This window comes from Centruroides vittatus, unplaced genomic scaffold (assembly GCF_030686945.1).
Source record: "Centruroides vittatus isolate TY-2023 unplaced genomic scaffold, ASM3068694v2 contig_644, whole genome shotgun sequence".
Classification (NCBI taxonomy): Eukaryota; Metazoa; Arthropoda; class Arachnida; order Scorpiones; family Buthidae; genus Centruroides; species Centruroides vittatus.
In genome coordinates this window covers 225,428-297,516 of record NW_027122398.1, presented here as the reverse complement: position 1 = coordinate 297,516, position 72,089 = coordinate 225,428, and the positions used below count along the sequence as shown (strand labels likewise).

Here is a 72,089-nt window from a genome sequence, read left to right as displayed (position 1 = left end):
TTCTTTGTTATATTTTTTGTTGGAAGCAATTTTCCATATAAGAAATTGCTAAAGTTTCCAAAGAAACAGGATTTTCTCTAAAGAAACACGATAATAAAAAACAGAAGCAACATCAGAAATTAATCTTTATATTATTGAAATGTGAACAGTTTTTGCAGATTTATAAACTATTCTACAAGAGAATAGTTTATAAATCTGTAAAAACTTCTATATTTAATTGTAATTAACCTCAAACACTTCACAGGATGAGGAACTGATCAATGGACATTAATATAATAAACTCCAATTAATCATTTTAATTAATTAGTTAAATAAATTACTCGAATTTCAGTAACTTATTATTAGGAAATTTGATTGGAAAATTAGTTAAAATTATTTTAATCAATTCTATTCAGTTTATAGTCGAAAATTAAAATGCAAAATATAGAATTCATATTTTTTTTGTTCTGTTATTTCGATGAGGACGTTGGATCAAGATTAATATCGTTGGATAGGATGAAAATCTGTTTTTATATATAACAGAATATCAACTTTTTAGATGTGTAATATGGACATCTGTGGTTACTGATCAGATACCTAAGCTTCGTATTACTCGAAGATTCAGTGTATATCTCATTAGAAGTAAGAGGTATTCTTCTGTTTCTCATGCTACATCTCTAAATTATGTTTATAAGTCATTTTTATAAAAAGCAATTATTTATTGTGAACTTTTCACGATGCCAGGCTCTTAATTTTAGTAGTGTCTTGTACATGAAACTTTTCCTGTTAACAATGGAGTCATGCTGATCATCTATGTAACTCCCTTCAGGGGAAAATTTGTATATTTACTTAACTTCCGGTCTATACCGGAATTGTTTCTTTTTGGCTGTTCCGGGTAGCGTAGTGCTTGCCCCTCCGGGTTGCTGTCATCTTCAGGCCCACTGTTTGTTAATGCATTGGGCCTAAGTGCAGGCTGTTCATGGGTCCTAGGTTGAGAAGAGCTCAACGACTTGTCTTTGTATCATTTCTTTTTGTTTTTATTATTTTCATGTAAATTTTGTTTTGGGTTTGTTTGTTACTTGGCAGCCCCTCTCTCACCACCAGGTGTTTAGCCATTCGCGTTGCTGCTATTTGTATATCGCCGCACCTGCCTCACCAGAGGCAGCCCCTTGGGCGTCCACGCCTTTCTGTAATTACCTCATATTCACTCTTTGCTTAAGGCCTATGCTCCATGTTTTGTACATTTGTTAATTTCAATTAATGGGATTGATTGGCGCTCCGAGGTCTCATGTTTCACACTTTCCTATTAGTCTTTTTTTTTTCTTCCTCCTTCTCATTTCCTCTAAAACTCTTCATCCTTCCTTTTCAAAGGCTATGCTGTAAGGTTGGGCCTTTTACTCCTTTCCAGTAAAGTAAAGGTCTATACCGGAAGTTACGTGAATCTACAAATTATGCAGTTTATTTACAATTTATATATGAATATATTGTTAATCGGAGCCACAGCTTTAAGCTCTATTTTAAACTAAATTTACATGACCCAGCTTCTGATTTTTACAGAACTGAACTTTAATTTTGCTCTCCTGTCAAATTACCGCTCCTAGCACTTGATCACCGTATAATGTAATATGCAATAGTACAATGTCTAACAATTTTATTATTTAGTTGCATCTTACTTCTCAAAAAATTGAAATATTGAGCTTGTAAAAATGACACCGAACAGCTAGATATAGCATAATATTGAGTAACAGCCTAATAAAAATAAAATTTACAATATTGCAAATGTAAAATACATCATAAAAATTGAGTTACAAGTTAAAAACAACAATAATAATCAATGTTTATATAGCATAACAATAATTTATAATTATGTATTTTAGTTATGGAAATATATAATTATAATTAATTCATTCTTGTGGCGTGTAGGGTGATTATAAAGTCTTTGTGCAAATTAAACTGTAATTAATTTGGAAGAACACATGATAAAAATACATTTTAAACACTATACAGATGCTTATTTTCTAAGGTTTCAATATATCAATGTTGATTTTTATCAATTGGGCTATTAATATTCAAAAATTGTATACGTATATATTTACACTGATATCTGTCTGCCTGTCCTTCCTTAATCTCAAGAATGGAGTTAGATAGATGAAAGTAAAGACCCTATATGGAAGCCCCATTTAACTATCTACAAACTTTCGGCTGGCAACGAAAGCACATGCTTTCAGTCCAAAAATTTTCCCCTAAACGGAGTTAGATGACTGGCATGGCTCTATTGTTAACAGGAAAAGCCTGATGACAGGGGTAAAACACTACTAAAATTGAGAGCGATTGTGTCGAAAAATTTCAGCTCCGCATTATGACAATGTCACAATAAATAATTGATCCTTAATTTTAATTGATTTTCAAATCATTTAACCCATTAAAAATGGCAACGATACAAAGAAACATTAACTGTACTTTTATGCTTCGCAGAATACAAGTCTATAATGACACATAATTTGAAGAATTAAGCTTTTTTATTCAGAATATTCAAAACTGTTAAAATTTAAAGTTGTGTAATCGTGTGTTTTATTGTGTTAAGTTATATTTTTTGATACTCCTAAAATGGACGAAATAATTTAATATTTTTAAATTGCTGATGGTTTCTCTTTTATGACTCTATTGTTGATTATTCAATGTGAGTAACAAATTTAACCATTGATTTACATTTACGACGTCGTTGAATGTCACGCAACGTCGATTTCTGTCTGTAACTCTTTATCACTAAGTCTGATAATCTTATATCAATGCTGATGAGCTTCTTGGTTTCTCAAGTGTCATTCCTAATTTTCTCCTCTTTTGGCAGGGAAAAACTAAGAAAAATATTGTATTAGGATAAGTATAAAACCGATTATTTTACTGTATTTTTTAAATTATTTTTCCTCTTCGATTTTGAATATTTTATTTCATTACTTAGAGACTGACTTTGAGCATCATTTTATATTTAGAAAAAATATATATATTTTTCTTTTTAAAATGTAAAGTATAAAAAAATAAATAAACGACCAATTATTTATTATGACATCGTCACAATGCTGGGCTGCAATTTTTAATCATATTTTTAATTTATTTAATTTAGAATATATGCTTTCCTCCTCAAATTAGTAGTTCCTAGCCCCTGTACATCATACTTGTACTGTTATCAGTACAGTCATGCCGGACATCTATCTAACTCCTTTCAGGGGAAAATTTCCTTCCAAATCACATACCTCCTGGTTCAGTCTGGAAATTCGTGTAGTTAGTCGGAGATTCCAGCCCTTATCTGGTTTCGTTTATTATTTATCTAACTCCGTTCCCGTAATTAACGAAAAACAAGCAGACAGCCAGATAGATGACAGTGGAAATGTATAGGAATGCAATTTGAAAATTTAATCTTAATTATTACTTTTGAATGCTCCAAATTTCTCATTATTTTTATTATAAATATTTCTTCAGAAAATAGTTCGGTGGTTTTCATTACTCTTTATATTGAGCTGTGATATTTGAAATTTCTTTGATTACATCTGTAAAGATGAGAATTAGAAATAGGAGAGAAGAAATCAGCTTGTTTCTTTTGAATAATTCACAAAGGAATGCAATCAATCAACACTTCTACTTCATTGTTTCGCTGCAACTGTAGACAATGTTGCCTAATGTTGTGCACTGATGATAAAATCGAAGCAAATCTCTTGGATTTCCAGTACTACTTCTTGAAAATTTTGCACTTCCATCTGCCATTTTTTAAATATTTTTATTAAAATATTAAAGATAAATTACCTACAAATCTTGAAATTTCACAAAAAGAGGTATTATGATTGATTTTTTATAAGCTTCTATATTTACCTATTTTTAATATGTGACACCAATATTCTGTTGATCTATAGAATATAGCATACGCATATTAATATGCTTCTACGTGAACTTCACTTTGTCATTGAGAGCATTGACAAGGTGAAATTTATTTAGAAACGTTAATATACTGAGATATTCACACAAAAGCTCTAACCTCTTGCTTTACAAACCACAGACTTGGCTTTTACAAGAGTTGTTGTACAGCTCTCTCGGTTTACAAAGAAAAGAACTGTGCAACATCTCGTACATTCTCACCTTTTTACAGCATCTCTACACATTATTACTATTTACCATATTCTAAGCTTATCACTGTTTCAAGCAAGAGATTCTAAGTTTATCACAAGCAATGATAGGCTTAGATTTTCTTGCTTCTATATGAACCTGTAAATTTCACGTAAAAATGAAATTTTAATAATAAATATTTGTAAATATAAATTAAATAACATCTTACTATGAAGAAATGAATGCATTCAACACAGAAGAATTACGAAAGAAACGTTCTTTAATCTCTCTTCACGTCTTTTTACGTGTTCGTGAACACGCAATGATAGATGCGAGAGATAAGGAGATAGGACATGTAATGTAGACAACAGCGAACTCAATTAAATATATAGAAAAATTTCTTAAATAAGTTTTATGAACAAAATATATTAGAAGTAGAGTAATTATACAGAGGAATCCAGCAAGACCTAACCCTTTTGCCTCTGTAAATGAATGAACTAAAAACAATCAAGTACACACGTATAATAACTAGGAGTTTGCTCTTCATAGAAAGCGCTTGTAGCTACAACCACACTTGTAAAGGGGTGAATGTCGTTTTGCCCGTTCTAATTCGGTTCCCTGTAATATTGTTCTAGTTACGCTGTAGTATAGTATGCACAAAGATTAGATCACATTTATGTTATTAGAATTTGCTGTACATTTTTATTTTTTGAACTACGACTTTGATTTTTAAAAAAATACACACGGTTATACACGGCGACACACACAGATCTAGTAAACCTCGATACCTCTCTAATTCTGAATAATAGCAACAATACTACTGTCTTGTATCTGAGGCATCTAAAAGGTAAATATACATACAAAAAAAAAATATATTTAACGTCGTTAACAATGACACTTTCTCACTACTACTGATAATAGAACATCTCAAATTATAATAAAAGTTTTAAATTGGAGAATTCACATATACTATACGCACATTTAACGCCCTATTTTACACATAGATGGCGCTGTTATACAGAAAACTAATTAATATTAGTGCTTTAGCTATATTTATCGAATAATTTTACAGAAAACATAGCTTCAATTTATAAAATTCGTTGTATCCTTATACCTTGTAATCTATTTTATATATAATCAAATGGTTTGTAACGAATTTCAAGGAATAAAAAGCATTTAATAATTACACACCAGTGAAAAGAACATCAGTTTGGCGAAGCATATAAATATACTTCGAAAAGATGTTTCTAGTGCCTAGATGATCCTCGGTGGTCCGGGGTGCGGACTTCAAATCCGCAGCTGATTGGCATCAGAGTGGTTCGATTCCACCTTCTGGGCGTCAACGTGGTTAAACATCGAAGTTTTTTGTGTGACGTTTTCTTCAACAAACATTCATCCAATAATTGCAAAAATCTTGAAGGATAAATGCATTGATGCATGCCTTCTGAAGTAAATCTGTAAGTACTGTACTGTACCTGAATGCTGGGATTTTTCGGTTGGCAGTGGCAACCTCCTCTTAAATTAAAGACAAGAAATGTCATAGACAATAGATAAGCTCATTGTTATAGTATTAACAGTGCGCTTATTCTTATTTTTGGGATGGTGTTATAATATTTAAAACGGTTTCTACGTTATTTCATGTTATAAATAGTCTCAATTAGTTTCGTTCCCTCTGTTTCAATGTCAAAAAATGAACTGTAGTTTCTGGAGTAACAAAGTAAATTGTAGGAGAAACTAAACACTAAGCTTGGATAACAAATAAATATCCAAAATTAAGCCTGGGTTTATTTCTGACGTCATTATTTTTTACTTAAGAGACATAGTTTTCATTGTTAAATCCAGAGTCTAATCTATAGAAAAGTTTAGTAGAAGAATTTTAAAATCAAGCATATACAACTACAATTCTTTAACGATTATAAGGTTATAAGTGAAATTTAATGCAATAAATTTTAACTATTTATTTTTATGTATTATATACATGATACAAGCTAAGTTTTTAAATTACATTTACATATATTTCCTTTCTGAAAATCCGAAAATTTGTATGTTAAATATGGAAATTACGTTATAAATGTAAGATTCTTGTTAATTAGGTTCTTAGTTTATAATAGAAACAAAACTTTAAAAATATTAATAAACAATATTTAAAATATAAATTCTATTTTTCAGCTGTTTTGTAAGTGGCTCATTGCCAAAACTTGTTGTAAGTTAACAAAAATATAAGAATTTGACTGTTTGCTTCTAAAAAATCAATACACTAATACTTGCAGATAAAGAATAATGTAACATATTAATATAAATATTTTAATAATTTTTTTTATCATGGTCGTTATATATAACAGAGAAAATATGGCAATTGTCAAATAATCACCCATCACAACATTTCTAGGACGTTCAAACGTCCAAAAATGCAAAAAGTAAGAGTGTTTTTTCTATATATGACTGTTTTTATATAACAGTACGATTTTGTGTACCCAATTTAAAGCTTAATAACTCCTGTTCCTTTTGTCGAAAATATCTTAAATTTTGCTGGAAGATTTGTTTATTAGGGACATTGACGCTGTTAAATTTTGGTGATTAAAGGTCGAGGGAGTGGGAAGATAATGAAAGTTGTGTGTATCTCCAGTAGGGTCAGACTTAATGACGATTTTACTCGTTATTGCCATTTACAATTTGATATCAAACCCATCCCTCCCTATAAAATTAAGCTTTTTGCCGTTTTCTAATAGATAAAAATATAAAAAGTGTTAATAATAAAATATGATAACAGATGGCGCCACCAAAATTTAACATGTTGCCTGGAAAGTTGAGCAACTCGTTGCTGGTTTATTTTATATTAATATTGAATGAGTAATGAGATTTCTGCGAATGATTTTTTTTATTTGTTACTGATGTGTCTTAATAAGTTTTTAACAAGCTATTATCAAAATAACAATGTAGGAAGTAGAAAAAGTTATGGATAGGTTGACTTCATGAGATAAATTATCATAAGTTTCATGACAGATTGATACCATCAACAATTTCACGCTGCAAGTACACATGACACATACATAATGATGGATTGTCCATGTATTAACCTGTCTATTTTATCTTAATAAATATGAATCCTTGAAAAACATTAATATTTTCAAAATAATTTTATTTCCTAAGATTTTTTTCTCTTATCTTTTAATTTGTGTCGTTATACAGTTAAACCTGTAAATAACGGCCACTGCAAAAACATCAAATTCGGCCATATTGGATGTTGGAGTTGTGTGGTGATGTTTATGTTCTAAAAAATATCCTGAAGTAATGGCCACTGATTAGAGGTGGCCGTTATTAAATGTTCTACTTCTAGAATAATCTCAAATGTAAAACCTGTGTAAACCAAACTCGCACGATACCGAACTTTTTCTGTTTTAGACACGTTTGACTGTTATGTATGAAATATTTTGTATGCCTGCCTTTGTGCTTTCCACTTGTTCCCCCTTTTCCCATTGTTTGTTTTTGACATTAAATTTGGTAAAATACAACAATGCAACACACAGGAGAGCTGCCAAGAAGAATGGTGCCTCTCATGAAAACATTCTATAAATACTAACATTTATTTAGCTGTTGCAAATAAAGAAAGCTCCGCATAACACGTGATCAGGCTGTTGGTGAGGAGCGAACCTCTGACCGAACTAGTGTTCAGGGAATTTTTTTTACTCAGTCACTAGTTAGCCCTATATACTAAAAGCTTTTTTTCTGTAGAAAATCGAATCCTTTAAGTGAGATTCTAAGGAATGCAATTCCTGAGCAAACAACAGGTACAGAGGGAACCCAATATATTTATGATGTATTGACGAGCATGAGGACCCCTCTTCTCTAATTAAACATATTGTGTTGTGTGTGAGTGTATTACTATTTAGACACAGTATAAACACCATATACATTAAACTAACACATTTAACAATACGTACCACGTGTTCTGAGTATTCTCCATTAAAACAGTTTTGATTAATACACAATAAAACCACATTAAAGTTCACCCTTACAATTAAGTTAAGTGAAATTATACATAATATACTAGAAAATTCTTAAATATATCTAGTAATTTCGTGTGAAAATTAAGAAACGTAATAGAGGGTAACGTGTGTCACTGCATTTTTCTCTCTACACTCAGGTGTCAAGTTGTCAAATTACTTTTCAGAGTAGGAAATGCGTTATCTGATTTAGTGTCAAGGATTTCTCGTAATGTAAAACAACATTCAATGTCCTTGTTACGCTTCGTTTCTCTCCATCTTCTTCCTTCAGTTTTGTTGCAGGTATTATTTTTAAAAGTATAAAACTTTCTTTTGGTCCTATTAGAAGGTAACTTAAATACGTTTATAAAATACTTCTAATTAAATTAAGTATATTTATTAAGTCTGATAAACTACAGTGAAATCTGTAATAACGGCAACCTGCCAAAATGACTATCTCTAAACAGCGAACATTCTTTCAGAAAAGATTTTACAAAATAATTTCCAAACAACGTCTATTTTTTCAGTGGCCGTTGTATACAGGTTGACTGTTAGCAGTTTATTCTTTATAATTCATTTTTATACAAATTGATATTTAACAATTCTTGGTTCTAATGTGACCAAAAGTTAGTTAACCGACATTTTTAGAACACTTTAAACCGGCTCTGGTCAGTTGCATTTATTGTTACGAATCTCGGTTAACATATTTCTGGTCCATCTTTTATAGGAAGAATATAAAGGCCCTTTTATTTTCAAAAATAGGTATAGGGAGGGGCCTTTTATCAAATTTATAGTGGGTCCGTTTAGGCCCACAATGGGAATCACATCGGCTGATTCCCACATTGAAAATTAAAGGTATTGCTCTCCGTATTCGAACCCGGATTCCTAAAAGTTGTATGTTGATGCTTTGTTTACTGTTGTTACCAAAATTTTAGAAGAAATTCGAAATATTTGATAGCAACTTCGTCCAAATTTTAGTACTTTAGAAGCTTGTGCGGTTAATTTATTCATCTTAGCACTGATTAAGACGAATATTCAATTTCAATGCGGCCAAACCTGTGTACAACAGCCCCTGACGGGAAATTAAAAGATGGCCGTTGTTCGGAGGTCGTTTCAATTGTTTATAAGATAATTTGTATGCATTTTTGTTCAGAATTTTCTGGAATAAAATGGCCACTATTTACAGGTGTGCGTTGTTGGAGGAAGACGTACCTAGAAAGAATCTTTTGTGGCATATCGGGGGGCCACAATAGATTCCATGATATGAAGGGTTAGCCTATCTCTTGAAAGGACTTTTTATGGAAGACTAGCACATGTTTATGTGTTAGAAACAGGGAAAAAACTCTGAAAACTCCACGCGGCCAGACTGTTTGCGAGGTGCGAACCCATGACAAACCACTACTAGAGTATAGTAGTATTATCTGCATGGTCACTGGTGGGCTATGATGTACTCGTCATAGCCCATCAGTGACCATGCAGATAATACTACTATATTTATTTTATAACAACTTTATTTCATTAATTACGTTCAGCTATAGTCAAACCTCGATATAGCGCCCTCATATATATAGCGTCACCCGCGTACAGTGCAAATAAAGCTCGTGAACAGACAGAAGCTTTCTTTGTTGTCTTTAAATTACCAAACGTAGTATTTTGTAGAGGATTATCATCAAATCGTGTAACTTTTTAAACTGAAATTTGTGTCTAGACCTCGATACTTTAAATTTTGATTGTATGAAATTCTTCATTTTAGCGCCACACTTATTTTAGTGCTATATTGTGGCGCTATATCGAGGTTATACTGCATTCTTAATTCATTCCCTTCAATTTCTATTAGGGATTTTTTTCTGGTGAGTGAATTAAAGATGTAATCCGTTCCACAAAACTTTTAATAAATTCTTTTATATACATTTTTGTTATCTTTAGTTAAAGAGAAATAAGTTACTTTCAGCGTAACGAAGTAAATAATTAATATTGATCGAACAACATCAATAGTTTGTGAGAAAGTCGCATCTTGGAAACAGGAGCAGCAGGATCAACATCACTTGGATTTCCATTTCCGGATAAGGAGAAATCGATCTAATGATTCTTCACGTGAATTAAATCACAATATACTGACGTTAATTATGATTAATTTTCTATAAATTCGTGTGAATTAGTTATTATAATTGATGCTTAAGCATAGTGCATTGTTACTATTCTTGATACGTAGAGATGCTTACTTATAAATGCTTCTTTATAAATTATAGTATAAAAATTTAACAATTTAGTAATTAGTTTATGTAAGTTTACATTTTATTGTTGATTTTATAAACTTTTATGCATTTTACAGTAAAAAAAAAAAAAACGTGAAAATAATACTTTCTCCTCCTCCACATCCTCCTGCTTCTCATTCGCTAATATTTACTTTTCTCTTTGTTTGAAGAAAATTTTCTTTTATGTACACAAAGTTATAAGTTGGAAATAGTTCATTATTATTGTAAATTATCTAAATATATTTTTCCTTATTGAATTAAAAAGTTTTATCTTAATTATTAAAAATTTACAGTAAATTCCTTTACATTTCCATGATAAATTTTAATTATAGCATTGAGATTAATGATGTAAATCGATTCATAACTTCAATTTTCATTGATTAATTATAGATAATATTTTAATTAAGTTTAGTTTCTTTATTCTTGATACTTTAACTCAATTCTAAGGCAATTCTTCTATAATTAGTAACAGGATTAAGTGATTGAGTGAAGTGAGATCGTAGGAAAAATCCAGGAGGATGGAGATAAAACAGGAGGTGAATACTGTGAAGAAAGAGTAGTTTATTCAGCATTATACAGCTGAGAAGGCAAATTGGGATGAAATTACTTATAAATATTATATAAAACATATGTCTGTTCTCTGTGCACGTTCAAACACCTTGACCATTCTGCACCAAATATTTTACAGTTACACTTTAAGATCCTGTATAAAATACAGGCTTTGTCTCTAGGTTTTCTGGAAAATATACCATAAAACTTGGAGAATAGCGAGAGAAACTTTAAAAATGATTAACAGTTTATTAATAAATAAATTAATTTTTAAAATATCTGTTTGAATATTGACAATTTTCCATGAAAGAATGCTAATTTACTCAAGTTACGATAAGAATATATAGATTAATGAAGATTATTCTTATTGTAGCTTGAATAAATTAGCATTCTTTCTTAGAAAAGTCTTATAAATATTTTTAGTCTTGTAAATTAATTAAATTTTAAACTTTTTAACAATTTCTTTTTCTACACAATGTTGACCTGGTTTCAACTATAATTTCCTCGGGATCTTAAGGAATAACTGTTAAAAATTTAGTGCAGATTAGTTAAAGGGTTTAAAAGTGTGTGGAGTACAGACAGACAAACAAACAGACAATTGTGTAATTTTGTTTAAAGATATTAATTTCTCAGCTAAATAATCTATAGTATATCAATATTCTCTATCTTTCCATATATGTATCTTCACAGTATTGACTTGTTTCATCTCCATCCTCCTGAATTTTTCCTATAAAATTTACAAATATTTTTTATTGATTTTTAGCATATAGAATTTGCTTAATTTTTTTCTAAATTATAATGACTTCTACGAGATATTGACTTAGAAAAGTGATGAATATAAAGCATCGACTCATTTCCTGAAGTAAAAGTAAGCTTGAAAATAGAAAATAACTGTTAAAATTCCTTTAGAAATTAAAGAAAATGCTGCTGGAGGAATCCATTGACATTGACTGATGTGTTACAATTTTTCTGCTCCATAATTAAATTGCTGCAAGCAAAAATTCTTAATTACAGTTCATTTTTCGCACTTGTAGCAATACAAAAATACAAAAATAAATTGAAAAATTTCTTTCACAATAAAATTAAATAAGCTTTCTTCCCATTTTTTTTCTCAGGGGAAAGTAATTTATAAGTGAGTCACATGGTTGAAGTACCACAGAACAAATGTAGAAGATATGGTAACTAATGAGGTTTTCTTGTAAATACTTCTTAAAATAAATACGTTATTTGTAATTTAAATGAAGTGCAACAGCTTTAATTTGAGTTTTTTTACTGTTTTTTTCCTATTCTAAAAGAAGAGAAAGTCTTGAAATTCTCATGTTTTTCCCTGAAGGTATTCTCAGTTTTTAAGTAATATCAATACTTACACAAACTTTCTCGCTTAGTGTGTAATTTATTTATAAAATTTAAACAAAATAATAAACTCGGTGCAAATTTTAAATATTTTTTTCCATAAATTTATCTCTAACCACAAAACAAGAATGAGTCAAACACCATAAGTCACACATCATATGCACTGCAATTCCATAAGGTCTTTGACTTAGAGAAATGTTTACGCAATATCGAGGTCGCCTAATAATTTGCCAGAGCAGTAGCTGGGAGGTGGAAGAGGAATTTAACTGAGAACGGCCGGAGCAAGTAGCAGTTTCGCTCATGGATACATCATGGATTCTTTCCATCTCCTACCCCTTACAATATTTGTTCTGCGACATCTTCGTACCCTATAGTGGGAATTATGGGATAACATAAAAATAGCCATTATAAGGAGGTGGCCGCTGTTTGCAGGTTATTTTATACGCATTTTAAGAAAGAAACGTTGCTGAGAAAATGATCTCTATTTAGGAGTGGTCGTTATTGCATATTAAACTGTACTTTAAATTCATAATTTAATGTATATAATAACTATTAATATATAAAGCTAAAATAAGCATCTGCACCGTTATTTTCTATATATAAATCTACTTTCTTCCAATATCTTGATTGTTTTGAATAAGATATATCATGTATTTCATGATATATAGAGCGTGACTAGTACATAGCTTTCAAATTAACCTATATAAAAAGATATCCTTTCCATGATATTATACAGAGCATACAGAAACTAACTGCAAGGAAGTGACTAACAAAATCGATATAATTTATTTTTGACTTAATTTATCGACTGGAAAGTAAAAACTTTCCATCCTAAACTTAATGAATCTTCAATATTTTACATTTTTCTGTTAATTTAAGTGATTTGTCACTATAAAAATCATGATAAACCGTTACTACACGTCTATTATAACTATTACATTGTCATAAGTTTTCTGTATTTTTATACAGAATTTACAAGAAAAATTATAATTATGTTTAAAAAACTTAGAATTAAAGATTATAAATATCGCATTTATCTCAAAAATTCATTAAAATTTTAAGTAGTACAGTAAAACCTGTTTAAAAAGAACATGTTCCTGGTTTTATCCATGTTCCGGATTATTCCATTTCCATGGACATGTTTCTGGCTTATTTGATTTCCAGAGAAGTTTTGGCTTATTTTAATTTTTGTGTAAGACAGGTATTTAGTTGGCTTATTCCATTCCGATGTTAGATAAGTTTTGGGCTTGCTTAGGCAGGTTTCTGGCTAATTTCATTGCCGTGTTAGACAGGTTTCTGGCTAGATAAAATTTATGACAAAAATTTAAATTCACTACATAACCGGTTGGTATAAGGGAAAGAGAATTTTACAGGGGCATGCTATTTTATTAATGATGCATTGTGCATCAATGATTTCTCTTATAATTTATAGACAAATATTGAATAATTATTACAAATTTAGTATTTTTAATATTTAATAGTTATTAATCATTAAATTTTAATGTATTTATAGTATATTCCCTGTAATATTAATGATCCTGTAACAGAATTAATTTCATTAGTCATAATTTCTTAAATAACCATTAATTTATTTAAAGGATAATTACATTTATTTATACTTTAAATTTTATTGTATATTTTATATAAAATATTGTAAATTATAATTTATTTTATAATAAAAACTATTAATGTAACAAATTACATCATTTACAAAAACTATGAGCTACATTTTATACATATCCTGTAATTTATCTTCATCATTAGGCTGCTATTTTCAAAAATTGTAGACCTATAAATTACCACAGTAGTCTGTCTCTTTGTCTATCTGTCTGGCTGCCTGTCTGTCTTTTTTTTAATATCGAGAATGGTGTTAGATAGATCAGTGATTCTTAACAGGGAGCCGCGGCCCTCCTGGGGGTCCATAAGAAGTTTGCCGTGGGGCTGCCAAATTATGCAAAATTTCCTTCAAAATATAATAAAAAGAAAATTGATGTATAATCGAATATCTTATTGAAAAATGAAATAAGAAAGATAACGTTTTCCTATTTAGTTTTTTTTATTTATTTTTTATTTCTTCCTACATACAACTTTGTTAGTACCGAAGAAATAAATGCAAATATGCTACTTACACCCCAGTATTTACTTCTTTTATTCCAAAGCAATTCTAAGAAACTATTAATGCTTGGAATTTTAAAAATAATTAGGAAAAATAGTAGGCTTAGTAGTAGGCTTTGAAAATTTAAATATTTTTGTTAAAGATATGCAAAAGCTTTACGACACGTTGTGGGTGTTTTAGTTTTAGCATCGACTTTGGATCGATTTGTCGACATGTTTCTTATTGTATTTTTTGTTAAAAATTAATGAGTTTTCATGTTTAATTGTAAAGTTTGAATGTTATTTAAATACATAATGAAATAATAAAATTATGGTTTATATTTATTATATAAAAATAAAGCAATAATAAAAAAATCAATTCATTATAGATAATTTAACAAATATAAATTATTATTAAGAAAATGGGAATCACAAAAAATTATGAAATATTTGGTGGCCCGCGAGTATAAGAAGGTTAAGAACCACCGAGCTAGATGACTGGCATGACATCGATGTTAACTGGAAAAGTATGATGTACAGGGGCAAGACAGTACTAAAATTAAGGGCATTGTGACATTTTTAAACGTCATTTCACTATTATTCTTTGCATTTTAATGATTTTTAAGTTTATTCTAATCAAATTCATGTGATTTAGTACATAATTTTTGTTTTTTCAGATTATCCTTCGGTAAATAAAGAATTCAGGATAGAGAAATTAATGAAAAATCTATAGAAAATGGGCAGGGATAATAAAGACTTCAAGATATTTATTTCTCTTATAATTATTACGGTATTTTGGCCTTATAAGCTCATTACAGACATCTTGAATAATCTCATAATCAGCATCTTTCTGTGCTGATAAGGTAAGAAAATTGATCAGTAGCGATCGATAAGTGCATCAGATAATATTATATAATATTTGATATCAATTTAACTACATTCTGCTCTTTTCTATATCAAAAAACCGATATGAGCTATCAAAACCGGAGGAGAATCATGCAGAAAATGTATTATTTATCTACAGGAAATCGAATCTGTATATGCTGAGATATGGAAAAAAATTGAATTTTTTGAAGTGTATTTTTTTTATTATTATTATAAAATGCGTTAAAATTGTTACCAGAAAAGTTGGATTTACTCTAATTTTCACTTACTTTAGGGTAATTTATTTTAAAGATAGGGAAAAGTTGAGAAGTCTTTCAATTTTCATCAATTGAAAGTAATTAAGAGTAGAGAAGTAATCATTAAACTCGATATTCCGATTAAGAATCGTTTATTGAAAGCAGAAAAAAAGGAAATTTAAACGAAAATAAACAAAAATACATCATCAGAATGTAATTTCGATTTTAATCCAATTAAACTGGTCATAAAAATTGCCAATTATAACTAAAAATAGCAATTTAATTGGGGATTTACTACAATTAATCTACGAATAAATTAGCCATAATATTTAATTTTTATAAATTCTAGGAATTAGTTACGTTGCAAGTTACAAGCGTAAACATCTTGTTTAACAAGAATTTAATAACTAAAACGTTTTGGATGCTTGAAGCGATGTTTCTCTCCTCTCAAACGTCGATCCTGTATCATCCAACATCGTCATGTTTGCATTTAATTAATAAAGTTTATGCTTCCTCTTTTCAAAAGATAAATAAGTAATTATTCTAATAAGTTTATTAGCTAATTAAATATGTTATATGTTAAAGTTTAATCGGTAGAAAGTAAGATTTATCAATTATTATTATCAACTTTCTTTTCATATGTGGATGTGAGCAATTGATAGAGGTTGAAGGATGGAAGAAGACGGAGAGGATTTAATCTAGAAAGATGCTGGAAGCTGAGAAAATGATGATGAGTTAAAAATATCTATTCATAATTAATGAATTAACACAAAATGCCTAGAAACGAGTGCCTTAAACAGCTTCCGAATCGTTTAATATTTCTCTGACCTAAAGGACTTTGTAGATAAATTGCATCTTTAAGTTTGTGTTGGAGTTTAACACTTCAATCTTCACAGTTGCAAGTATAAATCTTGCAACTGTGTAGTCTCAGTATTAAGTGATTTATTATTAATCACTTAATCACTAATCAGGAAATACCTTCCTGATACGAAATCTTTAACGTTAATTTTGTGAATAACTGCGAAAATTTACCTGTTAAGAAGTTTTAATGGTTAAAATTTCATAAATTTCAAAAAAATTCCATTGAGAAAACATAGTTTTGTGATGATTTTTATGGTGTGTCACTCATAAAGGCGATTATTTCTAGTGTTAAACTGAATTAATTGATTTAATTGTATCCTTTTATTTGTGCCTGTATGACAATTATATATTAATAATTATGAGGTGTAATGTCATAATATTCAATAATATATGATAATCAGTTAGCAATTGACAGTTCATGTTTGCAGAAATTATATTAGTTGATGTAGCAGAGACTTAATTATAAACAAGAGATAAAGATGAAAAAAAAATCATCTTAAGTCTTTACAAATGATGAATAAACGTATTTAAATATAATTTAGTTTGCTAATTTTCAATTTAAATTAATAAAATAGCTTAATTTTAAGAAAATTCGTGCTAATGTTCAGGCACTCCACAAAATATCCGAATTCTATGAGGAGGAACGATGATGAGGAAGAGAGTGTAAGAGACCGGCAAACACGAAAATTTATAAACAAATAACTTTTATAATCTCATTCGAACCTCGATATAGCATCTGAAACTGGCAATAAATGGAATTCTGCGCTAAATCGAAGAGTCTGAAACAGTATAATTTATTTAGTGATGAGATAGACACGTGAGTATGAGGTTTACGAGCTTAAACGAGTGAATCGCGCTAAATCTGCTTACACTACAATCGCCAAAACGAGTGACCTTAAGGCGATTGTAGTATAAGCATTCATTCATTCATTCATTCATGTTTATTGACTGTAAAATAATTTACAATTCCCTGTACCTGCCAGAGGCATCCCCAGGGAGAAAACGTACAATTGAAATAGTTTACAGTAAGTACTGTACATGGACGAGTACAGATGCAACAGAGTGGGAAATCACAGAAAAATGAAAGTACTGTACAGTATTCGCGCGTCAGCTTGATGCCCGGAGAGGACGTACACAAGAAAACAGGGGGACAGTGCTTATGCCCGAAGTGGGAGACTTACCCCAGCCTGAGAGGGAGAGGCCTAGGGTTAACCAAAACCCTTTCAGAGATATTGAAGGGAGGGGAAGGACAATTGGCCCGTACCCAAAAGCCCGTTAGGTAAGTCAATTAGCTTCTCCCAGGAAAAGTTTGCAGTTGGTCATTACAGTTTTCTTTGCTATGTTTTTAAAAATACGATAAATCCTGGTTCTTCCAAATATCGTGTAGGCCACATGGCCAAGTGATGTTTACCTCGCTCAAGAGAAGACAAAGTTCGTTTCCTTTCACTGCTGGTTATTGGACAATCGTAAAAATAGTGGCTTGCGTCATCCTTGACCATACAGATTGGGCAGTTCTCGTTGGTGCGGTCTGTGAATCGGGCAAGATAACTCGCGAACTTTCCATGGTTGCTCAAGAATTGCGATGTGAAGTGATTAGGGGTGTACCAGTCGATTTTTAGGAATTGATTGATGTCGGGTATAAACCGATAAGTGATATGATGATTATATTCATTCCAGCGTAATTGCCAATTGTTGATGGCCTCCTCCCAAAGGAGTCTTTTCAGGGTGCCCTTGCTGATCCTGTTATATCCAATAGTGATGGTGTTGTCTAAGGCAGCTTCTTTTGCAAGGGCATCTGCCCGCTCGTTTCCCCTCGTTCCCTGGTGAAAGCGCACCCAGCTGATCTGAATACGATTAGGGGAGGTGTCTATTTTGTTCCTTATGTTCACAGCAAGTAGATGTAGCTTGTCAGAATATATAAGATTGAGGGCCGAGAGTGAGTCTGTGAAGATACCGATTTCTAAGTTGTTATAGGTGTTATCTGCCCAGTACAGGGCCTTGCAGATTGCCAGGAGCTCGGCCTGGAAAACGTTGCAGTTATTGTGCAGCCTGTGTTTTTGATGGTGGATTTCTTGATTATCATCATATGCCACGAAGGCACAGCCTATTCCACCTTCGATGCCAGAGCCATCGGTATAAATTATAATTCTAGCCGTCCTCTGGTGGCCAGGGTTGCAAGAAGTGTTTGCATAGCTGTAGATGGTGTCACAGTAGGGGTGGTCTTTTTCCATGTAGTATAAGCATGTCAGATTTAGCGCGATTTATGATACAAAGAATGTTGCTATTTAATGGTTACCAAGAAAAACTGTTGGAGCTGTGCGCGAGTAGCGCTACATCGAGGTTCGTATACTTAAATAATACATTTTTTTATGATTCCCATTTTATTTATGAAATAAAACAAACTTTCTTTAAACTTTTGTAAATTCATCCTTTTGACGCGCATATTTATCTCTGAAATATCAGGAAATTTGGAAAAAAATTTCTGCATCATTTGTTTATTTATATGAGTTTTTCCACTGCATTTGTCCATAATAACGATTTGCCCGGTTTATATTTTTTGATATATTTGGCAATTTTATCAAATTATATTAGTTTTCCTCACTTAACTTAGTATTTATTTAACTTTTGAAAGCATCAATGGAAGATGATTAGGATGTATGATGCATTCTACTTATTTTCCATCATCCTTCTCGTCTTCATCTTTCCATTTTTGTTTTCTTTTTAAACTTTTTTACTCTTCTTATTCTTAACTTTCCATCTCACCTTTACCATCCTTCTCATCCTGATCTTTTCAACTACTTAACATCATCACCCTTTATGTCTTCATCTTTTATAACATTATAAAGAATTAAACGTGTTTCAATCTGTTTAAATACCATTTACACGTGAAGTTTCGATAAATATAATTAGATTTACTGCCTATTTTTTAACTTTATCTTTACCTTAAAATAGCTCATTTTACAAGAAAAAAGGAAGAGAAACATGTGGAGAAATTTTTAAAATGTGAATTATTAAGGACTTGAGTTGAATATATTTAAATTTCATAATAAACAATCGTATTATGTAGTGCATTTTAGCGAATTAAATATTGATTTGTCCCGCAAGTCAGGAAACGTAGAAGTTTTGTTGATTTTTTTAATTCATTTACAGTTCAAGCATAGAGATGAATAAGAAAGAAAGAATTCAAAATATTTTAATGATGGGAATGTGGAAACAGATTCTTAAAGTCTTTAGCATCTTCATACTGATCAGCAGTCAGTATGAAGATGCTGAAAAGTTTACAGCAAAAGAATCAGCAAAACTTATGTTTATTGACTTATGAAATAACTTGCCTAATAAGATAATGAAGATATCACAAAAATCCATAGAATGTGTACAATAAATCAAAATAATATACTGAATGTACTTGCCCCTGTACATCAGACTTCTCCTGATAGTAATCGATTAATGACAGTCATCTATCTAACTTTGCTTTCGAGATTAAGGAAGAACAGACACAGAGATGGACAATATTGGAAACGTATACGACTGCAATTTACAGCCTAATACTTTTTTATTCGTTTTAAATTCGAAATTTCTTTAAAAATTATAGGATATTTTCATTAAATTCTTAAAATCTTTTATCTTCTTCATATAACCAAATTATAATTAAATTAGCATATAAATGGTTCCTAAATGTCTAGAAAGTTGCTTAAATTGTTACTAAATTTAGTAATAATTCAATAAAATTAATTAAATAATATAATTTAATCGAATATAATTTGGCATCTTTTGCTTCTCTATTGGTGGATATTAAATTTTTGAAACTAAATAAAAGTTTAATTATTAATTATGTTAGTTGGTAATTGAATACATTACCTGGTTTTCATTATGTATTTTGCATAAAGTATTTATTTATAACAATTAATAAAAAGCATAACTTATCTAATTGTGAATACTAATACCTTCATCAATCAGTTAATGGAGATTCTATAAACTTCTAATTGATGGAATAAAAATATATAAAGTATAGAAATAGTAAATAAAACTTCTAAAAATAAAAAAAAAATTTAAAGAAAAAGATAAAGAGTATAAGAAATTCCCATTCTTTCTTCTTCATCAATTTAGAAGACACCTCATTATCTTTAGCATCTAATTCGAGAATCATTATCTTTAGGTGTGTTATTCAAGAATTATCATTATCTTAAGCACGTTATTCAAGAATCATTATCTTTAGGTGTTATACAAGAATCCTCATTATCTATGCACCTTATAAAAGAATCTTCATCATCTTGGGTATCTTATTTAAGAATTTTTAACATTCTAAGGATCTTATAGATGGTATCTCATCTCATCATCTTCAGCATCTCATAGAACTCATATCATATTAAGCATCTCGCAGAAGAAACCTCATCATTTTAACATCTTATAGAACAATTCTCTCTCACAAAATATAATTTTAATATCTTTAAAATAAGTAGAATATTTACTAAATGGGATAAAATTAAGCTGAAGATTAAGAGTCTATCGAAAAAGGACAAGGAAGGACATGCAAGGAAGCCTAAAACGCAGTTAATCTAAGTTAAGTGAGTTACACTAGACTTGAATTAAATACAATAAGAGACTGTTAACTGACTTCCTGCATGTATAAAAGCTATACTACAGACAGTGTACTGTCATGTATCATGTTTTATTCGATAAATAATTAAAAATAGCTAATGCAACTATTCACAGGTGCTTAAGATTTCATGGGGAAGATCAGCAACTGAATATTAATTTTATTATTTAGATGAATATATCAATTCTGCATCGCGTGACGGTGCGATTAAACTACTTTCGTCACGAATATTCTTTTAATTTCAGTATAAATTTTTGAATAACTTTTAAATAATTGACAAGCCTTTTTATCATTTAAGCTCATTATACACGTCACACTTGCCTTAAATTACCGTCAAGTTTAATTATTCTTAGATTCTCTCATGAATAATCACAGCTGCAAATTCGTCCTTGCAGCGTGTTAATGATGAAAATATTCAAATTAATTTATTAAAATATTTTTATTATTAATCAGGTTAATTAATTTATATAAAAATAATATAAAAATCGTGCTTTAAACGATCAAATTATTAGAGAAAAATGAGGCAAACTTAAATAAGGATTATGAAGAGTTTAATTACAATTAAAATTTAATTACGTCGTAATACTCTTAATTATCATTAGAAGACTTATTAATAATTAATTTATCGTCTTTATTACGCTATATTTTATTACCTTAATAATAACATAAGTTCAGGCTTCAATATTTTAACATCAACATCAATGAGAGTGGAGGAATAGAATAAGGCAATGCAATACATAGGAGTGCTCCAGGAATATTTTTATAGGAAACTGGGCACCCTTTTGGATTTAGGAACGTAAAGACTATAGGAAATACCCCTATTTAAGCACGTGAGAAAAATCCGGAAAACTCCACGTTATCAGCATTTTGATCAGGCGCGAACCCACGACTAATTACCAGTTCTAGTGGTTTTTATCCACTCAGATACTGTCAATAAATTATGTATCAGTAAGAATCTAGAAATTACTGCTTCTAAATTAGTATCATTATCAGTAAATTATGAATTAACACTTGGATATTAGGATAGATATAAGTGAATTATCCAGGTAAAATATATTTCTCAATGTACCTTATCTATTCAGCATCCTTCTCTCATCCTTCTTATCTTTTTTTTTCATTTTAGTATTGAAATTGCATTGATTTTCTTAAAATTATTTAATAAAATATTATATATATAAAGTAAATAAGTAATCATTTGTTAAATGTAAGAATTCTCTGTAAAATGAGCTTAATCTCAGATGTCAATAGTTAGACAGATAGGTGATAGTTTAGTTAAAAGGGACGATAATTTTTCTTCTTTATATATTATCACCTTTATGTATATTAACAAGCGTATACTTCTATATATATAGCTCTTGTCTATATGTACAGTACATATTTAGAAGAGATAATCTGCAAGAGGAGTTAGTCTTTTGCTAGTTATAATGATGATCTCAGCAATAATTCTTTACTTAAACCTAATTCCAATTCTCTTTTATACATAAATATACGCCCCAAACTTCTTTTGGTGCATGTGTATAAGTGTACAAGTATGTATATGCATTATAAAAGAGGCTAAAATGATATACTTCTAGCAATATCTGATTAGAGTTAGACTTGATACATCTTGCAGTGATCACGTTCTTCTTCCATTTAAAGTCAACTTTTCAAATTTCTAAATGACAGTATTATTTAATTTGAGAGATTTTCACTGAAATTTCATTTATCAACACTTATTTTACTTAAATTAGAAGGAAAAAATGAATATATTTACAAAGTTATTGATCATCCTTCTCCTGTTGGAGGAAAATGAAGAGAAATTGTTGTTTGATATGTAAAAAAATGACTGTCACTTATGTCAAACTATTAAAAAAAACTGCTCGTAATGTCAAAATTCTCTGCTGTTTCTGACGTACTTCAAGGAAAATTAATTACCTAAACACTTTCTAACAGAGTCTTCGTGGTGATGTTTTATTTCTTTTTTAAATCTTATGTAAGTGTAACAGAATGTAATATGTTACTCCAATATGTTTACAGTTGAAAATATTACAAGAATTTATCAATTTATCTGGATGAATTATATTTTGTAGCCCGTCTTTACACTGTGATAACCTTCGACCTCTCTGTATTTATCACGAAATGATTTACTGTTTGACACGTGTTGCAATTCTTTACGTCACGCGGAAAAATAATGAAAAATTTTCAACCATTTTTCTACTTCAGAGCTAATAAAATGCCTCACTTGCACTTGAAAGAATGCTAAAAATGATAAATTCGTGACTTTTGACACCGTTTTTTATCCATATATTACCCAATTACAGGGATAAAAAACGGTATAAGGCTGCTACAAAAGTTCGTTAACCCTTTGCGACTTTTTTGTAATGTAATTTATGCTTATTGTAAATGCATAGAGAGATCAATGGGATTAATCTCCATTAAATTCTATAGAGATCAATGGGGTGATTGCTGCATAATGGTGCCACAAAAACTGATCATGCAAGCTCTGCATGATATAGTACACCCATGCAGGGAAGAGAATACTCGATATGTCAGGAACCATAGGAGTGATGTTTATCATTGTTTATTCTGTTAAAGGCAAAGCATCGTACTGAGTAAAGAGAAACAAATTCGAGTTACTTTAATGGTGAGCATCTGCAGAATAAAGACGCTAAAGATTTTAATGAGCATCTTTCCAATAACATCTTTCTAATAACATAAACAGTCTGGATGTCACCTGCTGAAATATTTAACATGCATTCATTAAAGGTTGTCGATTATTACAATGTAAATTATATAAAAGACTGTAGTATTCTCAACAATTTTAACCTGTTTAATCGTACAATAGAGTACAAAATATTAAAAAATAAAGCACCAAATAATCGCTAGAAACACAAGATTTTATTTGCAGATAGACAGCATTGAGTTCTAGCATCGATTAAACACAGAAGTAATGTGTAAGCGCAGCTGTTTAATATATTATGAGTGTTACGACACATATTGTAACACGTACAACGATCCTATAAGATAACGCAGATGATTATTGTATATTATAATTATTTGATAATCAAGGGATATTACCATCCGTTGTATGTAAGTTTTCATCATTGCAAGACTGTAGCTTTACTGTTTTTTATATTATATTTGTTGAGAACTGTTAACTTAGTCGTTACATACAACCATAAATACAGCTGTACAGTCTTCGTTATATATGAAGATATTATTTGCACTCTCTATCCTGAGCTGTTACTCTTTACCCTCCACATCTTTACAGTAAAGCTGTTACGCTTTACTTCTTACGTCCTTAGAGTAAAGCTGTTACTTTGTGGAGTTACCTGTGATTCTTGTAAATACTATTTTGAATTGAAATAGCCTTTCACTAAACTGTCCCTCACTACATGTAAAGTAACAGATAAATTACAATTTCGTTTACTTTATAAAATTTATTAATTACTATTAAAAATGAATTTTCTTCAGTGTAACAATATCAATAAGTGCAATGCTCCACTCTTCGAGCTCGCAATCTACATGTTAAAAATTATGAACAAAAACTTATCACAAATTTTTAATTTTTTAATGTAAATTAATAAAATAAACAACATAATTTTAATTCGTGTTAAATTCTATAACATTTTTAAGCAATCTTTAAGATATCAAATTAATCTAGTTATAAAAACTTACGAATTTTAAAAAAATTTCAAGAAGGGAAATTCCCTCCTCTCTCAACCCAACTTTACCAATTTAAACTTGGAATTTATATTTTCCTGATTGAATAAATAAGATAATTATTTATAAGTTTAAATTTACATTAAATTCTACATTTTATTTCATTAATTAACTATAAATTAAAAAATGTACGTTCGTTTGTAGATACAATTTAATTTAAATTACCTGTCAAAGATGTGTTTATCTTATGCGCATTATACGTGGTATATCTTTTAATTGGCTGTCATTTCCTGAAAATATAATTACATAATCTCATCCAACGTGCTAGACTATTGTAATTATTACAGAATTGTCTAGAGAAATGGAAGATAACTTCGAATATATTTTATCTTTACCAACAAACATCGTATATAACGTTCCATTCACGCTACATCAATGCAGTTAAAATGCCACATAATATAGTTAACATAATTGAGTTAAATAATTAAAGCATTTAATTGTATTATAAGTTAAATTTATTAAAAAGTAATGTTTTATTTGTCAAAATTGGTTAAATTTGACATTAATTGTGTTATTAAGTTACATACTGTACTTAAGTTTATATGAATCGAACTTCGATGTAGTGTCACTGTTCTTTTGCTTTTTTAATTAGCACTAAATCGAGTATGGTGTTAAATCAAGGTATCTCGAATATTAATTGTAAAAAATTGTATTAACTTCTTTTATATAATAGTCAAACCTCTGTGTGACGGACACTGACGGAGACATAAAACTGGCTGTTGTTTACAGGTTGTTTTGTATTCACTTCAGAAAGAAACGTAGCTGAAGACATGGCCGCCTTTTATAGGTGGCCGTTATTGAAAGTTTAATATAATTTATTTAAAAGTATAAATTAAGTACAATTTTACGCTATTTCCCGGATTTTGATCGATGATCTCACTTGAAATTCATCATGATGTAAACTAATTGGATATCTAACGGAAGCAACAAGTTCTTTGTATTGTAGACACGAAAACGTTATCTCGTCATGAATTTCCTTCAGAATTTTAATGAGAAATTCTATAGACAATTTTCTATCGTCTATGGAATTCTAGACGAGTTCTCTATTGATTTTTTGGGAGAAAATGTATTTTATACTTTAAAATTTGTTTATAGAATACACATTCGATAACTGAAAGTAGTAGGGACAATATAAAGAATATTATAACTGTCACAGAGGTTACCTGTGAAGACATTTCTTACTTTAATTTATAATAATAACGTCTTCAGATACTGTAATTGTGCGTAGACAATTAGGACATCGAACGATGCGTTTTCATCACTCGTTATAGTGATGACTGTCTGTCTTCTTCGATTTAGCGCAAGGATTCTGATGGAAACCCGGGTTTAACGATACCGGATTTTGTAAACAATTTGCAGTGGAACTTCGAGTCTTGTTAATCGTTCGTATCGTATCTTTAAGTTTACTCCACGTGATCCATCTTTCACATCGTGCAGCTTTCAGTACCGTAATTTAAAGTGTTAAATTTTTCCTTCATATTTAGGTTGAAATCTAAAAATTTCATTTGGTGGAAAGTTTAAACTGTTGTAGTTTTTAGTGTGGGGATCATCAAATTTAAATTCAAATGAAAGTTGAACACGTACTGCTTTTTATAAGCTTAAATGTGAGTACTTAGATGCTGTAAAGTCTGTTCTTCAGCAACACTTTATATTATATGCATATTGAAGTCATTGTCTGGTTCGTCTGATTATTTTAATATGTTTACTAAACCTTCCTGAAATCACTTTCTTGTTTTTCTAGATATTTCCTGGGAATACGGGACTCTAAGAAACAACCATTACTTTACACGCGAAGAGTATATAATTGTGCGGTTTATACAAAAATTTTATTATTCTCTTAATTTTTTGCTAGTTATACAGTAGTCCCTGCTGTATTTCTTCATAATATTTACAAAGAAAGTACAATTAATTTTAATTATGGCTTATATTCATTCTTATATATCAAGCTGTAGAGTGAGTAAACTGATATATAAGAGGTCTCAACTTAACAACGTGCAATCGTACAGTGAAGATCCTTCTTGCTCGTCACGTGATCTTTACAAATGTTCCGTCCCGAGTCGTTCTTTACGCCTCGAGATTGTCCGTTTGATGGTCCGTTGAAAGTCACACCTCCACACTCGATAATTAGTTATATACAGTTTATTTACAAATATTTACAAAGATGTACACTATGCAATAACATTACGTACGCTAATGTACCGAAACTGTGATGCCGCACGTCGGCTTGTCGGGCCGGGGAACACGAGTCACCTTTCCGGAGATGGCTTAACCTCGTAGCCGTCCGCCTCTACGCCAACCTTTCTCCAGAGGACTTCCCAAGAGGAGAACACTCTCTCTTCCGCCTCAAAGGCCTGCCTGGTGTTAGAGACCGCCACGTATCAGGTCGCTCGCCCTTTCTCCTCGCTTTTTTGCCACCCTTCCAATTTAAGGGATTCTGGCACTGCCTCCTGCGACCAATCACTTCCTTCCCCTTCTTAGAGCCTTCCAAGACGTCCGCCCTATCTCCCGCCGACGTAGCTCACATTTGCGTCCGTGCTTTATTTATTCTTGTTTTCTCAAGCTGGCCGGCACGTGGCCAACACATTGTCCCTTAAGTGGAGACGCTCCACCTTTGATCCTTCCGGCCGTTTATGGCCCCGACCCCAGGTGGGAGCAATTACCTCAGTCGGGCGGTTTCTTTGACACAGGCCGCCAAAGGCGACCTTTACACGTACGTTCACCTCTTATGAACATTAAACTCTTAGATGTTGTATACATGTGCATATAAGTGCGCTTGTTAGATATTTATTTATTTATTTTCAAAGGAAAGGGGCCTTTGAGCCTCTCACTGGTGTCAGTGTTATAAAATTGTCATTGTTTTCTTACTGCATATTAAATTTTCTAGCTTAATATCGCAGATTTTTCCATATACACTAAGACTTCTTCTATTTTAAATGCATTTAATGTACATATAAAAAGCATTTAGATATACAACATGATAAAATAAAATAGGAAAATTTGACTGGAAATTGATTTTAGATTCAAAATATTTCAAAAATTCATCCTGGAAAAGTCGAAAGGATTTACTAAAATCGCTTTAGAAAAGATTTTTCTGAAAATATTTTTGTTATTTCTTTATATATGAACGTTAAAACAAGAACAATGTCACATTGCTCAACATGAAAGAACAATTTATTTACTATAATTTATAATGATTTACATTATTCGGTTGCAGTTTTCAAATTGTAAAGCTTCAGTCCATCTGACCGTCTGTCCTTTTTTAAATAATGAAAACGGAGTTAGAGAGTAAAAAATCGAGACCAAATATGGAAATCTTAGGGGCCGGAAATTTGATTAATTATGCACGAATTTCCGATTTTAACCAGATGTCACGTGGATTTTTTTTATTTGAAATATAACACCCGTAACACCGGCGGAAATGTCATTTCTTTGCATACTGCAACGTTACACGTGGAAGGTCTGCCCGGGAGGACATTCTAAGGGATAATGCCCCCTTTTTTTATGTAGTGCGAACGTGATTAAACCCAAATATACGGGTTCTTGGCCCGTGTTTAGGCGTTGTATACGTGATATTAGATCGGATATAGGGATTACTGGACCATATTTATGTAGTACAAACGTGAGAAAACTTGGATACAGGGATACTGGCCCATATTTAGGTGTTGCAAACGTGGATAATACCCATAAATGCAAGATATTGGGTCCTATTTAAGTATCCTGAAAGTGAAGAAACTCGGAAATAAGGATACTGACTCTTATTGAGTTGCAATTTGAAAAAATTGTAAATCTATAAATTCCCACTGTTGTCCGTCTGTTTGACCGTTTGCTGTCTTTCCTTAATCTAGTTAGCGAGTTAGAAGAAAGATGAGACTAGATATAAAAACCTTATGGGCTAGAGGCCCCAATCCGTTTCAAACCAGAAGTCAGGTTATTTCAATTCAAACCTTCCTATGAAAGGAGTTAATAGATGACCAATAATTGACGCTAATGTTAAAGGGAAAGTACGATGTACAGGGGAAAGCCACTGATAATTTGAGGTGGACAGAATATATTTTAAATTAAATAAATTAAAAAATATGATTAAAAATTGCAGCTTGGCATTGTGACCATGTCACAATAAATAATTGCTCGTTTAGTTATTACAAATACGAAAAAACCCCTTAGCTCGTTGGCTAGGCGCGAACCCCTATTATCAATTCTTCTTCCATTAAATTTATATATGTTTTGTAGTTACATTATCACGGAAGAGATCAAACAATAATAAATTTAGTTAACATTTATATTTTCCTAACGATCTATCAATTCTGATTATATACTCCATCAGACTTTCAATTTTATCTTCTGTATAAAGGTTTTACCCCTGGTCTTTCACCAGGGGTAAAACCTTTTCCTAAATAAATATATATCTACACTTATAAAGCTTATCTGAGAAAATAAGAGGGTTGGGAAGAAGAATAAAATTACATCGTATTGAATAAATGACTTGATATTTCCTCAAACGACTAGCAAACATTAACTCTTTATCTCTCATATTTATTATATCTTATGAAACGTGTATATCCGGATTAAAATTATTAATCATTTTAAATTTAAAGATAACATGACTTCCGTTACAGACCGGTATAGTTAATCAAAACCTATCATTCATATCTGGTCTGGTTTTTTTTATCTATCTTAGTTCTCAAGATAAATAAAGAGCAGACAGACAGAAAGATCGAATGTATACGTCTGAAATTTAAAAATTGCAGCCTATAAATGTTAATAATTCAGTATAATTTATGCCATCGTTATTGATATATTCTATAGGAAATAAGTATAGTTAAACCTCGATATAGAGCCACAATTATTTAGCCTCTAATAATGGCACTAAATCGAATATTGCGACAAAACAAAGAACCTGAAACATTCAAAAATATAAACTAGAAGAACTGATGGAGTAGGGAACTAATAGCAAAGAAGAACTGGTGAATAAGGAACTAGTAGGAAAGAAGAACTGATGGAGTAGGGAACTAGTAGGAAAGAAGAACTGATGGAGTAGGGAACTAGTAGGAAAGAAGAACTGATGGAGTAGGGAACTAGTAGGAAAGAAGAACTGATGGAGTAGGGAACTAGTAGGAAAGAAGAACTGATGGAGTAGGGAACTAGTAGGAAAGAAGAACTGATGGAGTAGGGAACTAGTAGGAAAGAAGAACTGATGGAGTAGGGAACTAGTAGGAAAGAAGAACTGATGGAGTAGGGAACTAGTAGGAAAGAAGAACTGATAGAGTAGGGAACCAACAGAAATGAGAACTCATAATTAGAAAACAAACACAAGATGAAAATTAATAAAACAGGGAACGAAAAGAAGATAAAAGCTCGTAGAGTATAGAATATGAAGAAAGAAGTGATAAAATAGAAAACTGAAACGAAATAAAAAACGAAAAACGAAATAAGAACTAATGGACGAGGTAAAACAAAATGAGAACTCAAAAATAAGAAATAACAATAAAATGATTAATGATAACATATGGAACTAAAACGAAATTAAAAGCCATAGAGTAGAAAAATAAAACGAAATGATTGATGATAAAATAGGGAATAAAATAAAATTAGAAACTAATGGGATAGCAAACTAAAACAAAATGAAAACTAGTGAAGTAGTGGACTCAAACGAAAATTTCTATTTAGAATTAAAGAAGATTTCTGTTAGATTGAAATATGTTACATATAAAAAACACATTAAAGGGTAGATGATTGATGATGACATTTGCTTGTTATTACCAGAAGTCAACAGATAAACATATGGTTTATATAGATAAGATTGTTACTGTTTGCTTTCTGGATACAAGAACATGTTTCCTCCATCCCAAAAGTAGGCTACACGTTATTCATCTTTATTATATAAACCTTTCATACTAATATCAAGGTCCTTATTTAATATCACGAAGTCTGAAGTCATAGTATTCCAGTAACATTCTGCATGTATAGTCTAAGATATCTTCGATTAGATGCTATCAAATATTCTTGGAGGAAAGTAACTATGAGCAATAACAATGATAGACAATACTGAAAATCAAAACAGAATTTTGATTGTATGAGGCCATAGTATAATAGAAACAGCATTAATGTAAGTTTATATAACCTAAAATTCGTGTCACACGATTGCTGATGTGGTACAAGGTGAGAATGGTTCTCTATTTACTACATTCTCAGTATTACAACAATACAAGTGTCAAGAAGCCTGTGTGTGTTTCTGCGTGTGTAAAGCTTCTAAAATTGCGAAGAGTTAAAAAAAAGTTGGCCTGTACTGTATTCAAACGGGCATCCTTACCTTTTGCCAACTTATTATATTTACCAATAGGTAAGTATAGACTAAAGCATTCCTTTTCTTCTATGTTCATGTTTTTCTCATTAATTTTTCGCCTAATTCCATTCATTTTTTATATCTTTATAAAAACTAATGCGTGAATAAGAAACAGACACCATCCGTGCTGCAATTTTTATCACACTTTTAATTTATTTAATTTAAAATATATGCTCTCCACCTCAAATTAGTAGTGGCTTGCCCCTGTACATCATACTTTTCCTTTAACGATAAAGTCGTGCCAGTTATCTATCTAACTCTTTTCAGGGAAAAATTTTGAATTGAAATAACATTACTTCTAGTTTATGTCAGAAATTGGTGTACATTGAGCTTTACAGTTAATACCAGCTTCTTGCACATAAGCTTGAATTTAATGTATTTAGCTTCATTCTTGAGACTAAGAACAGACCGAGGGACCGACAACAGTGAGAGATCTATAATTTTTTTCAAATTGTAGTTCAATAAAATAAAATTGTAATTACGGATTACAATATTAATGCAGAAGTAAACTTAAGTAAAGTACAACGAACCCAATTTATAACATTATCAATCAAGTTAACATGTATAAAATTTATTTATTACATTAAAATAAATTTTTTAAAAATACTCCAGTAATTTTTCTACTTTTCAATGAATAACCAAGGCAAATTTTATACTTTAAATATATTTTTTTTAATAAGAAAAATACTTTTAAGAAACAACTTTCACTAATTTCAAAGTACAAAAATAGATTAAATTTACTATTTTATATTTAAATAATATAAATTATGCTAAAATCTAGCTATAAAATTAAATTAGCTTTTAAACTAGCACTTAATTTCTTTAGTTTTATTAAAATTAATTAAATAAAACGAAAAAAAATATTCATGCGAATCTCCCTGTACATGTAGATTTATTGTCTTAAAAATATATTGTTTACTCGATCAAAATATTGAAAAATTAAGGTATAAAAACAATTTATTTGATTTATTATATTATTTATTTCAAATTAAAATAGGAATTTTATCATTAACAACAGAAAAATGTATATTATTCTCCAACAAAGTTGAGATGTAATGAGATGATGGAAGATGATGGAGAGATTACGTATTTAATGTAACACATTAAATAAAGTGACATATAATACACCAAATTCTTTATTATTCTTACAGTGTATTACTTTAATTAAATTCTAAATCTATTCTAAGTGGAAATTAATGATCAAAACATCAATTTAAATATTAAATGTCCACTTAGCAAACGTTATTTCTATATTACTACTTTGTATACAGTAAAAATTCGATTTAGCGCTAGTTTTAGCTATAAATTGAGGTTAAAGAAATAATAAGATTGCACAGAGTAATGAGTTACATGCACAAGTTTGTGTTTGTGTGTTTAAAATACAAGAGATTAGGTGTTAGCAGTGTTGTTCTGAATCCACTTCGTTACAACGGCATTCAGCCAAAAAACGCCCTCTTTATGTTGAGAATAAATATAAAAGAAAGAGCAGAAAGAACAAAAAATACAAAAGGGGAAAAAAATAGTCTTGTAATTCATAAATTCTCTGTTTAAAATTTATGAGGAAAAATTGCTTACAGGTTTATAAGCATATTAGACAGTTGCGCTATAACAGGTGACGTTACATGCAGGTGTTATTAAATTTTTAAACAAAATGCATAAGAACATACTAAGAAAATCTAGCAACGAATTGTGTAACTTTCCTGACAAGAGATATAAGTGTGTGTGGCACCATCTCTTACAAGATTTTTTATTTAAATACTTTTTATATTATTAATTACTATAAAATGAAAATCACCTTATTTTGAAGGTAGAGATGAGTTTTATAAGAATAATTGTAAATGCTAATAACGAGTAAAGTCTTATTATGTCCGATCCCACGGAATCACACACGACCCCCTCTATCTTTCCATCCACTTGAGCTTTAGTTACCAAAATTTAAAATCGTAAATGTCCTTTAAACTTGAACCTCCTTCCTTGCAAAATTTCAAAAATTTTTGACAAAAAGTATAGGGGTTGTTGAGCTTTACATTGGGAGAAAAAGGTTGTTCTCCATACACTTTCCCTCTGTTATGTATAACATCAGAAGGAAGTAATTAGTGAAGAATAAAGAAAATAGTAATTTTATCGTATTATTATTGCATACTTATGAATTTTTTTACTTATTTTTCTTCTTCTGTCATCACTTATCAACTGTAAGAATGTAATTAAATATGTGTCAAGTAACCTATTCAGACAAGACATGTGGTTTCCCTTATTTAGATTAATGATTGAAAGAGTGGATAGGAAGTAATATTCTTTCCTATATTTCTTACTATCTATAGGAATAAAAAAGGAAATTAGAAGAAATCTCAGCTTTTAATTGAAAGTAAACAGCATCTTTATATTACAAATCTCTAAAGATTTAAGTTCCATTAACTAATACATTTAAACATGTCTCTTTAGAGAAGCATCTTCAATTGATAAATTGCTTTTAAAGTAATAGAAAATAGTTATTTTGCTCCATAGAGAACGCGAATCACTGTTAGAGAAGCTCAGTCTTGGAAAATTACAGCTTTAAAACGGAATATATTTTAATCGAAATTATGAACTAAAATGTGATAAAGTACATTTTTCCTTAATTACAATTTAGGTTTACATTAATTACATGCATTTATCTCAAGAGAATGATAATTTATGCACTAATAAATGTAAAGCTCAATCATTTGAACACGAAATAAATGCATCCTTTATTAAATATTAAATATGAAATATTTTATGGTAAATTTTTTGTTATCATTACGAAATTATCGAATTTTATGCTTTAATTTAATGTAAAATATGTTGTATAAGTAAATAAGCAAAAAAATAATTAATCTTTATTCGGATTAAAGTGATGATGAAGGATGCTGATACACAACAGATGCCAAATAATTTCTTTATAGTTTGAAGGATGCAATTTACAAGAATTTATTACACTGTATATTTATAATATATAGAAAAGCTTCAAAAAGTTTTATTTCTAAACAATAACTTTTATTTTATAGTCAAGTTCATTAGTTTCTTAAGTTTAGCACTGTCCAAAATGCAATCTTATGCTATTCAGCAAGTAAAAGAAACATCTTTATTCATCACATAGAATACACAGGGAAGGACAACATTTGCACAAACGTAGAGAGTACTGTAGACAAATATGGCAAGATCTGTATTACTTGATGTCTAACACAGGTTAATACACAACTGTCAGTGTGGAATGTGTCCGAACTGCAATTAAGTAGTCACAGCCTTGTCACCAAGTTATTTAGGTGTTCGTGGGGCAGATAGGACCACTCCTTGCTTTTCTGTGCTATTTCTCATGTTTACATAGAGTAAACATTTTCATATTTCATCTGTCTTCTCCACTTCTCTCTATTCAGCATGTCCTCTCTCTTCCAATGTCTCTGCTATCTTGTCTCTCCATCTCTGCTCCAATTCCTCCTCCCTATCACTTCCAACTACTTTCACTTCCTAAATTTCTAATAAAAATTCTTTTATAAACTTAATTTTAGTTAAATACAGTGCAACACCTCCCCACTACGGCCACCTCTGAACTGTGGCCGTTTCGTTATGTTTCCTGCAGTGGTTGTTGTTCGAAAGTTTCAACACTGTTATATTTAATTAAAAAATAAGCAGTTAAAGTAGCCTAAAAGTTAGTTAACCGCGTTGTTTGCTAGAAAATTAGTTAAATTGCTTTACGTTTAGGTATTAATTACATAATAACTGAACAATTTATAAATTATTTAATTACTAATGAGTAAATTATTCTTTATTTCGGTTACTTGACTATTGAACCACTCTGTATTAAGTATATTTATTAAATTTAGGCAAAGTCAACATTTGAGTGACAGAAACGATAAAAATGATAATAATTAATAAAAAATTTTATCAACGAATTGCATACATTTCTCTCCACTAAAGTTAATATTGCGTGTAACGCCATTTTTTATGATATTTTTATTTTAAAATATTCGTTAAAATAAAGTGGGAAAAGGCTTAATTTTGAGAGTAAAAATGAATTTTATTTTATAAGAAAATCATTTATGCAAATAACTAGTAAACCTTTATTACATTCGAGATACGATATGTCACACGCCCGTAACTCCCCACTTTAACTTCCAACTCAACCTTTAACTTCCAAAATTTCACAGCATCCATCCCCTTAATACACAACCCTCCCTGCAAAATTTCAGAAATTTTTGACAAAAGGAACATGAGTTATTAAGCTTAAAATTTGGTTTTAAAAAAATCGCCTCTCTTCCCTACTAACATCCTTACATACAGAAAAATCCCCAAACTTTTTGCCTTTCCAGATGTCTCAACGTGCCCTGAGTACACGTTGAAAAATGTAACAATTTTCAGCGATAATTGCCTTAATTTTTCTCTTTATTTTTAAACTTCTGTATTTTCTTCATGAAAAAATAATAATAATTAATGATATTTACTTCTTAGATCACAAACATTTCTTACTTGCTGTAACAATAATGATGATTGGTGGAGTTACGCTTGAAGAATTCCGATTGTTTGCACGTCATAAACCTTATAGATTATAGCATTTAAGAGTTACTTTGCCAGAAACTTTTTAAACTCATGAAGTAAATTATGTGAAAGAAGTGGAAACTTTAATCGATGATAATGTTAAATAAACCAGCAACGAGTTGCTCAACTTTCCCGGCAACATTTACAATGTTAGTAGCGCCATCTGTTATCATATTTCACTAAAAAAACTAGATTTGATTTATTGATTGATTGAATATTTTTAAAATAAATTTAAATATACAGTCGAGTCCGCATAAGTCGACACCCCAAGGGGAAGTGGAAATGTGTCGAGTTATCCGATGTGACGACTAAAGCGAAGTCGAAAAAAACCACAAAACTACAATTAGGAAAATACAGTAGTGCGTTATACAATAGTATAGGGCTTACAATACATTGTGTCCTCCATTTACAATTACTCCGTAGATGAAAAACTGAAAAATTCGTTTAGTGTTGTTTGTTTTGAGCACTTAACTGTTACGACTTTCTTTTTCAACGATCATGAACGCCTGAAAACATCATCTTCGCAATTGTCAATTGTTGGCAAGTAACGTCTAAGGATTCTTAATGCCTCTAGCGTGAGAAAATGCAAAATTGGATTCTGGTGTTACGTTGATGTAGATTGTATATTTTCTTTTTGTTTATCTGTTATTATTTTATACATAAAAATACATAAAATGTCAAGGCATTTTTATTAATACGTATATATATATATATATATATATTAATAAATCAATTATTAATATATAAATCGACTTCCCCTCCTGAAAAAATTAGTTCGCACCACAGGTGCGGAGTGAATTCATTTTTTCAGGAGAAGGTGACGACTTATCAGCGTGTGGGAAAACAAAAGTATGTCGACTTATCCAGTGGTGACGAGTTAAACGATGTCGAGTAAACCGGAGTTTTTTTAACATTAATGCGTATGTAAGTCGGCCGGGACCACAGAAAATTGACTACTTAACCGATGGTGTCGAGTTATCCGGGTGTCGACTTTATTTCTTTGAATGAGATGAAAATAGATTTGTCTCCCCTGTAAAGGTTTCTTACTAGCATAACGATTGGAGCTAAGCAGGGAAGCCAACGTTTGGTGTAATGTTTCAATTTAAGATGAATAAAATTTTATGGATTATAAATTAATTAATATTTTCTATTTAATACCATATTTTTCACAATTTTAAAATAAAAAAATAATTGTTATTTTTTATATAAAAAAATCTTATTGTGTAGAGTTTAATGGAGTTGTTCAATAAACAAAAATTTATCTCTTAAGTCAGTACTATTATAATTTAAAATTATACAATATTTATGTAAAATTCTCTTCATTTTTATATGTTTTTATTTTAAAAAATGTCTTTTATGCAACTTTATAAGAGGAAATAATATAGAAAACTCTACATTTTGATAAACAGTGCTATACAATTGGTGATGTACACTTAATAAATCAATGATATATGGTTAACTAGTAGTTAAATAGAGAAAATATGAGTAAATTATTAAATTTCATGTAAATTCAGATCATAATTATATTTTTTCCAAAAATCGAAAGTATATTCTTTATATAAACAGAATTAAATTATTAATATTTTTTCAGTACATATTACTATTCAACTGTAATAAGAATTTTAAAGCGAATAAAATAATAAAAATGGAATAAAAATTTATACGCAAATTTCAATAATTACCATGGTTATCAGATAATTAACTTTTCACAATGTGAAAGAATTAAATAAACTGTTATAAATGCCATGAAATGAAAGTAATTAAGGGTAGAGAAATCATTAATGTATTTTAAATCGATTAGGAAACAATTTTTCGGTTACTTTTATTAGTAATCGATCTTTAAATTTCCTGATATTATGTTTTTCTACTCATCAATTCGGAGAGCTGATTTATTTTTTTAATTTGTTGAGCATACACAGTAGAATATAATAAGAAGAAAGCATGATTATTTAGATTTTATTTTAAAATTTCACAATTTTTCTAAATTCTTAATTATAAATTTTACTTTTCAATGCATGCATAGCACTAATGCCAACCAAAATAGTTTTGCTTATTTAAGATTTAACGAATTAAAATCAACGAATATTTAAAATTTAGTATCCATTACTAATTTCAATAATGAATAATTAAGAGGTTTCCAAATATATTTGCGGAAAATTGATGCCTTATAATTCTACTTAAGCATTTTTTCTCATCCCAGATATTGTACTTGTTACAGGATATTTCCAAGAGGATTATTCTTGTTAAAGACATCAGAAATTAAATCTTCCAGAGAAATTTATTCATAAAAATTGATATTTAATTAAATAATTTAGAATTTAATTAAGTATTAAAGATAGTTGTTAAGCATTCGGTTGCTACTCTCTTCTGTTTAGAAAAATTCAAGCAATTTTTAATAAATTTTAATCTTTATCTCCATCTTCCTTTAGGCTTTGTTCTCTATCAGTTATTCTCATAGCATCTGTCCATGTTAGAATAGAGAGATGCTGCATATTTTAAGTATAATTTTAAAAATTAATATTATAGTGGATAAGATTTAAGTTACAAATTAAATTTCTAAGGTTTTTATTTAACTAAAGTAATTAATTAAAATTTGTTTCAACACAATTCATTACTTGATTTTTCTAGTAACTTAACAATACAGTAAAAGAACCCCTACTTGGTTGCAAGTAAAAGTGATCTTTATGAGGATTTTTACTCAGTAAAACCTCTATTTTGCGACCATTTTACGGTCAGAAAGAAAAAAGGCCTTTAAGAAAGTGGTCGGTTTTAGGAGGTATACTTTTAGAGTGGTGTTATTCAGCTTTAATGTGTTAAATTAATTCTGCAATCGCTGTATAAGTCTAAGCTTCCTGTTTTTAGAAAATAGATCTAAAATTTCTAAAAATAAAGAAATAAATCTTTAATCCGAACGTTTTCTTTGCAGCTTACTTCTTTATAAATCAAAGAAAATTCGAGATAAACAATGCTGAAGAGAATCAATATATAAGTAAAGTCGTATCACAATTCGTAATGGATAATTCTGAAAAAAAGGCCAAAAATCCACAAAAGTAATTTTAATTATATTACAATGTAAAAAATATATTTTAATAGTTTAATATTACTTTTTATAGACATATTTTTGATACAAAGTTGCAATATTTCAATTTGAGTAAGCATCAGTTGCTTGAAAAAGGATCCACTACTACATAAAAATTTTCAATTTTGGACTTTTTTCATTAAAATTTAAAAAATATATTTTTATACAGGAAGACCCGCCTAAGACTTACACATTTCAAACATAACATTGAGTACTGAAATATATTATAAGGCTATAATATCATATATTAAAGGATATTAAGGATAACATGACTATTTGAAAGTGATAAACGATAGTTTGTCCTTTAGTTTTTATACGAATATAGGATGATTATAAATGATTATAGGATGATTTATTGCATTTTATGTGTAGATAAAGAAATCTTTTTATATAGAACAAGATTTGTACTTTATTTTTTCATTACAAGATGTGCAGCTTCTGGTATATTGTCAGAAGATAAACAATGACAGAAGAAAATCAATAGAGAAATAAATTGAGTAAGTGTTGTTTTTTAAAACTTTTTCTTGTATTTCGAAAAAATATACAAAATAAATATATATTTATATTGAATTTTGAACTTTTCTCTATCCTTGCTTCAATATACAGTCGAACCTCCAATAACGGACACCTCTAAACGGCGGCCATTGTTTCAAAAATGTTTTGTTTTGAAGTGCATATGAAAGTACTGTACCTTCAAAAAACAGAAATTTTATAATATTCCTATTAGTAGACGTTTTAGACAACTTGTAGCTTATGGCCTTGTGTTATAGTTTTTACAGTTTGGGAAAGGGCCTGTTGTATATTACAGCTTAAAGCTTCACGTTTTTACATGTTTTACTATTTAGTGAGTTGGAATAGCCTGTTATATGTTGTCTTAAGGCCTCTCTATTTAGTGGAGATATATTATTTTTTTTAATTCATTTTTAATAAACTATAAATGTTTATCAATAATACTTTTCCAAGAAAAATGTATGTTGAAGGATGCTCATATATTGGGAAGAGATCAAGAAGATGAAGATAACGTAATGTGCAATATTAATGTATCATTTCCAGCAGAATTGATAAGAATCATGTTTAAAATTCATAAAAAATTTTACATATTTTTCTCTTTTAAATATAAAATTCAATCTAACGCAAGAGGAATATTCCAAAAATGAAATTTAATCAATAATAATCATGCAAATTAGTAGTTTTATTTAGCACTGTTAATTAATTCATCGATAGATAATAATTCTTTCAATATTTAATCACAAATGTGTAATTATAAAGTTATTTTGTCGTGAATTTATTTAAATACTTTACTTACTTAAGTAAGTACACTACTTGAATAAGTAAGTAGTGTACAGTACACTACTTACATACTTAACTAGTGTACTTAGTAAGTACTTTATATAAATAGTTAAGTAATTAAGTACAGTACATTGAATAAATAAGTGCATTAGTTAATTAAATATTTGAATAAGTAGATTTCGCTTTCCATCAACTTTTCCAGAACGTACCCTGAGTATACTTACTTAAGTACAATGTACTTTCACGTTAGATGATTAAAAATATAACTTTTAAGCACTTATAACGTCACAAATAAGTAACTTTTTATTCTTAAATGCTCCTAAATATCATTTTAAGTATACTGAAATGGATAAAAAGGACTATATCACGTATTATAATATTGATAATCATTATGAAAAGCGGTGCTCTTCTTCCGCTTAAATCTTGGCTCAAAATCAGATGCTAAATATCTTTTTCAGAAATCTCTACAGAATTAAAGCCAGTTTATGGAAAATCATAGAAAAATTATAAAATCTTCAATGATAAACAGCAAAGTAGGTGTATATTTTCAAGAAAATTGCAGTGTATTCACTTAATGCATAGAATTAATTTACACGGCAGTCAGAAAACAGATTAAGTATGAAATATTTACATTAAACTTAACAGAAAAATTTTATTTTCAAGTGTTAAAAACTTTCAATTCTGGAATTTCACGACGTATTTCCTGGTTATCAATCATCAGAGAAATCTTCCCCTGTCACGTGTCAACATTCACACCCCAAAGACACCGTGGTAGATAACATTTGCATGCATAGATTCGCTTATTTTCATAGGAAAAATGCTGTTAAATAAAATATTAATGCAGTTATTTAAATAAATTATAAACATTTTAATTCTATTATCTTCTTCTTTTATTATTAAACGTTGTTAAATTATTAGAATATATCGTTGGAATAATTTCTTGTGAATTAATTATAACTCATTTATTGCATATAGAACAATATAATTTCAACTAGAAATGTGTTTATTCTTAATTAATTACATTAATATTTAAATTTTAAATCGTAATTCATTAATTTATATTACTGGTAATTGCAGTTAAGAGACGAGTTAATTAAAATTATAGAAAAAAATTTGTATATTGAAAATTGAATTGTTTAATTAATTGAATGCAAAATCGTCATGTTTTTGAAGATATTATTAAACAGATTTATTATAATATTTATTAATTCTTAAGAGAAATAGTTTCAATAATGCGTTATCATGCACTTCTTTATCGACCGAATTTTGGAATTATTTCTAACTTATTCTCCCTACACTTATGCAAAATGATAGAAATTTCGGCAAATTGCTGAAATATTTCAAGTAAATTAATCTAAAAATACTATTGTTTAAATTCTTTAATTGTTTCAGTAAAGAATATACGTTACAATAAAGGTTTTCAACCTTTTTTTTCATTTGCCTACTCCACGATCCTCTCCTGTTCCAGCACTAAATAATTTACTTTGTGTACATGGGGGTACGCGTACTACTAGTTGAGAACTGTTTTATTTCAGAATATCTTCGTACTCAAAAATCAACTAATTCTTTTTAGGTTAGTATCAAACATATCTTTCTCTTTTTTGACAAACAAAAGAAAATTTACATGAAAAAGAGCAAGAAAAATATATAGAAATATCGTTTTTGATTACGAGTTACGAGTAATTTACCCTATAATGTTTTTAATTTTAAGGGAAATTTTAAGAAAATTTTTCAAAGTTTTTTAAACTCTTCTTAAAGAAGGAAAATTGTTTCCCGACGATTTACTTCATTTAGGAAAAATTTGGGGAATTTCCAGGAAAATTTTACTTTTTAAATGAAATTTTCTGGGAAATTCTAGGGATTTTTTGATTGTAGTAAAACTTTACCTTCAACAATGAAAAAATTCCCTAAAATTTCAGGGAATTTTGTTCGTTTTATTGACCTTCTAAATTAACAAATTATATGGAAATTTGCTTAAAACTAATGCTTTGCGTTCTTTTCTAATGACAATTAGTTCTTCGTATATTGTTAACTATTATTTTATTACTTACGTTTTTCAGTAATTCTAAAATTACTGGCATTTTTCTTATAAATTCAATTAAAAATTTCACGCTATTAAATTAAAAATTATAGGCCGAACAATGAATAATAGTGAAATTAATTAATTATGTTTATTTTTAAAAATATCAGGACCAGGAAGGTGAAGATGTAAGAGGATGAGAGAGATGACGATAACTCTTTAAAATATCTCTGTTATAAGAAGAATATTATAAAAACGCTTATTGTAAGTAAAGAAGATGAAGAAGAAGAAAAAGTTAACGATAATTAAAGAAACGGAAAAAGCAGAAGTTAATGATAATTGAAAAAGTAGAAATAAACGATACCAAAAAAAGGAAAAAGAAATAGAAAACGAAGAAGTTAAAGATAATTGAAAAAATAAAAATGAAGAAAAATCAATGATAACTGGAAAAACAAAAAAAAAATAAAAGCAGACAGAAAACGAAGAAGTTCGTGATAATTGAAAACGTAGAAAAATAAATAAATAAATAAATAAATGAAAAAGATGATAAAGGGGAAATGAAGGCGAAAAAGAAGCTGCTGATAATAGAATAATTACATAAAGTAAGATGAGGAACAAAGAAGAAGAGAAAGTTTGCAACAACAAACTTTCGAATATTTGTTTCTATGAATCATTTAATTATCAATAATGTTATTCTCGCTTTTATTTTTGGATAATATATATATATTTCTATTTTTGTTTATTTTTTAGTGTTTCAACTTCGTTACTTATTCAATTCTATTCACTATCTATTCAATATTTCTGTTCTACTAAATTTCGTTTATCTGTATCCTTAATTTTATATAAAAATAATTATAAATATTTCTCTTATTTCCTTACCTAAAGAAGTATTTTATTCTTAAATTACATCTCCAATAGTAAATTTTAACATTATAATAATTTATAGGAGAAAATTTTTAATAGAGGAAACTCGAACCTCCTAAAAAGACCACTCCCACAAACGATCACCTCTAAACGACTACCATTTTATGTGTTTCCTTCGCTGGCCGTAGTATAGAGATTTGACTTATTTATAAACGATAATTGTTAAATTAATCAGATTAAAATTCAATTTTATCACTTGAAATTCTTCATATTCAGCATCCATTTATAGCAAATTGCATGAAAATTGCCAAAGGTGATAGATCCGATAGCATTGTCATTTTATTCTTATCTTTTTCATGGTGTCAAGATGTCAAATTTTTATAATATACCAGTAGTAGTCGTTTGGGTAGCACGAATCAGCATTTTCACAAGAAAGTTTCCAGGATATCAACTTTTATATTTCAATCATCTCTCCATTCTTTTCGCATTCCTTTGTTACACCTTGCATTGAAGAAGTCGTAGACATGCTCCCATTATGTCAAAAATTATATTTAGAATTTGGATTTATCTTCTTTTCTATAACTTAAAATTTGTAAAAGTTATCAAGAAATTTGTAGAAACAATCTAAAAATATTTTAATTGTATTTATCCCTTATCTAAATGGCGTTAAAAAGTTTCAATAAAAGATTTTGGAGTAGGTCAGTAAAATATAAATAATAAATTAGTACATTAATACTACAGTGTGGTCTATAAATCAGTTAACTGAGAAATATAGTGAATCAATTTTAATTGCTTTTAAAAGCATCTTTTGGCTAAATTACTTTTGTACCATATTGTATGTAACTTATTCGTTCGCTAAGTGTTTTTCTTTTCCCGTAATTCTTGTTTAAATTTTATCATTAAATAAAACGACAGATATAATTTTAGCATTTTATTGGAAAATGTTCTCATAATTACAAAATTATGGCGTGTAAATTTACATTAAATAGCAATATGCTTTATCTGAGAGAGTAATCAATAATCCATTTCGATAAAATATATTTTTATTTCTTATTCAAGTTTTTTCTCTTTTTCTCTTTCTATTTCTTCAGTCCTTCTCCTTTCTCTTTCTTTTTATTTTCCTTCCACATTCCTTTTTTCCTTTTGTTCGTTTCCTTCTTTTTCTTCTTTTATTCCTTTTTACCTTCTCTTCCTTTTTTCCTTTTTCTTTTCTTTTCCTTGTTCTAATTCCGTTTTTCTTTATTTTTTCGTTTTTCTTATTCTTTTTCCTTCCTATCTTTTTCCTTTCTCTTCTTCTTTCTTCTATTCTTTTTCCTTTCTCTTCCTTGCTCTTCTTCTTTTCTTTCTATCTTTTACTTCTCTTCTTCTCTTCTTCTTTTCTTCTATCTTTTCCTTTTCTCATCCTTGCTCTTCTTCTTATTCTTTTTCCTTCCTATCTTTTTCCTTTCTCTTTCATCTTTCTTCTTCTTCTTTTTCCCTTCCTATCTTTTTCTTTTCTCATCCTTGCTCTTCTTCTTATTCTTTTTTCTTCTATGTTTTTCCTTTCTCTTCCTTGCTCTTCTTCTTTTCTTTTCCTATCTTTTTCCTTTCTTTTCCTTGCTCTTTTTCTTTTCTTTTCCTATCTTTTTCCTTTCTCTTTTTTGCTCTTCTTCTTTTTTCTTCCTATCTTTTTCTTTTCTCATCCTTGCTCTTCTTCTTATTCTTTTTTCTTCCTATCTTTTTCTTTTCTCATCCTTGCTCTTCTTCTTATTCTTTTTCCTTTCTATATTTTTCTTTTCTCATCCTTGCTCTTCTTCTTATTCTTTTTTCTTTCTATGTTTTTCCTTTCTCTTCCTTGCTTTTCTTCTTTTCTTTTCTATCTTTTTCCTTTCTTTTCCTTGCTCTTCTTCTTTCTTTCCTATCTTTTTCCTTTCTCTTCCTTGCTCTTCTATCTTTTTCCTTCCTATCTTTTTCTTTCTCTTCTTGCTCTTCTTCTTTTCCCTTCCTATCTTTTTCTTTTCTCTTCCTTGCTCTTCTTTTTATTCTTTTTTCTTTCTATGTTTTTCCTTTCTCTTCCTTGCTCTTCTTCTTTTCTTTTCCTATCTTTTTCCTTTCTCTTCTTTGCTCTTCTTCTTTTCCCTTCCTATCTTTTTCTTTTCTTATCCTTGCTCTTCTTCTTATTCTTTTTTCTTCCTATCTTTTTCCTTTCTCTTCCTTGCTCTTCTTCTTATTCTTTTTTTTCCCTATGTTTTTCCTTTTTTCCTTTTTTGCATTTCTTTGTTTCCATTATTTTCGTTTTGACCTTTCTTTTTAATTTTCTTCTTCCTTCTTCTTCATTTCACTATTTATATTTATAATTAAAATTAATAACGATAATAAACTTTTTCTTAATTATATTTTATTATATTATATAATGCTAAATAACATGGAAAGATCTCGCAGTTTTAAACGAATATTTAAACTGTAATTTACTGTTGAAAATTAAAGAAAAAAGTCTACAAAATTTGATAATAAAATATACAAAAAATTGAATACACGAATAGAGTAAAATTTTGCTATTCAATTTTTTTGGTAAATGCATATATAACCATTTATCTGGAAGTGTTCTGTAGTATATCACGTTGTTTACACTTTACTCTTTTATCATCTGCTGTGTGTTGATATCCTTCAATAAATATGAATAAATAGAAAATTTTTTATACATTTATTCGAAAATTTATCCAATTGTTCAGAAAAAAACTGGAATATCGATATATATTATTTTTGAATAATGTTTTTCCTGCTTGTTATACGATCTGACAAACATGGATAAACATGGATAGACATGAAAAAAAATAATAATTAATTTTTTATTTTTTTACTCCAGTTTTTATGAATTTTTTTTAGGAATTTTGTTATATTAAAACACATTACCCATAATTATGTAAATAAATTTTTTAAATTATGAATTATTTATAAATTTTACGACACTATTCAGAATCAAACTATACCAGAGAAATGATAAATTGTAGAATTTTATATATAAAAATTAGAAAAAAAATTAGCAATTAGCATTAAATCTTATTGCGTTACGAGTAATGAAACAATTTAAAGTAACATTTGAGTAAAAATTTGATAAATGAATTTGTTACGTTCCTAAACGTCACTAAACATCAATATAAAGTGACGTAACGAAAATATCAAATATTATGTTTATACAATTATAGATTTTATGTGTTGCTAGAAATCTGTAGATCCTGTAAAAAGTCCCCAGTAAGGCTTCAAATTTTCAGGGGTCTCAAAAAAGTAAGTTTTGTACCTGTCGGAAAATCTCTGAAATCTTAGAAACATGTGGAAATTTCCATCATTTACGTCAATTACGTACATGTAGAACCCAAAATAAAGAAGAGATAACTGAGTGTTTTGGGCCAACCTGCATTCTGTTTCGAGAGCAAACGGGGAAAGTTATTCATCATTAATTAAATATAAGTACTCGAATTAAATGAAAGCGTTTTTTACGTACATAAATATAACAGTAAGTTTATAGCGAACACTCCATTGTCTAGTCTCTGTTCTCTTGTTGATTCACAAATTTATATATAGTTATATGCTATATATATAGGTAACATATAACTGTATATCCATATATACACAATATATAAATTAATTTATTTTTTTCTATATTCATCATGATTCATTATCTAATATTCATTAGTTGATTGTTTCATCTATGAGTTGACCATTATGAAAAACTATTTAAAACTTGTAGGAAAACACGCTTCTCCTTTTGTTCTTCTCCGTTTTGTTTTTTCTTCCTTGTTCTTCGTCTTAACTCTCTCGTCCTATGTTATCCTTCCCTCTTCCTTGTTCTTCTTCTCTCTTCCTTCGTTTTACCATTACCTTCCTCGTTCTTCTTTTTTTCTCCTTCGTTTTTCATTGGACTTTCTTGTTCATTTTCATCTCCCGTTCTTCGTTTCATTTCGGTTACAATGAACAATTATTTCTGAAAATTTGTTAAACGTGTTTGTCTTTAATTGTTTACTCAAGAAACTCATATTTTTATCACTTAATCAGGGATATTTCTTTTTCATAACTTTATTGGTACTAATTCATTATATTTATCACTCTCTTATAAAGCTTCCCATATTCTTAACACATGGAGAAGCCATACATATATATGACTTGACTTTATATTAACTCTTTGTTCGTCTGTCGATCGACACTGTAAGATGATGTTCTTCAGCAGTTTGACGTTAATCATGAAAAAGGTTGAATAAGATTGGTGTGTCAAGAGTGACACGTCATTTCCGGTGAATATTTTATTGATCAACGTCACTACCGACTGAGACAGACACTTTGTCACTATACCAAACGAAGATGCACTTCACACGTGACATTAACAAAAGTTATTTTCAGATGATGGAATTTGTCAATTTTTCCTTAAAACATTAGGAACTGACGTAAGATGCTCCTGTCTCGAGCATTAAAATAATTATTTATTTTTTTAAAATTATATTAAGGATATATTTGATGCTTATTCTTTTAATATTTTAGGTTTGATTATAATTAACAATACAATAGTATAAAAATATTTTATTTTTTCTAATTAATGTCAATAAAGTTAATTATGATTAAGTAAATTTTAATATATTGCAATTAAAAAAACATCAGTAGAAAATATTAAAGGTTTGTAGGTATATGGATAAATGATTATAAGAGGCAAAAAGAGCAAAGAACACCATTAAGCTAAAATGCTTGAAATAATTAATAAATGTAGTAAATTTAGTGTTGAAATTTATAAATTTTTATTTATTCTACTCATAAACAAAATAATGTAGTAACTTTGTTACTATTTATTTAGAAAAAAAAGTAAAATGTATGTTGTAAAAGAATTGAGATGATAAAGATCAGAAGAAAAATGTTCACATTGACAATAAATAATTTAGTTTTAAAAAATATAATGGTAGAAAGTAGAATTTTATTTTTAGAAAGATTTATTTCAAGCTATTCGAAAGTATTTCTTGGAAATATTTCAAAAAAAGAAAAGAAAAAAATTCAATATTTATGTTGTTGTTATCATATGCTTCACTTACAAATTTAACTACATTTTTGCAATGTTATTTTGTAAGATATTTACTTAGAATTTCATGTAGAAACATAAATAATTTATAAATAAATTATAAATGTAATTTAATATAATGTATTTATTGTAATTCTTCGTGTTTTTCATACATTATTTAATAGAATTTATCGTCCTACTTCGCTTGTTTTCCACATCTTATAAGGATATTTTTGGGAAAATGGAGTGCAGATTGTTGTTGGTAGTTTTTCTTTAAGTTTCTTTTAGTATATTTTGTGTAGATTTTCCTCATAAATGTTCTACTTAAATTGCTTTCTATGCATCCATGCACAAAGATGACAATACAAGATGAATATCTGAAACGCACTCTATTGTACAATTCTTCTATATAGATAAAAAAAAAGCAAGAAAAGAAAATAGCAGCATATGAAGCAATGAAATGAATAGAAGCTTAACGGTTCACTTATTTACTTCTTTCTTCCATTTGTATCATAGAAGAGAAACCATAAGTAGGCTGCCATTACTGAAGAGAAATTAAATAAGTATTACTTATATTTGATACATTTAAAACTTTTGTACTAAAGTTGTTACCACGTAGTATTTAGAGGGACATGTCCTACTTTTCGATACCAAATAGTAGGAGTGTCCTTCCTTTGAATACCGTATTGTAGGGTCATAATGTTCTTCTTTACATATCAAATGATAGGGAGGTCGTGTTTTCTTTCAGACACTTTGAGATATGGATGATTTAGAAAAAACCCTATTTGTATTTTAGAAAAACCCTAAAGTATTGCTATATTTTAGGGTTTTCACACACATCCGTAATGTCCTCATCTCAAAACAATTTGTCTTAAATTCATAATCTTTTATCTGAAACATAGAAGCATATTTGTGATGCTTTTGTGGATATAACATTAGAAAGGTTATCATATATTTGACATGAATAAAAGGAAAACATTTTATACGTGCATCTAACAATGAAATACATGTTAAATATAATTTTTAATGTAAAAAAATAACTTTAAAACAATTACAGTTTAAATGTTAGCTCAGAAAATCTTTACTTTTATAATTGTTAAAACGTGTTTATATAGAATATAGGAAGATATCGATTTTATAAGCGAGAAAATATTAATTTATGAAGATAAATCAGTATATATTCTACCAAGAAGTTTTCTGAACGGTTCTGAATATAGGTACCTAAAGTGCAAAAAAATTATCTTTTCGTGGAAGATATTGCAGAGATAGATGATGGATGATGCCGTTTACACGCTATTATCTGGAACTAATAGATAAATCGAATGGTTTATAGGGATGTGATTGTCATTTTAGCCATCAGTAAAGCGATAAGAATTACTTTATCTTTAAGAAATCCAAGTTGTAACATTTTTCTATTTAATCATGTGATCATTTTAAAAAGTCACATGACTTCCGGTCCACACCGTAAGTTAGTATATAGTCAATCGGGGTTTGAGGCCTTAATTAAGTATATACAATTGCACATGTTGTAGCACGTGAATATATTTTAAAACAATCGGTTTAGAATATGATTGTTTTAAAATATATTTACGTGCTACAACATGTGCAATTGTATACTGAATATGAATCGTTTTAGAATATGATTCACATGCTAAATTAGTTCAGTTAGTTAACTGTTTTATAGTAAAAGTTTTACATAAACGACGTTATTTAAAAAAGTGTATGTTTAATAAACAATTTACATTAATTATAACACATTGCTACAATATATACTTGGGGTGTTATTTAAATTTAGACATTCTTAAAACAGATTGTGACATCAAATAATCAAAATATACGAAGGACTTTCAGTCAATATTACTTCAAATTTTATTTTAGTTCGCAAATATGTCAGAAATAATCAATTTTATATGATACTTCTCTAATAATTTTTATATGGTATTTATGTTGAAAATTATTTATCAATTCTTAAACCGCCTTCTTTCGATTTCTCCCTCCCACACTGCTGAATTAACAGTACTTATATCCCTAATTTTCTTCGTACAAATATCAGTAATTATTGAAAATAACTGAATTATAGCAGATATTTGTACTCGTTGGTGTATTCTATTATCTTTTTTCTTTATTCCATAGCTTGCATCTATTTCTTCTGAGGTACTGTACTACAATGGAGGACGAGTAAGATGTAGAGATTATGGTAAAAGGTGATAATGGCTAGAGATTGTTACAACAGATGGAAAATTTTCTGTGTAGTTTACAATATTTATAAATTTTATAAAATTTTCCTAATATTCTATACAATATCTGCCTTTTTCAATTGTAAATATTCTTAAAGTTTCTGATTTATTAAACAAACTGAGCCTTTCTCATTTTATGATTGCTTATATTATCAATACTGGAGTAAAGCACAATATTTTGTTTGAATAATTATATATGAAGTATTCTCCTTATGATCTTAGAATTATAGAGGAAGGAATAATAGAACTATGGCATCCCTTATTCACACATTAACTTTCAGGGAAGAATAGATTTTAGCAATAGCAAGGATTGAATCAATGAGATAAAGCAAAGGCAGTCTACCTCTGGAGGATTTTCTGTAGGACTCTTGCCTCTATTCAGGTGTTATACACGTGAAAAATCCGAAAAACTCCTGTGAGTCAGTTCGTTGGTCAGATTCGAACTCACAACCCATATTTACTCGACCACTGATGGATCAACAATAGCAAGGAGCTTTGAGTTCCTTACAACTGCTAATGAAACTATTTATAAATAACCAGAAAAATTCATAAATAAACAAATATAATTTATTTTCATAAAGTTTTACAAAAGAAATGACAAATTAATAGCGTGCCACAATGTTAATTATAACAAGTAAATTGATTTTTAATATAGAAAACTGGACAAAATGCTGCCTGATATTATTTTTAGACATTAATAATTAAAAAATTATTATATATAATATTACCATACTTATTTAGAATCACAATCTCAATAGCAACGTATTAAATATTTTTGAAAAAGTAATGAAGTGGAACCCACACTCGGAGAGGCCCAAATTTTAACGTTCAAACTTACATTCATCCTGCATCTATATAGATAGATCACGTGTATATGCATGCATCTATGTCCGTTCATCAAATTTAAATCTTACCCCTGTACTTATTTGATACTCTTTATTTATTTACTTTCAAATATAAGAGAGGCTTGGGCTCTCTTCTGCTTACGTGACTGACAACCAGTAATCGTAAGTAACATAATTTTTAGAACTTATAGATAAATATGCTTAATACTTTAAACATAATTGAGGTTTCCACGAGAAAAATCTGGCAGATCTACGTAGAATTCAGTTCAGAATCCAGCTTTATATTCAATACAATCCTCTATCATCCTCAGGACAGTTTACACGTTAATGAAGCACCCTGTCTTTGTTTTATAATAATTTAATATGGTCTAGAAGCAATTAGTTAACTATCAACAATATATTTTAATTAATTAGTAATACAGGCTATGAAAACATTGTGGTAGCTGGCCAGATTATGAAATCACTAAGGATATTAGACAGGATGTGAAATCATCAAGGATGCTAGACAAGATTCGAAATTATTAAGGATGTTGGTCTTGTGACTAGTTAGAGAGATTTGGCTAATAACTTTTTCGATATTCAGAATAATCATAGTAACATTTAATTAACAGAACAAATAAATTATAAGTGTTATAGTAGAGCCAACCTTCATCTCCATATTCCTAAAGATGACGTAGAAGATACTGTTTCATCTCATGCTGATGTGCATCAATAAGTAGGATGAAAATAATTACATTTTATCTATTCTTTTACGTATGATTCCATAATATAATCAGTTAAAAATACAAAATATAAAATTAACAGTGCACAGTTTTGTTGTTAGTAATTAGACAGATTCTTCTTTAGCACCATTCGTGCTATAAACTCTTCATTTATTCAAAAAATATAAGTGCACTCGCTATCTTGGTGCACCTGCACTGTTCATTGGGCAAAATTAAATAAGCTGTAACTTTTATGCAAGTTTATTTAAGAAAACTTTCGTAGATCATCTTTACTTCATCAAGTTTAATGATGACAATCATCCACACATGGTCATGCATACATTTATATATAGAAAGTTATGTACATTTCTAACTGAAACACATTATTCTAACTCTATTATCATCAAGATATACAGTTTTATATAAAATATTATATATTATATACACTTATAGATTAAGTAAGTACATTATTTTCACTGTTAAATTATGAATTCCAGTAAGTTCTGATATTACTATAGTACATTTGTAGTTGTGCAAAATGGTAATAATAAGCTTTAGCGTATAACAATAAAGATAAAATAATTAAAAATAAATAATAAATTGTTATTTTTATTTATAAACATAATAATTATAAAGAAATAAAAAAAATCTATGAATGGAGAAATTCTTCATGAAGTAAAATGGTCTCGTTCATCAGAAGAACCTGAAGAATTGAGAACAAATTAATTAAACTTCAAAAGGAAAATTATATTATTTATGAATATTAAAAATTACCTGTATTTTCGAGGAAATGATGATAAATAAATAAAATTTTTCTGATTTTATTTACATGAACGAAAGGTTAAATTTTCTTTGCAGTATTTCCTCACATATTTTTAAGTGTAATGATGAAAAGGGGTGAAAGCTTTTGTTTCCACTGAAATATATTTCTAAATATATATAATATGGAATTAGTGTAATGTAGAAATTATATAATATATAATATTTATAGTAAACACACTACTGTACAAAAGATAAGCATAATCGTCTAGATACAATATACAGAATGGGTAAGAATCTGGAGAGGGACGAACACGATACAGATTCACATAAAAGGGACCAGTTTTCAGGTGCTGATATCGTGGTCTTAAGCTTAATGACCGCACTGACCTACACGTTTTTGCAAGAAGTGCCATAACTGCAATACAATACAGTGACGAGGGAACTCCTCGTGAGATTTCTGAAGTGCTACGGGTGCAGATTTTATTATCATCCATGAAATCCACTATCAACACCAATAAACCATCATCCATGATCAATTAGAGTGAAGGTTTTCATCGTTTGAAATGACCATCAAGATTCTAATACCAAATTTCTTGTAGATATGTGGGATACTCTATAGAAATGTGCTGCAAAGAGCTGCAAGAATGAAGTTTGTTTCCGACAGAGCTAATAAATAACGTTATATCAAGCACGAGATATAGGCCATATTAATGGTTATGCTTACTTTTTGGTCATGGATGTAAGTAATATACAGTGGACGACAAAACTTTTGCATAAATTATATTAATTAAAGTTATCTTCTTGTATTTATGCTATTGTTAAATATGAAATTAACGATAATTTTGTTAAATATTGATTAAAATAATATAGTTATCTGTAAAGCTACCTACGCGAATAGAAATATTAACATGAGGTCCGTTTAATCGATTCATGGTGATTTTTCGGCGATTGAATTTCTCCTACAGTTGACATATGAGTCGACATTGACACCCGTTTCATTGTGAAACTGTTCCAACTTCTGTTTTGTGAACCTTGACGAAGTTTGTACCTCTGGTACGACCTTTTCAGCAAATACAGGACCTATAAAGATTTTTAACAAATAATATTTGGACAATGAAATGTACTTTAAATACATGTAAATTTATAATTTTAATATTAACAGATTTTAGTAACTTTCGGATAATTTACAATTAATTGAATAGAAAGCGTAATGAAACGTGATATACATGCATACAACATCACTCTAATACACGTTAATTTTTCGAGAATGGTCACAATTGAAAGTGCTAATGATGAGACTATGTATATTTTATATATAGTTTTATAACAATTACCATTGTCTGTGAGAAATGACACGAGTCATTGTTTAAATATGTGCTAATGTAAACACTATAGCACTGGTACACAAACATGTTTGGCATATAAATAAACACACAAATAACAACAATATATACGTAATCATCAAACACCTGGACGTAAACAACTAAAACAGCCACACAAATATATTCAAATGTATAAACACAATACACTCATTCAAATACATAATATGTACGACCATACAAACGTATGAAATCAATGCAACGTAAAGACAAAATAATGAATTTGTAGATACTGTAAATTAACTTCTACGGTGCCCCTATCTGAATTCCTTGTGTGTGAAACATGATTGGATTAGATTTATCAAACAGGGCAAAGCAACCCCATTGGCAAGAGCGATCTGTTAATGGGGTGCCTCTTGGGACCCTATTTGGATGTTATCTACTTGAAGAACACACCTGCAAATTGTTTAAGTGTTATATAAATTATTAACTATGAGAATCTTTCGACATTAGTAGAAATCTTTGTGTTTTATGAAAGCCAGGCTGCAAACCACTAAAGTATATAGAGCCAATGTAATTTTACATCCAAACACATGGCTACATTACCACAAGACATATTTCTACACAGGTATCCAGATACAAACATACATAGTCTTAAACTTATTCGAAATCAATGTCAGAAACACTATTAGTACATACATTCAAATCATGGAAGTAGAAAATTGTCGTGTAATTAATTACTAAGCAAACTTGTAATTTCATATAAAAACAACGTGCGAAATCAATTAAAAAAGAAAGAAAAAAAAAACAGAAACATGCATGAAAAGACAATAAATTATTTAAGAATATTGCATTAAAATTAATATTCATACAACACCAAAAGCACAGAAATAGCAAAACACCTGCTAAATATTCGTTCTTAGGCATTTCTGTGCGTGCCGTGCGCCGCCCTCCTGAGGTACTTGTAAACTTTTGTTGAAGACGATACCTCTGCAGGGAGCGCCAAATAACTGTTTGAATCTGTAGGAAAAGGCGAGCATAAGCGAACTAAACCATGCTAATATATTGAAATTTCTTACAATGTTTCTTTATAATAGAATGATTCCATCCTCACCATGATGGAACGTGTAATAATCTCTATATAGCACCTCGAATATTTGTGTAATTATATAATTTACAGTAGTAGTATCTATTTGGTTTCCATTATTAAACAATCAATAAAAATCCTCGCAATAATTTACATTAATTCCAAAGTTTTTGACACTAGGCTCTCATTGTGCCACGATCCAATTACAAGTAAACCTACAGTGCATGGGTGAGAGATAAAAATATGGCATTTGGAAATTTAGATCAAATTTGTATCTGTATCCTTCAGGTGATACCTTCTACTATCCACAGATAGGAGTAATACGAGGTAACACCTAGATATTATTCAAGAGCCCTGAAAGTCTTCTTATCGACTTGGCGATGATCTAACAAGAAACATTATAAGAATAAATCTAATATACTAAAAGATTGCGAAGTAAATCTCACAATTTGCATTATTGGACAACTATATCCTTTGATACAATTATGTTGTATACATACATAATGTTGTAACTGTAGAGAATACTTACTTCTCCATTCACATAGCAGAATATCACAGCAACGATCATCCCCTGACAAAATAATTATCGATAATCAATTTTAATGTACATTTTTTATTGTATAGTGTACATTATACAAAATTTCTGATATTTATACCTGTAAACCATCCATTGCATGGCTAAAGTATGTATAAGCTTCTAGAAATTCACATTTTCCAGATTGTGGACGATATATCACAAGAGTAAAATGGACGCCAAATAATGGAACTAAAATTAATGTTGCTCTAACGGCTTTCCTATAAATTATAGAATAATTATATTACATATTATATAGAAAAATTTTAAATATCATAATTTGTTTACCTGTATTGGCTGGGTTCATTAGCATGAGTGGCACGGAGTTTAGTGACCAAAACTCTAATGATATTGAACAGGAATGCTAAATTTAACTAAAAAATACACATAAAATTAATATTTCTTAATGAATTTTGTCATTAATTTCTCTTAAATTGTTATACCAGAAGACTTATCAGGTTTGGTGTATTCATTATCCACTCGTACGTCTCTTCTGGAATTGCCCAACACCTAAAAAAAAGTTAAATTTAAATAACGTATTATCAGTTTTCACATTTAATTTAATTTGTACGGTTCATATAAATAATTATCTTTATTAATTTGGCTTTTTAGTATAAACATAAAACTAAGAAAACTTGGTTTTAACAATTATCAATTATGGTGCCCCCATCTTAGCAAGTCTGACAAGAGGGGGGCACCGATGAACATTCAGACAATCAACCATAGATAAGGTTAATGGACTCTGAGAAAATAGGTTAATTTTACTTAAATTTTTACAGTATCATACAAATACATCTTTTAAGTATAGATACATCAGTGGCGCATTATCCTACGGGCAAAAAGACTAGTTGCCCAACTTATTAACTGCCTGGTGCACTAGAACATTGCACACCCACTGTTGTGGTTGCTGGTGCACCAGGACATTGCGTGTGCAATATCCTAGTGCTCCAGCCAAATGCCTTCTTTGCCATCACACAACTACTGCTAATAATACAATAGAATTGAAAACTTACCTCACATCTGAATAAATCTTTCTTAATAAAGCGTAAATACAAATTGGTATTGCTGGAAATGCTAGATTCATAAATATAAATGCAGGTTTTAACGTTCTCTTCATAGATAAAGTGTTTTAAATCAAACTAACCACATACCCCATCCAATCAGATAAAACATAATAAGGCTCTTCTGTTCAGCAAAAGCTGCAGCAATTAATTTGTGTAAGTAAAATCCTTCACAGAGCATCCACATGTAGTTGGTCATGCGAAAATACTTAGTCAGAACGAACAAAATTTTACATCCTACCTAAGAATATGTACACAATATTGTTAATTTTAACCTATTTCATAGATTTTTATTTATAATTATGAATGAACTAACCCCATTAGCTTCCAAAATCGTATTTTCTTCACTTGTAGTGTTGAGCTCGTTTAACATGACGATGGACTTAAATAAGATTACAAAAATACCATTTAGGAGTAGCGAGGCAAATAAATGTTTGTGCATTGTAATTCGATGAACTTGCAATTGTCTACAAGAAAATACATCTGTTTACTATACAATTTCAAGCATAATTAATAAATTATAATTAATTATTGACTTACTTATACATCGTGTATATTATCAATGCAGGGATGAGGAAGATAATTGATATAGCGTAAGTTACTATATGAAAATATAGCAATCTTCTGACTTCCTGTGAATAAAATTATACATTATTTAATTAATAGTACAGTAAATATTTTTTTTAATTTGGCACCCAATAATCCGGCAGGTACAGCGAGCGAAGATACATTACACGTCTAAAAAATTGATAATATGTGCTTGTGTTCAATAGCGTGTTCATTAAGACTTATACAGGTTATTTAATTAATTTTTACGCAGAATAATCATGCACTGTATTATCTACAGACTCACTGATATGCCTGCGTGAACAAATCAGAATTCTGTATAGAGAAAATACAGTAGGATGCAACGTGCAGCCCTCATAGTGCCCACAGGATGCAAAGACACAATAAAAACCAACAATATTTTATAGTATTATTATGAATCTAACGAATATGTCTATTGAATAGTAAGCCTAGTATTTCTTTCACTCACAGCTACACGTCCACAGTTTCCATAATTGGTCCACTCGTTATTATACTCGTCGTTGACATACCAAGTACCGTTGGGCCAACATTCTTTCATAGCAAAACCTATATAATACAAAATATCATTAACATTCTAGAATTATTTATGTTCTAAAACAATATTAAATATTATAATTCATTTATTTACGTGGGCATGCAGGTTGTTCACTCTTAAAGTAAATATGCCTAGCGCAAGGGGCAATTGCGATTGTTCCAGCTTGGGTATCCGGCCAGCACTGCCAACCATCCCAGGTTCTTGGGCAATATGTTTCTGTAAACACCACAAAATGGTAGAAACTATGTTTAAATTTAAACATAATTGCTTAGTTATAGTAATTACCTTCAGTGGATTTCGTAGCCTTTGCCATTTCTTCGCAGCAGTCGAGAGCAGCTTGGCAACATTCCGCCCATTTCTCTATAAATTCCTCCGAAATGAATGTGGATACGATTGGGCAACTAGTGTTACTGGGATCAGGTAAATATGGTGTATTATCTTCAGGGTTATATAAATACCCATTGCCTTTGTACCTGTGACAAAGAACAGTTTTGGTACATTACTTTATAACCATTTTGGGTTAGATCTACCTGTAGTATACAAAATGGCTGCTCGTCTCTGGTTCCAGCAAATAGAAGAAGGAAAACAGGGGGACGCACGTTCTAACCTAACCTATTCTAATAAATTACCATAATTATTACCAACCAAATTATTAGAATAGGTTAGATTAGGTTAGGTTAGAACGTGCGTCCCCCTGTTTTCCTTCTATTTGCTGGAATCAGAGACGAGCCGCCATTTTGTATACCATAGGTAAATCTAACCCCATTTTGTTATGTAAAAATCGTAATTCTTACACAAATTTCCAGCTCATGTTTGGAAAGATCCAATCTGGTAAGTAGTCGTAACATCTTGCACACGTATCGTAACGGTAAAATATATAATTTAGCGCTACTCTTCTTTCCGTACGGCAGTAAACGTTGCTGTATTCAAGAGTTGATTGGTTTGCACTCTCTGAATCTGCATGGATTAAATGTGGTAAAATCTGGAAGTAACATGAAAGTTCATAGTTACTTATTACAGTAATATATCAGTATAGAACATAAACTTTTGAAATATATTCACGATTTGAACTGAGGTTTTCACTCAGAACACAGAGTTTTAAAGAATTTAACGTAAGCTTCTAAAATTCTATGTAGTGAAACCCCTATTGTGCAACAACCAGTGGTTCCGAGCAAACATGGTCTTTATGAGGGGGGGACTCATGGAGAGCTCCATTATCATCATCGTCGTCATCACCATTCTCATTAACTACGAGCTTAATGCCCATTAGTGTCTCATGCCTTTCGTATAATAATAATAATAATTTTGAAAGCGAATAGACAAATCATTGTAGTAAAAAATATAAGTGAACGTACAGGGTGGCCCATAAATCGCTTAATCGAGACATATATTTTAAAGACCACTTTAAAATCTGTTTGAAGTCAAAGCTAACAATTCTTAAAACGATCTTAAAATATATTTTTTGTTAATTGGCTTTTGAGCCACCCTGTATATTCGAAACATTATAAACTAGGCTATTAAAAATAAAAAACATTTTAAATTTTATTACGATTTTTAAAATAAAATGGTAATAAATTACCTCATGATTTTACCTGAATGACTAAAGCAAAATAAAGGGTTGACAGATAGAGTTGACCCATTTCTAATCAAACAAAACAGGAAATTTGTCACACTCTTTACTTAATCCAATCTGTTTTAACTTTCAAAACGTCGACGTTCGGTGAAGCTGTGATAAGTTTTCTTGAATTTCTAATTAAAAAGTAATAATAATAATAAAGAAAATGAGAAAAATTTAAATTATTCATATGGAATTAAACAGAAACTGTATCTTAACACTTAAATTCTTCATCTTAGTTATGAGCATGGTCATTCAATATGTGAATAAATATCTGGATGATTAGTGGCACTGTGCTACTGTAGGCCTACTAAGCCCACCATTGGACGAGTGGATAACACCATAAAACACTGAAAGTGGGTTCGTTCCAACGGGCTGACTAGCGTTTTTCTTACCTAATAGGTGTAAATAAAATATATAATGTTATACGTTTTATAACAAACATACTGTATAGTAATACCTATAGTAATCATATGTGTAATGACACCGTACATAAGTTGATCATTTTATTAGTCAGGACTTCTAAAAGCAATAGCCACTATTCAGATATTAGACACGTGGCCAGCATGTTGCTCAGGCACGAACCCACGACGAGTGTTCAGGAGTTTTATCCACTCGCCCACAAGTTTGCCGAATTAAGAGATGTGTACAGAAGATATAGTTGATAAAACCCTATATTAATTCTAATATGAATTTGCGCAAATTACACTAGAAATTTTGAAAATACAAATTATCTTAACAGAAGTTTCATTATAATACTCCACTCTCTCTCTCTACACCAGGGGTGTCCAAACCGCGGCCCGCGGGCCGCATGCGGCCCAACGCAAGTTGCAATGCGGCCCAATGAACGTGTAAACAAAACTGACAAGTTTATTTTATTTATTTATTTATTTATTTCAACGGCATCAACCACAAAAAAGAAGTCTCACAAAGCCGTAAAACTTTATATATATATATACTGTTGAGATGGCTATTTTTGGGCTACTTTTTAGAAAATTTTGCTACTTTTTTTTTGCTCTTTAGCTAACTCCGGCCCATAAATCCATGATTTCGTCCAATGTGGCCCAGAGAATCTGAAAGGTTGGACAACCCTGCTCTACACCATTAAAATGACAAAAAATGATAATAATAATAAACATATTAAAGTAATAAATAAGTAAATGCAAGATTTAATGAAGCATATTGCACGTTATTATGCTCCATTAAACTCTTAATACATCATTATCAAATTCCTTTGATAATGAGGATCATTTGTAAAGGTTAAATATGTAATCCTTAATTAAACGAGCTTGACACTTGGCATGTGCATTTACTAAATTATTAAATATCAAACAAACTAAATAAATGGTATAATTAGAGAGAAAATTGTTAAGTAACAAAACTCCAAAATCATTTTAAAAAATAACGGTTCATTAATCTTCATGAACATATTTAACAATTAGTTATTTGTTATTTGTTATATTGTTATATTGTTTAATGTAGTGAACAGTGCTAGAAATTGCAAAAATTACTAGATAAAAATACTTTTTTTATTTATAACATTCTATTATTAATTATAATTAAATAAAGATTAAACAAGATTTGGTGTATGTCGTATCAAAAACCCAGCAAAGAGTTGCATAACTTTCCAAGCATAAAAGTTGTGTGTAGCGCAATCTGTTGAGTTTTATTAAAAAACTTTTTATATTATTCATAATTATAGGATGGCATAATACTTAACTTTCAGGGCAGAAATGAGCTTTATAAGAAATTATAAATGGTAATAACGAGTATTATTAACTCGCGATATGACACATCACCCCCTCAAAGATCGAGGGAGGTAAAAGATTTCGTGGTCAAAGGTTGAAGGGGTGTTGACCCCTCTATTTCTACACCCAGTAGACCTTTCATCACCAAAATTTAATAGCGTAAATGCCTCTAATTCATTTTTAAAACGAAACGAAAATAACTGTCAGTTTCAAAAAATTTCGAGAGATGGCGCTACATTAGTACGAACCCACGTCTAAATCACTGCACACTTTAAAGAAATTTTATCACCATAAAACAAACAAACATTAATTACAGATAATTTAAAACGTGCTCTCACGTTCTAATTTTAGTACAAAACATAATTTTTTTTCAAAAATAATTTAAAAATAAATAAATAAATAAATTTCTGTACTGCATTATTAGAGGGGGAGTTATTTTAAAATATAAATTACGATAACAGATTATCTGTATGCTTATCACTTATAAATAGCCGTTACTCGACTCAATTCGATGACACAGAAGATGTATCACATGAAGAATCATTGATAAATTTAGCATCAGATCAATATCAGGTAGAAGAAAATGGAAAAGGAGAGTTAATTTTCTTCTATTTATATAAAAATTCTTCTTATATCTATCCTTTTCCGTATGCTAATATAAAGAGTGAATATTCAATTTACGGAAAATGCAGTAAAATTTGAAATTCCATTAAGAAATGATCAATAGAAAAGGTGTTTCCAAATCTTGAACGTTGTTTCTCAGCCATTCTGTGAATCATTTCTCACTCAAATCACTCTAAAATATTATATTATACATTTTATATTAACTTTATTATCATTCTGTTAGCATCATTTATGTAATTGTCAAATAACGTCGCAAGTGACCGAGTGAATAAAAAACCATTATTAGTTGGTCGTGGGTTTGCACCTTGCCACCGGGCTGGTCGCGTGAATTTTTCGGGTTTTCCTTACGTTTGTAACACCTAAATAGGGAGCGACTTTCTTTTCCTATAGATAATTTCCCATGGAAATTTCCTATAGTTCTTCCAGGATTCGTTCCTTTTGGCAGATTGCCCATGTGTTTCATTGCCTCCTGCCATCAAACCAAACCAAATAACATTAATAATTTTAGAGGATTTAGTCTTCTAACAATGACCATGCTTTTATGTTCTCGTCAGTGTCCGTTGTTCGGTGTTTATCCAGTTTTATAATCTTATTTTTATATAAATTTTCATTAATTCATAATGTTCTGGTTGGCGTTAAATCGAAGGCTCTCGAACAATAAAAACGATATAAAGATGTGTGAACAGAAGTTTGAAAGTCACGAATTTGGTGATAGCAATTTCTGTGTGACACAAAAAGAATCATTTGCGGATATTCATTGGCACTATAGTGGAGTGGTGCTTTATAGGAAAGCACTATATTGAGGTTTAACCGTATTTATGTGGAAGAATATACTAAAATGTATAGATCTTAACATCAATACAAATTACGTTATAAATATTTTTTATCAGAATATTTTTATCTATTGTATATTCTGTCGTTTATTATTCTCACTATGTCTGTCTGTTTGTCAACTCGTTAGAAAAAAATTATGAAAAATATGAACTTCTGCATTCAGTAAAGTGAGAGAAAATGAGTTTTGTGATAAGGTCTGTGAAGAATTCCATTACCTTCACTACCTATTAAAAGAGAGAGAGGAAAAAACCAATATTTGAAAGCTGAATCAAGAAAACACGCAAATAATCACAACGAAAATCAAGAAAACACATGTTTAGATTCTATATTTCCTTGTAACGAGTCTTGGTTCCACCAGAGTCGGAGTATATTGAATGCCCTCCAAAAATATTTAATGTAACGCCGTTAAATATATTTAGAAGATACTAAAAATACTATAAAAATTTTGCAAAAAGGTTTATTAATGAGGCAACGTTATATCGGGTTTGGGAATTGAAAGGAAGTATTTATTTAGTTCTCTCGTAGAGTAAGTAAAGAACATAAATATTTAATTACAATATTTAGGTAAGGTGTTATGACCCTATATAACCATAAGAACGAAGTTGTTCCTTACGGAAAGTAAATAAAATTAACTTCTGTATAAAAATAATTATTAAAGTATAATTTAATAGCGTGATAAATTAATTAAACGCAGAGAACGAGTGAAATATTTAGTACCTTAAATTAGAGAAAAAATCGGTCAAAAATTCTGTAATTAGCAACAAGAATCTCGTACTAGTAACTTAATTTCCTCCGTGAAATACTTGAACCCACGACAGTCGTGGGTTCGAGCCTAATCGAGGAGCAACCACCTGGAATTTATCATGTTTTCTTCGATTCTCAAACACCTAAGTAGGGCACAAAACCCTTCTTGATAGAACGAATAAGTGTTGCATGCCTTATTGCATTAATTAAACCCCTCAAATATTTTTTCCTCAAATAAAGAAGCACCTTGCTAGAAAACACTAGGCAACATCCTATACTTACTATTTTAAAAAAATACCGAATTAAATGTTTATTTAGATGATGTGTCTTGATTTTTCCCCATAGTAAACAGCAGATATCGGGTTTAGTTTACATGAACAATTATTTAAAATAAAACACTTCTACCGTTTAAAAACTTCATTAATTAATAATTAACTTTTAATTGCATTTAGAGTGTTCTGTTATTATTAAAGTAATTTTAAAAAACAGCTTGAGGACTTTTACACGTTTATGTTAATGTAGAAAATGTAAAAGTTACACATTTTGGCCTTAAAAATCTGAGAAAATGCAAAAAAAAAATTAGCTGAAAATACAGATGTTTAATTGATTAAATAAATTAATTTCTTAATAAATTAATTAAATCTGGCTATATTTTTTAAAGTTTGTTTATCTGTGAGTATTGTTCAAGGGAAAACTAATAAAATTTTATTACACCTTATCAACTTTACTACCTACTTCACATGTTCTCAACATCATAAAGTGTTTATTATCTTGTAATAAGTTATTAATAACATTACTTAAACGAAGAAATCCCTTAAATAATTTGCTAAATAAAATTACATCTTAAATAAAACCGTTTACAGTAAATATATGTGTTATAAAATTAATTATACTTAAGTAGCACAAAAAGTAATTTAAAATTTATTAATTAAATAAAATATTATTTAGTAATTATATAAATGTTACTATAATCTGCTTAAGTTGTAAAATAATATATATTTTTGTAATTAAAAATTGATTGTATTTATTAAATATTTAATTATGTTTATTCACAATTGTAAATACGGTTAAAATAACAATCATTTTCAAAATATTTAATCGTGTTTCAATTTCAATTGTGTTTAAATTTAATTGTAATACAATAGAGTGAAATGAAGTAAAAATACAACGAAATTTTTAATTATAATTAATAAATTTAAAAAGAAATTAACTTTCCTTTATGTCTTCTTATTAATATGCTAATTTATTAATTAAGTGTGATTTAATATAATCAATATTTTCGGCATCAACACTTAATTAATTTAACTTAATTGCAGCAATAAGTATATTACTAAAGAAGATTATCTTTTATAAAATAAATATCTTTCTGTTTATTTATATAAATCAAAATATTTATTACTGACATAGATAATGTTAATCATATTTAGTTAGTAACAATTACTTTTATTACTTAAAAGTAATTTAATTATATTGATTTTAATTTATTTAGAGGAAAATTACAGATTTTTTAATATTTTACATCCGTTTAAACTAATTAACAAGTTAACATGAAAACAAGTAGTTCATTGAAAACATTAACAAGACGTCAAGAAAAAAAATAATAAAAAATAGTATCAAGTTTCCAATATAGTGTTACATGAAAGCAAAACGAATAAATATATAATTGAAAAAATTAAAAAAAAAACAATTAAAAGTTTATAAATTATGCATTTAAAACAATTACCCTCTTTAATAAGCATAGTTTATATATTAAAAAGTAACTAATACCCCATTTTATAACAGTATTGTAACAGGTTTTAAACAACCAAGTAACCCGAATTCCCATAATGTAGTTATATTAGAGGCTGGATTCTGACTTGTTTAGGCCCTAAAGTATAACGTATAAGAGGCCCTTCTTTGACCACACTCAATGTAATATATCTCCCCACTCTCTATCTCCCCACTTTGTTGAGTTCCTTACTCAAAAATGTTATAGCATCGATGCCCATTTTATACAACTTGCTGTCTAAAATTTAGCTTCTAAATCCTTACTCCATCCTGAGTTATTGAACGAAATACATACACATACAAACACACACACACACACACACACAGAGAGAGAGAGAGAGAGAGAGAGAGAGAAAGAGAATAGAGAGAAATGAGAGAGAGAGGGAAGTGATAAAGAGGGAAGAGAAAAAAAGAAAAGGGAAAGAGAGAATGAACAGAGAGAGAAACAAGAGAAAGAGAGAGATGTGTGAGAGAGACGGGCAATGGAAGTGAAAGAAAAAGTAGAAAGAGAAAAAAATGAGAAGTGGGAGAGTGAAGCAAGAAGTAAGAGAGAAAGAGCGAGAGAGACAGACAGGCAGAAACACATTTCTCTGGAATTTTTTTTCCATATTTTCAACCTTTCCAGTTCAGAAAGTCTCAGAACATCGAAATTTGCAAAAATCCCGTATGATCGAATTTGACACGATTACAATACTTTTCTGTGTTACGTTATAACAGCCGGGAAAGTAACAGAAAGAGCTTTACTCTTTCTGCTTCGATAATTTCGCTTTTACTTATATATTTTTCTTTAAATTTTTAAACAATTAATTTACATAAATGCCACGCCAATCAGTCCATACTACACTTTTCCTTGATTAGAATAACTAATTTACTTTAACTTCAGTTTTGTTTATTTAATTCCATTCATCAAGCATACGTAACACTTGTTCTTATTAAAAATTAGTTAATTATCTTCTACTAACTTTTCTTATATTCTACTTCACATTTACATTATTCAAGATTAATTTAATTTTACATTAATGGCAATTAAGAAAAATTGTAAATGCTAATAACGAGTAAAATCTTCATCTGACACGTGACCCCATCCCCATAGACCTTTAACCACCAAAATGTAACAGCGTGAATCTCCATAACACAGAAACTTCTGTATAAAACTTCAGAAATTTTTGACCAAAAGCGCAGGAGTTATTAAGCTTTAAATTGGGCAAACAAAATCGTGCCCCCCATACCCACAGAAGGAAAAAACCTCAAAGGTTTAGTATTTCTGGATGTTTCAAGAACCATGAATTGTAAAAATATTTTTAGGGGGTCATTTTTTGACAATGACCATACTTTCAATCTGTTATATATGACACAGGGATAGAAAAACACGTTTAAAGTTACTGCAGACACACACGTAACTATAATCCTGTAATTATTTTCAAGTAGTTACAAGCCTCAAGTGATCAATAGACAATACTTTACGTACAATTCCTCAAATTACTTTCAATCTCCTGTGCCAGAAACTTGGGATGTTATCAAGAAGCACTTAAACTACTGTTAAATTAGCGGTTTTTATCAAAGGTCTGACAAGAATAAATACTTTAAAACTTACTATCTTCATATATGACCTTCTACATATTTTAATGGCACAATTTTAATGGCATCAACTTTCTGAGCTTCCCGACAATTCTTTTTTAGATAAGCGGGTTTAAAGCATCTTTGCACTGCTGACCAGCTGCAAAACACCAGAGGAAACACTCGAAAAGTGGTTTTACTTGTAAACGAAATAAAATTATTTAGCTAGAACCTTACAAAATATTTTCTTTCTATATTTTCGTGAAGTACAGTCGCGAATTGTAGTAGCTAAAGAGGGGGGTAGCGTGTGACCTTGCTGGTTATCTGAAGATGTGTCGAGGCACTTAACTTCCTCGTAGGTTTATAAATAACACCTTAAAGAATACGTTCGATAGGAGCAGAAAAAGCATGTCTTAAGGATAAGTGAAAGATATCCGGTGTTGATGGAAAGTTTGTTTAGAAAATGTGCTCCTTTTCTGTCCTTTAAATTACTTTACACGTTTATTTTCTAAATATAAATTGACTCCAAAGGTGAATTACTCTATAATTAATTCCGGATCGTAAAATTTGTGTTTTCCAATTGATAATTCGCGGTCCCTTGAAGCAGGTAAACTGGATTTTTGAGGTTACGTCACCATCAGTTATGGTGAAATGTTGGGAAAGTCGCCAAGTTATGTAAATTTCTTTATGAATTTCGTGTTTTTATTTAAAGAATGACTTCCTAAATTGCTATTTTACGGAAATTTATTAAGAAAAAAGTAATATATAATATTATAATAGCGACAAAGCTAAATGAATACGTAATACTAATTTTAAAAAATTTAGTACAGTAACTTTCCCAGCAAAAAAGTTAAAACTGTGTATGGCGCCTTCTGTCATGAAATTTTGTTTAAAACGCTTAATTTTGAGGAGAGAGTTACGTTTTATTTTTAAAAATTTGTAAATGCTAATAACGAGTAAAATCTTCATTAAGTCCACTCGAGATACGACACATAATCGCCACTATCTCACCACCCCCTCGATCTTTAATCACTAAAATTTAACAGCACCAACCCTCCCCAATACACAAACTCTCTGAAAAATTTCAGAAATTTTTGACAAAAGGAACAGGAGTTATTAAGCTTCAAATCGGGTGAACAGAATCGTCCCCCCAACCTTTCTGATATTTCTGGACGTCTCAAGGTCACCTGAGTCCAAAAATGTATAAATTTTGGAGGTCATTCTTTGACCTATTGCCATACTTTTCCTCCGTTATACTGTATATAAGAGCCGAGAAAGTAAAAATAAGGAAATCTGTCTGGTTGTCTGTACGCATCCAATAAAATTTTTAGAACTATCATACGATTTAATTTATATAAAACAAGAGTTTATTTTAAGTTCCTTTACTGAATGAAGTTTAAAAAGCGTTCAAAATTTAGAATCTTTGACACATGTTTACGTATAATTACCGAAAAAGAATACTCTACTGTGTTCCTATCTGTAAATGGCATCGTTCTGCTTAAGATTTTGATATTTTTATACATCCATCTCCCGAAAAAAAGTGAAGTGATTACTTAAATGAATAGCCCTTTCTTCTTCGTACGTGTATATTTATTTATATATACAGTTACTTTAATAAATCAATGTTACTCTAGGTCTTCACGGTTCGTGTATACAATATTGTATAGTAATTTACGTTATCTGATAATTAATTATAGTTATATACATTTATTTTCTACATAAAGTGGTCAGTAGATTTACAACAAAGTTTTATCTTGATAAATGATCAGGTTTTCTTCCTCTAGTTACAAATGGTGTCAATGTACTGATGCGGATCTCGTGTCTAAATAGCCTTATATCTTGTAAAAAGTTTTGTGTAAGGATACTTTTATAATTTTCTAGTATTTTCTAGGTTTTTCATTATACAGGGTGAGCTAAAAGTTCCTTCCATCTTTTACATCCCAAAATTACAGAAGTCACACAAGAAATCGTGCTTAGAAAACCACAAGAAACTTTCTGTTGGCCTTGAAAATGACTTTCAAATCCACTTAAAAAGTTAAAATCACTTTTACTTTTTACGAATTTAAAGTTCCTACCTTATAACTCGAACATTTGTTTGCATAATTACGTTTAATGATCCATAAAATGGTTGTACAGTAATTAAATGGCAATCCTCTGCTCCTTAAAAACATACAACGTGAGAGACCTTGAAAATGGTTTTCAAGACCAACCGAAAAAAAGTTCCATTCGCTTCTCTATGCTTTCATGTAATTACAATTAACAGAATTAATCACTCTTCAGCACTTTTGTAATGAAAGCGATGCATGGAAGTTTTGACTCAGCCTGTTTGTAAGTATAGAAATGTCTTGGTATGGTTCCCTTCCGGAGCAAAGTGGAATATCTTAAAATAAATGATATGTAAATGAATAGTTTAATAATTTTCTTCGCATTTGTTGTAAAACCAATTAATTACTTCATTAACTTTAATTATTATCTTACATTTTTAAGTACACAAGAAAAGAAGATCCCTATCTAACGGCCTACCAGTGGCCAAGCAGATACTGGATGCGAATTAGAACCTCACCAACAGGTCACGTGAAGTTTTCAGGGATTTCTTCATGTGTCTAACACTTAATAACGATATTTTTCCATAGAAATTACCCTTTGAAAGCACCTTTCCCTTGGCAGATCACCCATGTGTTGTGTTACCTTATACGAAAGCCCTGTCTAATTTATCACTCCCTTCTGGTAAAACGAAGCAATTTGCGCACAAATGTTAAAAGAAATGTCAAACATTTAAATTAATGCTCATAAATAATTTATATCATAATTATGTATTAATTAAATTATTATAATAATACTTATTCTGTACTTGTCACTCTTATTTTTCTGTTACAAAGCGTTAGATTTGCATTGATTTTTACGACTTTTTTCACAAAGACGTTATTGATTTTTTTCTTTCTTCGAAATATCTAAAACGGAATTTCTCCACATTAAATTTATCACCTGTCTGAAATTTAAATATATTTTACCAAGAAATAGCATAATTTAAAGTGAATATCTCCCGTTGATTTACCGGGAAAAAATAAAATTGTTGTAAAATTTAAAGAGTTAAGTTTATAAAACATATTTCGCACGAAAAATGAAAGCGTAATGTATGTTCTACACAAAATTTTTAAGGAAAAGTAGAGAAAAAAAGGGTCTAGAACAGATAGAAATTGACATAAAGGAGAAGTGGGATGCTGAGGATGAGGATGCTGATCATTAAGGATAAAACAAAAGTTTTCATTATAAGACAATTGCTGAAGTATTTATAACAAACAGTTATTATTTAAAATCGTTATTTAATCATGAGAATTATAGCAATTACCGCTAAACCCATTAATATCAACAATGAAAGTGGTGTTGATGCAACATGCTAAGAGTTATCGACGTTTACAACAATGGCTATAATATTAATGCCACTTAAGTTATATTAAATAAATGCACCTCGTTACGTAGATAAAACCCATTGTAATTTCATCCACTTGCAATTATCTGAAATTTTCACAACCATTTTTAGATACAGTTGCAAACTTTCCAAGTCAGAATTATATTTAAACAATGGAATGTGTTCGTTGCGTACAGGTTGCTCGAGATAAATAGCATTTTAGCATTATAAAAATTCGCTAGAAAGTTGTAGAACATTTTATTCTATAAAAAAACAAAGGGGGTAGAAATAGTTTGAATTGTTTAATGAAAATAATCTTTAAATTTTAAGAAAATCAATACATTTAATGGCATTTGACATCATAAGAATTCAACTTTAAATTAAGGAAATTGTTTGGAAAATATTGCATAAAATTGAATTTTTATGTGTATACAGCATTTCCTGTAATTGTTTAACAATTTATTTTTAAAAAAAATTATCTAAACTCCTCATTTATATGCTTAAATATCGAAATTAATTAAATGTTACACCTCTGTCTTGTCAGATAACAACAGTTACAATAACCTAAATACATGTATTTTATGTTGTTGCAGTTTATTTATAATGTATAATTTAAACTTAATTAATCAATAAAATCGATTTTCTATCATATAAAATTATTTTATCCAGAGATTTATCATTTTAAAATCATCAGAACTCGTTAATTCCTTCCGAGGAATGCTAATCTTGTAATAGAGATCGAATAATTGTACATTAAGTACACTGATTATATACTAATTTCGAGTTTAATCCCTGGATTTTTCTTTAAAAATTGTAAGAAAATGCAATTTAAATAACATAAATATTCAATATTTATATAGTTCTTACTTAATTAAAACTAATTACCACAAAAAAGTTATTTTTTAAAGTAAATTCTTGAAAGTTGTAAGAGAAACGAAGAATTAAAACGAAAATATTAATTACATTTAACTAATATATTGTAATAAGCATTAATTACAATTAAAATTTTTCCGATTATCAAATTGACAGAATTAAATTGAAATTTTTATGTGCGTTAAAATCATCAATTACAACAAAACTTAATTGCAATTAAAATTTTTTTCAGTAATTGATTAATTTTTAACGTTATTCGTAGGAAAATTCAAGTAATTGATTTTTATTTCATTAAATAAATATAAAATTAATTAATTTTAACTATAATAATTGATTATACTTCAATATAAATTAAAGTATATTCTTAACGATTTTTAGTGTAAATTAATTAAGTTTTTAATTGTTTTTTATTATTAATTAAATTAAATTAATATACTATACGAAGGGAAAGGCTATAAATTAGTGTATAAAGTAGGCATTACCTTGTTAGTTCCTGAATGTGTGACTAAGCCACTCATCCTGCTGCCAGTTACTGAAACGCTTGTACAATCTACTATACAATATCTTGGAGCCTTTACTTACTTTAGTACTGTTGTGGCTCCATCTGGAGAGAAAGTCGTAGCACACAGTTGAAACTAATAAAATTTAAGTAAATCTTCACTCGTACAATATTATAATTAATTTTAAAAAAGTAACTAATTAATCTTATATAAAATCATAATAAAATTATTTTGTAGTAATTTATAGAAGGATTGTGTTCATGAGTTTATAAAAAATTCGTATTGTAAATATTTTATATAAAAGAAAAATTATATTGTGGTAAGTTTTATTAAAGATATAACAACTTAAAAATTTATGATGTTTATCCACGAAAATAATTCATTTCTGTAATAAATAATAATTATAACGCTATAAAAATTAATTAATTTATTAAATTGAGAAATATACTAGACAGAATTTAACAAATTTTTTCTTCAATTATTAAGAAAATTCGTGTATAAAATATAATAAAACAGTCGAACCTGCAACAGAGTCCACCTGTAAACGGCGGCCATCTTTTATTTTCTCATCAGTGTGTCCGCTTTTCAGAGGTTTTACTGAAATGGTTCTTTCTGGATAAGAAAGAAATATGTGCAGCCAAACCTGTGAATAACGGACAGTGACGTAAACTTTATTTTTCCTTGTTATAATTGAAATTAATATTTTGGCTCCTATTTAGGTGTAAACACCTAAATAGGGGCCAAGTTTTCATATTTATTCCCGTGCTTAAATGTGTGATAAATATTTATTTTAATATTGAAATACTGGATATAGTCAAGTAGATTAAAATTCTTTTTCTGAAGTTACATTTTTATTTTATTTTTTTTTTTGAAAAATTACTGTTTTGGGAGGTTGTAAATTACTAGATTTTGCTTTATAAATTCATTAACTGAGCGAAGTACTGATTTCAACATGT

The 72,089-nt window shown here is 29.4% G+C and overlaps 2 protein-coding genes and 1 non-coding gene across 3 annotated transcripts; 1 reads left to right on the top strand and 2 right to left on the bottom strand.

The window, feature by feature from the left end:
• The first annotated feature begins 5,326 nt into the window (after positions 1-5,326).
• On the top strand, positions 5,327-5,413 carry TRNASTOP-UCA (transfer RNA opal suppressor (anticodon UCA)). The gene has a single exon. It is a non-coding gene; the product is annotated as a tRNA-Sec (tRNA).
• A 39,119-nt stretch (positions 5,414-44,532) lies between these two features.
• On the bottom strand, positions 44,533-46,673 carry LOC136979813 (protein SREK1IP1-like). Its single transcript, XM_067275838.1, has 2 exons — positions 46,595-46,673; positions 44,533-44,747 (listed from the first exon to the last, which is right to left on the bottom strand). The coding sequence occupies exons 1-2, from the start codon at positions 46,671-46,673 to the stop codon at positions 44,533-44,535; spliced, it is 294 nt and encodes a 97-aa protein (XP_067131939.1).
• A 6,530-nt stretch (positions 46,674-53,203) lies between these two features.
• LOC136979815 (calcitonin gene-related peptide type 1 receptor-like) lies at positions 53,204-59,153 on the bottom strand. Its single transcript, XM_067275840.1, has 15 exons — positions 59,055-59,153; positions 58,257-58,444; positions 57,748-57,935; positions 57,556-57,678; positions 57,376-57,473; positions 56,880-56,971; positions 56,656-56,806; positions 56,430-56,580; positions 56,292-56,352; positions 55,722-55,788; positions 55,567-55,652; positions 55,361-55,499; positions 55,234-55,275; positions 54,520-54,637; positions 53,204-53,378 (listed from the first exon to the last, which is right to left on the bottom strand). The coding sequence occupies exons 1-15, from the start codon at positions 59,100-59,102 to the stop codon at positions 53,227-53,229; spliced, it is 1,704 nt and encodes a 567-aa protein (XP_067131941.1). The 5' UTR covers positions 59,103-59,153; the 3' UTR covers positions 53,204-53,226.
• Between the last annotated feature and the right edge of the window lie 12,936 nt (positions 59,154-72,089).

Bases quoted from the DNA above. Each gene is read 5' to 3' on its own strand.
- LOC136979813 (XM_067275838.1), bottom strand. From the start codon at position 46,673: ATGAAACGAAGAACGGGAGATGAAAATGAACAAGAAAGTCCAATGAAA. The intron at 44,748-46,594 runs GTAATGGTAAAA...AATAAAAAGAAG, and splicing joins AAAAAAGAAGAACGAGGAAG to AGCAAGGAAGAGAAAAGAAA.
- LOC136979815 (XM_067275840.1), bottom strand. From the start codon at position 59,102: ATGGGTCAACTCTATCTGTCAACCCTTTATTTTGCTTTAGTCATTCAG. The intron at 56,807-56,879 runs GTAAGTCAATAA...ATTTTCTTGTAG, and splicing joins ATAATATACACGATGTATAA to ACAATTGCAAGTTCATCGAA. The intron at 53,379-54,519 runs GTGTTTTGCTAT...AAATCTTTATAG, and splicing joins TAAGAACGAATATTTAGCAG to GTCCTGTATTTGCTGAAAAG.